This window comes from Lepidochelys kempii, chromosome 5 (assembly GCF_965140265.1).
Source record: "Lepidochelys kempii isolate rLepKem1 chromosome 5, rLepKem1.hap2, whole genome shotgun sequence".
In the NCBI taxonomy this organism is placed as follows: domain Eukaryota; kingdom Metazoa; phylum Chordata; order Testudines; family Cheloniidae; genus Lepidochelys; species Lepidochelys kempii.
The window spans coordinates 113,798,802-113,862,779 of record NC_133260.1 but is presented as its reverse complement, the minus strand read 5'-3'; the positions used below and the strand labels follow the sequence as shown (position 1 = coordinate 113,862,779).

Sequence of the window (63,978 nt, the reverse complement as noted above, 5' to 3'; positions counted from 1 at the left end):
CCCCTCCAGATTTGAAAGAATCTTGCCCCCTCATTGGCCATTTTGGGTCAGGTGCCAGCAGGGTTACCTTAGCTTCTTAACCCTTTACAGGTGAAAGGATTTTGCCTCTGGTCAGGAGGGATTTTATAGCACTGTATACTATAAAAGGTGGTTACCCTTCCCTTTATATTTATGACAAATGCCATAAAGCAGTTTGACCCAAAGGAATGGTACCCACAGAATGCATGGTTAGACCCAGTGGCCCCAGTACCCACTGAGGAGCTGTTTGTTATTCTTGTCGACAAATTGGAATAGTAGATATACAACAGGCCCAGTCCCTGTCTATGGGGTCGGCCTCACCTCCCTAACACTTCTGTGCACCATCAGTCTAGATCTTGATAGTTTGGGATTTATAAGGGTAGAATAGATTTCATCTATGCAGTGGAGCAAATCCTACTGAAATCAATAAGAGGTAAACATGAGTGTCTAAATGCAAAATTTGGTCCCAGGAGTGCAAATTTTTTTCTTAGTTGCATCCGTAAAATACAGTACCAGATAGAGAACATGCCCTAACCATTTGGGCCTCATCCAGATCACATCTAATGTGACATACTTGCAGTGTTTTTCCCCAAAATTGAAATCGTGGGGGGGGGGGTGTTGACCGATGAGGGGTGAGACTGTTAGGGCAAAGGTGGGCTGTATGGCACCATAGTAAAAACTGAAAAATGTTTCACAACCATTTTATTAGATTTAACTAATGTTTTTAAATCATCACACAAATTAAAGTTGGCTACACAAGCCTACTATGAAGCACTATATCTACATCCTTCTTGGTTTCTTCTTGTAATTTTGCATAACTCTGTTAAAGAACTTCTCGAATGCAGTGCATTCATTTTTGGTGGCTTCTCTTGTGTCCGGTACTTCAAGTCCTTCAAGATATGCTCATGATCATGCAGAAGGCAACTTCTTTCAGAACACAAAATTCTATTCAATGAGGAAAAAGAACACTCAACTGTAGCTGTTGTGACTGGGACTAGACAGAGATGAATTCCTACTTCTTTCATCCCAGGAACCATAGCACTAAAATTGGGTCGAACCACTAGTGATGATAAAGAAGGTGAAGTCAAATCTTCATTTGTCCATAGTATGATATTCCACTCTGTGTTCAAATTCTCTGTTCTGTCCTGATCACATGGCAGCCCCACTGCAGGTAGTGCCTCACTTCACTCAACTGTCCGTGTTTTATAAGATAGGCATCTGTAAAAGCTACATAGAGGTTGACAGAATCCAGAAGTTGCTGTTGTAGAGATGTAAGAATCAAGTCAGTGTACTTTACTTTTTCAGCTGGCTTAACAAACACTTCTTGTCCGCGCCATTTAAGGAGTCAATATAAGTGCGCTAATTAATCAACTTCTGAACTGAAATCTTGCTTCTTCCAGTACATTTTCAATGATATCTCTCTGATTGATCCAAGTGTAGCTTCCATTGCTGGACAGAGATCTATTACTGTTGTAGCAGATTCCTGGAGGGCATTGTTAATGATCCAAGTGGTTTCAACAGTAGAGAGAGAATGGTGATTGTTTTCTCTGAACTTAGTAGCAATAGTAGTCCACCACTACTTTGATCTGTCCCATCTCAGTAGATACTTTCCAAAGCCAATAATAATGGTTGCAGTAATTTTAAGACAACAGCCATAGATCGCTCCTGAGAAAGCCAGTGGGTTTTCCCAGGTTGGACTAATTTGAACTTCAATCCCAGTGTATCTTCTATATTTTACAAGACGTTCAGTCCTTTTGGACTCTTGCTGAAAAAAAGAGAGTTTATGGCTTTTTAAATGCCTTTTGAAAATTCTGGAGCTCATACTAGCGCTAGTTGGAGTAGATGGCCTCTGCAGTGTGTATTGGAGAGTTTAGAATTACACTTTTCTCTGAGGAAAGCTTGTACTCCACATTTCTTCCAGAGAAGTTTGAAGCTCCATCAAATGTACAAACCACCATCTCTTTCGGGTTCAATTTACAAGCACTTAACTCTTCTAAGACGTGGATTGTCAGAGATGAAGCCAATGTGTCTTCTATAACCTGAACATCTACAAATTCATCCACTGGCCTACCACTGACATCAAGATAACGTACGCAGAGACCTAATACTGGACACCCATTTGCACTGTTGCATTCATCAGCCATGTATGCACATTTTCTGAATGCGGTGAGAGTTCTTCACTTTTTCAACTGCTGAGTCTTTCACTGTTACACCGCATGCTTCTAACCAGTCAGCTGAGTTTCTTGCAGAAAGATAGTGACCATTTGCTGGTCTTGATCGGAACCAGTGTCCAATTTCAGGATTAACAAATGACAATGCACTTAACATTGGCCTCTAGTTTGTAGTGTGTGGTATCTCTTGCTTAAAGAGAAAGTATGATGTGACAGCCATGTTTGTTTCAATAAACTGTGTTGTGTCTCTAGCATTTTTAACTGCCTTGTTAAGTACTTCTAAAATTGGCTTTGACAATGACTGACTTGTAAGGTTTTCTGCATGTCGATGCAGTCCAGAGGACTGGTGTTTTGCACCCTTTTCACATAATTTGTCAACATTGGCTTTGCTGATCGGTCTGGTTTCTCCACTTTTACTATATAAATCCATGATATGCTCACATCTTGAATACCGCGTGCAGTTCTGGTCACCCCATCTCATAAAAGATATATTGGAGTTGGAAAAGGTACAGAGAAGGGCAACTAAAATGATTAGAGGTATGGAACACCTTCCATATGAGGAGAGATGAAAAAGACTGGGACTTTTCCGCTTGGAAAAGAGACGACTAAGAGGGGAAATGATAGAGGTCTATAAAATCTTGACTGGTGTGGAAAAAGTGAATAAGCTCCTTCACGTAACACAAAAACTAGGGGTCACCCAATGAAATTAATAGGCAGCAGGGTTTAAAACAAACAAAAGGAAGTACTTCTTCACACAACACACTGTCAACCTGTGGAAATATTTGCCAGAGGATGTTGTTAAGGCCAAAACTAGAACAGGGTTCAAAAAAGAGCTAGATAAGTTCATGGAGGATATGTCAAACAATGTCTATTAGCCAGGATGGGCATGGATGCAACACCATGGTCTGAGAGCCTCTGCTTGCCAGAAGCTGGGCATGGACGACAGGTGTGGATCACTCTATAATTTCCCTGTTCTATTAATTCCCTTTGAAGCACTTGGCATTGGCCACTGTTGAAAGACAGGGTACTGGGCTAGATAGACCATCGATCTGAGCCCATATGACAGGTTTCAGAGTAACAGCCGTGTTAGTCTGTATTCGCAAAAAGAAAAGGAGGACTTGTGGCACCTTAGAGACTAACCAATTTATTTGAGCATAAGCTTTCGTGAGCTACAGCTCACTTCATCGGATGCACCGATGTAGCTCACGAAAGCTTATGCTCAAATAAATTGGTTAGTCTCTAAGGTGCCACAAGTACTCCTTTTCTTTTCACTTAAACCTGATCATCAGTGATTTCAGCTCTAGTGGTCACTTAACAAAACAAAAGACTCTATGGAGCCTAATAAGCTCTATCTTTAAATAGGGGAGAGGAGCAAGTCAAATGGTGCCTGTGACTCTTAGGCAGAGCCCACACCACCAAGCAAAACCCCTGTCTCCCCCGTGTCCACTGGGATCTGCCATCCAAACCCCTTGCTTAGCAAGAGCAGTTCAGTTGAGGGTGACCAGTGCTTAATTTGTAATGAAAGAGGTGCCAGAGTTCAAGCAAGTTTTTTACTTTCATAACTGATGCAGCAAGCCCAGAGGTCCCGGAGCTATGAACTGCCAAGCCTAGAGGTTCTGGGGCTCAGCCCTGTGAAAAATTAAGCATTGAGGGTGACCCCCCTCTAAGTTAGAGTTCCGCTGCCCTTTATTCATACAATAAAGATAACAACTTTTCATGACCCCCACATTCAATACTAAAGAGATTTGTAACCCAACACCAGCCAAAACTGATTACTTGGGCAACACAGCTCTGTCTACCTAGGCAAAGTGGGTGAGAAAATACAGTCTGGTCCTGAAGCTTTTCCCCTCTCCCCTGGCTCATCACTAGCTATCAGGGGAGAGCTCATTCAGATCTTGCTTACAAATCATAAATTTGAAATTATAATGTGCCAAAATTGTCAGAAAAAACAACAGCTATGTGAAGAAGCTAGTCTTTGTTCATACTTTTCAAACCTATTATACTTTTTCAGGTACAAGCATTGTATCCTACACAGTATTTGCTTTTAAAGTGTGTATTAATATTTCAATTTCAATTCCAATTTCCAACCAATGACTAAATTGGCAACACTGATGTAACTAGTTAACCATTGGGGGGTGTTGGGGAAAATCAGGGGGGCAGTGTACACCCCCCTGGTGTGTGCGCATAGGGAAATCCCTGCATACTTGTATATTTGACAGATTTTATTAAAACCAAAACAAGGGTAAGACACCATTGGAAAGAGAATATCACTCTCCCTTCCCACACCCACACAAAGATAGCCTTAAGACAGTGTTTCTAGATTACTGAATCATAGTGTTAATTGAGCTCACATATTGTAACTGGCCACAGTACTTCTGAAAATCAGCAGAGGGCATCTAAATCTCTAAATATGGTTAGCCCTTCACCTTTTACAGATATTGAACTGCTTGGGCTGGATAAGCATATAAGTGCTTAAAACACATTTACAAAAAGAACAATAGCTGGGATTATTTGGAAAATAAAATGCAGATCAGCTGTTGGAGTAATTTCTTCTGTTTTGTTATACATTTGGATCAGAACTCTTCACACGTGTAATAGCTTTTTGCTCACCCAAAGTGGCTGTTGTCAGACCAGCTATTCCTAAATATTTTTATTGAGAGCAGCAGCATTAGTGGCTGTGTCCTAATCTATATTTTGCGAACAGTGATATTAGAACATCCTCACACTGGTTCCAGAATATTTTGGAAACATACAGAGTGGATTACCTTTGGGCAGACTGTGCAATAGTGTAACCCATTTGGATCCCAAGTTAGCAGGCTACTGGAACACATAAGCATGAGAGTAGACCCACTGAAGTCAATGAGGGTATTCACATGTTTAAGTAGCTTGCTGAGTAAGGGCCTTGTTTATTGAGCCTGTTTTCTCTTCAGCAATTTAGGTTTGACTCTTTCTCTTCATTTCTGACTCTCCAGAAATCTCCACTTCATACAAGAAAGCACATTCATTTTTATTGCGTCCTGAGGAGTTAAAATCCATCTCAGAATTATGCCACAGTTTCAAGGAATAGCTTTCCACAGGTCTCTGGATGAGATAATATGGAGAAACAATTAATTTGATCCAATTTGTAAGCATCAACTAAAAATGCTAAGTGCCCTAGAGTGTAACAATGTCTCTGGTTGTGGGACAGTTCAAGAGGTAACCCTCAATTTCTCATCAATCTCCTCACACATTCCTGGAAACATTCTGGTATTGAGCTTGCTCTTCCTAAAAATTCCTTCACTTCCAAACATCACCACCACAAAAGGGCTTGGGGGGGATGAGAGGGGAGGAAAGGTAACCTGTTAAAGACAGTTGAGAAGTCTGACGCTGTTGATCCTATGAAATGAAAAGCAAGATGTGCTAACGTGTTAGACCACCCCCAAAACATCAGAGTGTATCTCAGTTACAGATCAACTGAAAAGTCCACCAAACTCGCATCCGCAACACATGTATAAAAGGACTCCATATCTATGCTGTAAGAGAGTTCATAATTTGATTTTATTTACTGGGCTTTAGTTGAAGAGATCTGTTATCAGTTAAAAGAGCAGTTGCTTTAGATGATCAATACAGTTTAAATAAAGGCTGATCTGAGAATTACCAGGAAAAATCCTGAGAACAGTTCTTAGCACATTTGAAAACTAAACTTTAAAAAAATCTGTGATTTTCCAAGTCCTTATTTTCTTTATAAATAAAGAAATACATCTCTCCAGGTTTAATACCACTTGCAATGACCTGAATAAGGCAATGATACCTGTTTAATTGGTTATTGATTAAAGTAACAAAATTATTTTGTTTCCTTTCTTGTATTTGTCTTATTTTCACAAACCTATGAACGTAGGCAGAGATTCTGAGATTCATATGTAACCTCATACCTAGACCCTAAAGAAATTGATATTGATCATTTAACAGCAGTCCACATAAGAACAAATATAAATTTCCCTACTCTTCCTACTGAAAAGACAGTGCTTTCTTATTAATTTCTTCTGATGTTTGTCTGTTATATACTATTTAAAGTATTTACAGTGAATGAAAAGAGTTGAAATAGGAAAAATGTATATTTAATAATTATTAGTCAGAACAAGTCATTTCATATTTTATGAACTGCTTTGGAAAAGTTGGCAATTATTTTGTTAATTAAAAGTTACTTTATTGAAAAATTGGTTTCAGAGTAACAGCCGTGTTAGTCTGTATTCGCAAAAAGAAAAGGAGTACTTGTGGCACCTTAGAGACTAACCAATTTATCTGAGCATAAGCTTTCGTGAGCTACAGCTCACTTCATCGGAGTTGCATCCAGTCAAGTGAGCTGTAGCTCACGAAAGCTTATGCTCAAATAAATTGGTTAGTCTCTAAGGTGCCACAAGTACTCCTTTTCTTTTTGCGAATACAGACTAACACGGCTGCTACTCTGAAACCTGCCTTAATACAAAAAGGTCTAGTTATTGCATTCATTCATTCTCATCTATCATAGATTACACAATGCAGGCATCAACAGTCCAGAGATGCAGTGCTCACATTTGCCAGATGGTGGCCAGACTAAGGTGGTACAAAAGTACTAAATATACATTAATAAATAACAATTAAGTGCACTTGGCCAATTGTTAGCGTCCTCCATCCAGTTATTGGACTCACCGTGTGTGTCCTGTACAGTACTGCTGCTGAGAATTGGACCCAGGCCCTTACAGTCTGTTATATAAGAACCCTGCCAAAAAAAGGTAAAAAGGAACTTCCTTCTGACCAAGACAGTAGACTTGTCTCAGCTGGAAGTTGATCTTCATCTACCTTCCAGCACTGTACTTCTTTATGTCTTCAATCTGTGTTAGAGGTCTTTATATAGAGCAATAGATATTGCTAAACCTTTCATTTTAGTAAAAACTGGATTGTATTTATGTCATCTGAATTTTAGGTCACCTGAAATGAGTTCAAATGAAAAGTAGCTGAGTCTAGTAAAGCTAAACTCTGGTTCTTATTTCAATGCAGCAGTCATAATACTGCATTTGGTAAATGAAAGCAATGGGATTTTTCTCATTCTCCAGTGACAGCTGAATTCAAAGTGTGAGTTATCAAGGATAGTATTCAGATTTACCTTTATCCTTCATTGAATGGAATCTAGTTATGAATCATCTGGCAAAAATGCATGGGGTAGAATTACTAGTTTTTAATTATTCACAGAAAAAAATACCACAGTTGTATCACAGTATTCATTTTTTAGGATATGCACACACACACAATCGTTTTTCTGTAAACGTGAAGACTTACCTTTTACTGTAATCTATTTTAGATATTTCCAACACACCTGTCACTGTGATGTCTAAGCACTGAATATACAGATCACATCCTGCTCCCATGTCAAGTCAGTGGCAAAATTCCCACTGAGTTCATCTGAACAGGATTAGTTCCTATAGTAACATTAATATTGTCCAAAGGGATATCAGCCCTCCTGCAGAGTACAGCTCTGCAGGTTTCTTGTGTAAATCTGAGCATGTCATTCATGATGATCGGAAAACTCTACTCACAATGTTTCTGAAGTAAGTGGCATTGTCTGCACTGGAGAAGGATTATAAGTAAAAAATACATAAGTGGAGAAGCTGAGATGTGCACACCTAAAACATCTAATTCTGACTAAGAACCACTGGAGTCCGGGGCCCCCTGGGGAGCTTCAAACAGGCTTTAGGGTGTCTGCTAAGCAGGTGTTAGACTCACAGGGGCCCAGGGCAGAAAGCTGAAGCCCTGCTGCATGGGGCTGAAGCCCGGGGCCCTGAGCCCCACCACCAGGGGCTGAAGCCAAAGCCTGAGCAACTTAGCTTTTTGGGGCTCCCTGTGGCATGGGGCACTGAGCAGTTGTCCTGGTTTCTATGCCCTAACGCTTTTATAATCAGAAAACCAGTTGCTGTGGCACAGGTGGGCTATGGAGTTTTTATAGCATGTTTGGAGGGGCCTCAAAAAGAAAAAGATTGAGAACTGATCTAATTAATGCATCCATATGACAAAGTATCCTGGCATTGCTAAGCTACTGTTTTGACACATTCCAGATAGTGGGTGGATACTCACAGTCAGAACTACAAAAACCAGTTGAAATACTGATCTTCATGAAAACTAATACCAAGCACCTTAAATTTAAAACTGTGACTACATGTTGTTAGCAGTTTTATTTAACAGTTTGTAAAAGAAGCTGTAATAATACCAAAATGTACATTTTTTGGTTCACATTACAGATCAACAAATCTCTAATACAATTACAGTACTTTTATGAGACTGAATTTGAATTACTGCTTTTGTTTCTTGCTCAGTTGCACAGCTGCTGATACTGTGTTAAACCATGAAAATAATCCCATGAGAGTGTCAGGAAACTTCATTTTTCAGAGGAGCAGCTGTGTTAGTCTGTATCTGCAAAAAGAAAAGGAGTACTTTGGCACCTTAGAGACTAACACATTATCTGAGCATAAGCTTTCGTGAGCTACAGCTCACTTCATCTTGAGCTTATGCTCAAATAAATTTGTTAGTCTCTAAGGTGCCACAAGTCCTCTTTATCTTTTTGAGGAAACTTCATGAATTTCAATTTGTGGTGTTTCCTTCATAGCAGCTGGTTGGGGCAGGGCATGCCTTCACTCATTTTTGGATGACCCAAAATTTGTGGGGAAGATACCTGAGTTTTTTTCACATAGGAGGTACCTAGACCTATGGCAGATTCTGTGTTCAATAGTGCAGTCTACACGCAGACATAGGATCAACCTTAATGTGGAATTTGCTTGATTGATATATGGGACAAAACAGAGACATTGACACTGACATGATATATGTATGATGTATGCAACGCATTGTTATATATTGGGGAGGAATATATATATTTCATTTGCTTTGACTGAAAGACAAGTATCTTTTGCAAAATGAATGAAAAATAGGTCCTCCATCTGTTCCACAGAGCTGATTCAGCTTTCAGTTATATCAGTATAAATCCAACAATGAAGCTACTCTGGACTGACACGAAATGACTTCAGTGGAATTACTGCAGATTTATACCTGTAGCTCACGAAAGCTTTTGCTCAAATAAATTTGTTAGTCTCTAAGGTGCCACAAGTACTCCTTTTCTTTTTGCGAATACAGACTAACACTGCTGCTACTCCGAAACATACCAGTATAACTGAGACCAGGATCTGGCTTATATATTAAAAATCTCTCAGAAAGTGATGGAGTTGAGATCCTGTTGTTTTGTATGGAACTTTCATTCAACTTCCTGCCCCACTAATTTAACTCTATTAATACATAGATTCAGATTCTCAGCTAGTGTAAATCAACCTCAATTTACACCAGCTAAGAATCTGGCTCATAATATACAAATTTCCGAGATTTTAGAGGGATCTTTTATTTACTCATTCATGGGTAACAATATTGATTAAATATTTTAAAATGTGCACCTACTGCATCTGTTCCCAGTAGGAAAATGTTTTTGGTAACTCTGGTTTAAATAGGTAAAACTTAAAATGTCATCAGGAGTGGGAAATGGAATCTCATTCAATGACAGTTCATCAGTAGGTTGTAACCTTGAAGTTCTAAACCTAACATTTATCATTGTGGGCTGCTTCCCCTGTCACACAGCTGTGTTCTGAAGATGTAGTCAGCTCTCTGCAGCAGCCACATTCAATTAGGAGCGGGCACTTCAAAAAATATGAAAGCAACATTTTTGTTTCAGGACGACCATATATTATCAAAAAATGCACCATTTATGGGATTACTAAAGAGGTTATAATTTCTGCTCAATTTTTATTTATGACATCACAGAACCCCTTGAAACAAAATTATAGCCTTGCATTTTCCCCAGAGGGAGCTCTTTGTTCTTCATATTGTAAATGATGGAATGTAAATCAATTTATCTGAATAATAATAAGCAAGAGTTTTTCAATGAAATCTCATGTCAGTTTTACAAAAGTGGAAGAAATACACAATGCTTTTTTTCCTCCCCAATATTTAAGGGTTGGGGGGTGGGTAGGAATGGTTTGGCAAATGACTAACATTTTCATTATTTAAATTATAATTTTATGATGCATAAAAGCTTGATTTTCACTTACATGAGGCTACTTTACACCTCTCTGGCAGTGCAAAAGGGCATTAAAGTAGGAGTAAACTATATTTACACCTAGTTTAAAGCCCTTTACGCTGTTAAATGTAAAGTGTAAAGAGGGCTAGTGTAAATGAGAATCAAGAGCTGAGATAGTTTAACAGTGAGTGTGAACAGTACATACCCAAATATGTTGCTCGAAACTCTAAAAATCAGGCCTTGAAGGTAGGGGTGGGGAACCTTTTCTGTATCAGGGGCCATTGACCCACTGGAAAAATCAACGGTGGGCCACACACATTCAACTCACCTGCCCAGGGAAGTGCGGAGGCTTGGGGCTTCCCTCCCGTGGTGGGGAGAGCTGGCACACATGGCTCCAGCCCTGCAGTGCCAAGAAGCCCCAAGACATGGGGCTGGAGCAGCAAGTGCCAGCTCACCCCGCTGCCGGGGGGAAAGCCCCAAGTCTCAGAGCCGTGAGTGCTGGGTCACCCCACTGCGGGGGGAATCCCCGAGTCTCGGCGACCCCCTTCTGTGGGTGAGTTGAACGTCTGTTGCTCAAGGGCCAGATGAAAATGAGCAAAGGGCTGGATCCAGCCTGTGGGCCATAGATTCCCCACCCCTATTGTAAAGGGTCTCAAATTGGGGGTCTCCAATACTGAAATCTTGGCCATGCACATCTGTGTGTGTGTATAGCACTGTACAGCTGTACTGTATATGTAAATGTCTGTGGGAACAAAGATTAACCTCTGTTCTCAAATAGGCTAACACTGCAAAACTGGTTTAGAGGTGTGGTCTAATGGTCTGAGTGCAGCCCTAGGAGGCAGGAACTCCTGAGTTCTAATCTCGTTTTTGACATTGACTTCCTTTGTGGCCTTGGACCACAAACTCTCTCCCTCAGTTTCTCCATGTGTCAAATGATGATGAGGATAACAACAGTTACCTGTTTCAGTGAGGTGGGCAGATTCATTAGCAAACATTTTTAAAATGCTTTGAAGATGAAAAGCACTAAGTATTATTATTATATCTTTACCAAAAGATGCTGTAAAGATGTAATTGTCCCAATCACACACATCAGGACTTTGCATTGCTTATGCTAAAGCTAGTTCAAAGCAAGAAGATTCATATTAAAAAAATATTTAAGAAAAAGACAGTCACGTCAAACTGACAACTTTCGCATTGACTCATGCAGATCTTGACTTTCGGAGACTCCTACCTTGGACTGTTTAAACACTTTCGATGTTTGTTCTCCCCTTCACGCAGAATTTATGCTGAGACTGATGGGACTTGGGTGCACGTGCCGAAGGGAGAACGGACTCCACATATTCTTGTAGCATTGAAAAGAGGGGAGAAAAAAAGAAAATACACATGATTTATTGTGTATTCGATTATGAACAAACCTGTGCACATAAAGTACTTATTAACTCCTTGTCTTCAGCTGTGTACTAGAAACAACGGCTCGTGCTCAAGCCTGAAAGATGCTGAGCATTCTCAACTTCCGACTCTCAGAACGTGGAGCTGAAGCTCCAGTATTTTCTTGGACTATTTGATTGACTCAATGGGAAGTCAGGGCACCCAGCACTGCACAGAATAAGGCACCAGGGTCAGGCTTAAATTCAATTTGAAATATCTTTTCAGATATAATAATTTTGTTAAGATGATGTTAAAAAAGAGAGAAAAAGGCAGAGTTGAAGCGTAGAAGTTTCTGGTTATCAGGGAATAAGGTACAGATTATCAAAGGGTGCGACGATCTGTTTAGGAACAGGTGGCGTAAGGAATACATAATCTGCAAGCTCCCCGATTGGGGGTAAAAGGTTGACGGGTCAAAGTACAGACATTGAGATATGGGGGTCCATTGTTCATATAATGGCTATGTTCAGGTGTGGAGTATAATGAGTGGATACGGTGATGAGGATGGATTGACCCTCATTTGGTGAGATTTAATGTTCAGTGAGTTTATGGTTCCAGTTCATATGGTCCAATGGAAAAAGTCTCTCGGTCCCTTTCCCATAGTTGATGCACGATGTCGTTCCGGCTCACACCTCCTGGTACTGTTGGTGGCCAGTGATGTGTTTGATGTAGATGTCCCTGGACCATCGGATGGGTCAGATATGCTACTATCATGGCAAATTCTCAGGGGGCTGAGATAAGAAGCACACTCAAAATTTCATATGTCAAGATATAAAGATGAGGAAAACTCACCCTCCCACTTAAGACAGAGCTACTAATGTAGAAGATCACTAAATGTTACTAATAGCTTAATAGCTTGTAGCCTGGAAGCCAGAAAGGAAATATACTGGAAATGATCCTGTACTCCACCAGTCGCGGATAGGTAGCGGGAAAACTGAAACACAATGAGAGAATTATGTTTTCTTGTGTTGGCCACCATAGTAACTATGTCTGATTAAGAACAAGTAATAATATAGCATCTTTCACACTGAAGCACTGTGATATTACCCCGGGTACAATCTGGACTGTTGAACAGCTGAGTTCCCTCAGTTCTCCAGCCAGGGGTGCCTTTTAAACGGCTTCGCTGCTAGAACAACCTCGCCTGGTCTGCTCACACACACACAGCCTCCAGTATGTAAGTCACCCCCAGCTATACTGTATGAGTGCTATGGCCAGCCACTCTTGAATTACACTGCAGAGTAACACCAGAAAACTCCTGGTGCCAGACTTTCTCTTAGAAATATTCATCTTGCCCTGCCCAGCTCTCTCGTGGACAACACAAGCTCATATCAGTTTATTAATAGAAAAAGATATGCACAAATCCTGTTATCTCAAATGGAGTTTCTCAAACACTTCAATCCAAGCACCCTGATTTAGATAACACAATAAAACAAGTTTATTAACTACAGAAAGAAACATTAAGTGATTGCAAGTAATGAGTCATAAGAGTCAGAATTGGTTACAAGAAAACAAAAGTAAAACACAACTCAGATCTAACTTAACAAGCTAAGTGGATTCAAAGCAAAAGTCTCTCTCACCACATGCTTCAGCAGTCTGAGGGGATGTCTACACTGCCCATGTTACAGCTCAGCCGCGGCAGCGCATTACGTGGGCAGTGTGGTCACGCTTTATCCGCAGGGGAGAGCTCTCCCGGTGATAAAATAACCCGCCCCGAATTGGGGGTGGTAGCTTTATTGCCGGGAGCACAGCTCCTGGTGAGAAGGCGCTGTCTATACTGGTGCCCTTCAGCGCTAAAACTTTTGTCGCTCAGGGGGGTGTCTTGGGCAATAAACAAAAATTCACGGCCCTGTGACCTGTCCATGGCTTGTACTGTATACCCCCGACTAAATCTTTGCTGTTCTGGGGGGCTCTGGAGGGGCAGCTCCAGGGCACCCGCTGGTGCTGGGGGCGGGCTCCGGGGTGCCCGCTGGTGCTCAGGGAGGGGCAGCACGGGGGCTGCTGCTGGCAGGGGGTGGCCCTACTGGCCCAGGACCGCTGCCGCCACTGCCGGTGGGGGGCGGCCCTGCTGGCCTGGGACCACCGCGCCACAGCTGGCAGGGGGTAGCCCAGGACCACCGCTGTTGAGGGGAGGGGGAGCAGTGCAGCTGGACCCGGGGCCACCTGAGCTGCTCGGGTGGCCCTGGGGTCAGTCATGCTAGCTGGCTGCAGAAGTCACGGAGGTCCTGGAAAGTCACTGAGTCCGTGACTTCCATGACCTCCATGACAGACTGGCAGCCTTAGTTATACGTGATACCCAGTATGAGCACATCGACACTGGTAGAGTTTGCCAGTGTAGCTCTAGAGGTAGAACTATACCGGGACACCTTTTCTAGCGGAGACCTGGCCTGCTTTTTATCTCATTGCCTAACAATGTGCAGAGGCAGAAATATATTTCACTTTGTATTTCAGATCAACGTACAAGCCTGAATCAGTCAAACCCCCATGGATCAATGTGCACAGAAAAAAATATATGTAAATGTATTTTTGTTAACCATTAAATTGTTCAAGTATCTGTCCCCCTACATAGATCAGTGGGGTTGGAAAGAACCTATAGTGGATCCAAATATCTCATTCCCCAAAACTGTAATAAGTGATATAAGTATTCCTAAATCATCTGTACTATTACAAACTTCTAATGTATTAATCATCATAGTTTCCTGCACTAATTCTTTCTCAGACAGATTTAAGCAACAACTTAGGAAGCATCAAATCTCAATTGTGGGCCAGATCCTGAGGACTGGCCTTATTACGCTTGAGTAGCCCAGGGAGGGAGGGCTCCTTGATTCTAGGGTTGTTGGTCCTGAGGCATAATTTAGGATTATTCTCAGTTGCAACTGCCTCTAAGGGGCTGTTTTGACAACCAAGGGTTGCTGATGTATACAAACAATCGAATCACCCCCTTCCCCTTCATCCAAGGTATACAAGGGGAATCCTCAGAAAGCTAGTCCAACTGGTGTTATGGCTGCTTTGTGCCATCTGAGCACAAACCCAAGCAGCGACAGTGGGACTGAGAAACTGGAGCCCACAGTCAGGGGTGATTCTGTCCACTAGCTTCTTAGGAGAAGGTTTGCCAAAAAGAGTTTTGCAGTTGTTCCACCGATTTTCTACTCTAGTTGTTAAAGCTTTTCTCAATATTTAGAGGAATGAATGCATCATGGTTATTTGAGACTAGGCACAGCACATAAGAATATAGTGTTTGCTATACTGGATCAGACCAGCAGGTCGAGAATCCTGTCCCTCAAAGATGCCAATACATGATGCTTCAGACAAAAAATCCGCAACGTAACTAGCTAATTGTACAACCTTCAACATTCCTTTCCCTATAAAATGTACTGGCTCAGTGTGATCAAGTCTCCCTCTCTCTCCAGTGGCTTCTCAAGAGAAGGGACCTTCCTCTAGTGGCATCAGCTGAGAGAGATCTCAGCTCAAGTAAAAGTAGTGTAGAGTCCTGTGTTTCTAAAGCCAGAGCTCCTGGGGTCTATCCCTGATGCTGCATGTGTATGGGTTAGCTACCAACTAATGAATCTGTGTGCAAGCAGCATGTGGATTCATCACACCACCTGTTCATAAAAGTGCTTATAATATGTACTAGAGCCAGATACAGTGTGGCCACGCTCCCTACACAGCTCTGCCACTGCTTCCTCAGGCCTGACCTGCAACATGCGTGTGCTTCCCATGGCTCGTTGTAACTTGTGTGGCGGATTTAGTTTTACACGCATTATGCAAAAATGAAAAGCGGAAGAGCTAGAGCAGTTCACGTTACTTTGCCATTGATTTGTTTTTAGTATTCTTGTGAAGGGGTTAATTGGACTCTGACAGAAGTTACTACAGTGGAACCTCAGAGTTACGAACACCAACATTACAAACTGACCGATCAACCACACACCTCATTTGGAACCAGAAGAACACAATCAGGCAACAGCAGAGACTGAAAAAAAAAGAAGGCAAATAGAGTACAGTACTGTGTTAAACGTAAACGACCAAAACAAACAAAGGGAAAGTTTAAAAAAAAAAGATTTGACGAGGTAAGGAAACTGTTTCTGTGCTTGTTTCATTTAAATTAAGATGGATAAAAGCAACATTTTTCTTCTGTGAAGTTTCAAAGCTGTATTAAGTCAATGTTCAGTTGTAAACTTTTGAAAAAATAACAATAAGGTTTTGTTCAGAGTTAGAACATTTCAGAGTTGTAAACAACCTCCATTCCCGAGGTGTTTGTAACTTTGAGATTCTATTGTATGTAACCCTTCTGCCAGGCTGAGCTGATAGCAGCAAGGGCTGGGTTCAGTACATAGGGGTTCCCTCTCAACAACACAATGCAAAACTGGCTCGAGCTCCCACCCAGTGACCTGGGAAAATTTTACACACACTCCCGGGTGCCTCAGAGAGGCAATACTTCCCCTCTCACAAGCACAGAGTCTTGGTGTAGCAGAAAATCTTTAACAACAGGAGGTAAACGACATCAGTATTAAATTGGGAAAACACCACAACTAGGGTTCATAAACCAAACCATGAGCAAAGACCCACCCCAGCAAATTGGGGCGTGTTCTTTCCCTTTGGTTCTTGAGTCCAGCAACCGAAAGTCCCAAAAGTCCAACAACCCAAAAGTCTCTATCTCTGGTCAGTGCCGTCCCAGAGTTCAAAAGTTTATCTGCAGAGTCTTACCTCCCAGCCTGGGTGAAAGTGGGGGTGTTAAGGGGCACCTTATGTTGTCCGAGGCCGACTGCCCCACCTCTCTGTAGAGTTCTACTGCAGCCTTCACCATGAGCCACTCTGCCAACTGCTCTGCTCCACTCTGCCAGGTGTCCCGTGAGCCACTCCAGCCATCCCACAAACTGCTCCGCCAGCCGCTCTGCTCCATCCCGCAAGCCGCTCCAGTCATCCCGCAAACTGCTCCGCTCTGCCAGTCGTCCCGCAAACGGCTCTGCTCTGCCAGTCGTCCCGCAAATGGCTCTGCTCTGCCAGCCGCTCAGCAATATATCTTCAGGACCCCCCACTACTTAACACACCACTCAGCAATTTCAGCTCTTAGTAATTTTAGCTTGTAGTGGGGAAGCCTCAGTGCTGGTGTACCATTGGCCCAATGTGAATTCAGCTCAACAGCCTATAACTAGAGTCCTAATGGAATCAAAATTAGCTCTGATATTCCACAGTAGAGAGAGAAGGCAGAACAACTGGTGTTTCAGACCCTCAAAAGGGCCCCAGATACCAATATCTATCTCTAGCCTCTCTCAATTCACTGGGTTTTGGAACCCATGCCCCTTGTCTAGCGAGTGCTACTTAGTTGATGGCGAGTCCCTCCGTCATAAAACAGTTCCACTGTCCTAGATTCACATAATCAGGGTAACAACACTTTATTCTTCCTGCCCCAATAATAGAGAAATTGGGGATCCCACAGCAGCCACAGTGACCCTTTGGGCTGCTGTGGGCTCATGCTAAGCGGGGTGGGTGTGCCTATGCAAACAAGATCAGCCCCTGAAGTTCTTTTCCACAACTTGCCACAATTCACCACCAGATGTCAGGGTAAAGCTCATCCTGACTCTGCTTACATGTAGATTAGTAACATGTAGCAGTAATTTTACTATATTCAGAATCCATTAGTCTTTTCCGTCCCTACTCAGATAGAACTCCCGTATGAGTTCAAAGATTTAGGGCTAGATTGGGACTTCAGGCATAGCCCTGAGAAAGAGGTGATCCATAAGCTGAACTACCTAGGAGTAGCCCTGAGCGGCACTGTGACTCAGAGACACCTCTGAGTCACCTGGCCTCTCCAGCTCCCCTCCTTGCTCTAGGGGGTGGTAATTGCCTGCTGGCCTGTAGCAGCTAATAATTACTACACCCCCATGCTACCCCACCCCCTATTGCATGCTGACGCAGTTCTGCTGGCCAGCAAGTAGTGAGATTGGGGCCAAGACTCCACCTATTCCCTGTCCCTGCCTGCTCGCTGCAGAGTGGGCACAGTACCCCAATTTCTCCTGTGTGCCTAGAACCCTCTAGAGATTCTAACTCCCTTCTGGGGGGATGTCATGCAAGTCACAGTCTAGCTCTTAATAAGGATTTCAGAATGGGGCCCATATACTTTATCTGAAAGGTAAATTTTTGTTGCCTTCTTTACACTGGCCTCTTCCAATATGAGAAATCAGATGTCTAGAACAGGAAGGTGAAAGCGTGATATGCAGCTTAAGGACCATTTAGTTGTTATTGTAAAATATTTTAAATGAGCTAAAGAGGCACTTAAAGGCATCTGCAACTTTAGCTAATGTCTTGGCTCCTTTATAGTATTGACACACGCTGGTTAACTAACTAGTGGAGACCAAATTTGTTTCTACCTTCATGGAAATAAAAAATGAACACGAACTCCCCAGCTTAGTAACTATCTATGAGAAGGTTTGGGGGAAAATGCTTGTAACAAATAAGTTAGATAGATACCAAATCTATCTGCCTAAGATACTTACCATAGCATCTGAGAGCCACATAGTATTTTTAATGTATTTTTCCTCAAAACACCCTTGTGTTGTCGGGAAGTGCTATAGCCTCATTTAATAAACGAGTAACTGAGGCACAAAAAGGCTAAGTGATTTGCCAAAAGTGACATAAGCAGTCTGTGGCAGAATAGGTACTTAATTTAGGTCTCTTAAATCCCAGGTTAGTCCTAACCACTGGACTATCCTTCCTCTACACAAAAAACAAGTAAAAAATATATCTGCAAAGCTAAAAAGGCTTATAAAAATACAGAGAACCTGACTCCAGTGGTATGTAAGACTTGAAGGTGGCTTCTGGAAGAATGTTAGATATGGATGTACAGATGAATTTATTTTACGATTTATTTATTTATTTGTAATAGTTGCGAGAGAAAATGACTATTTTGCTACCTTGCTAATTTTGACTCTGGTGCCTGTTGTCAGACTATTGGCTATTTCCACTTTATTGACTAGTCTGTATTTAGTCTATGACAGGCAATTCTGCATATTATTTAGCATGTATTGTAAGAAAACAAAAAATAAAAAAGCAGTCTCAAGTCTCTTGTACTTCTAACTTTTCTGCAAAGACAGGTTGCACAGGTGAACATACTTTCCTGATCCTCAACATTTTATTTAGACTAGATAAAAAAAGCAGCAACTCATACTTTTTGTTCTAAATAATGCGGAAAAGGGTGTTGCTAGGGCCAAAATTAGAAATGTGCTAAATAACACAGAGGAATTCTGACAGTCACAATCAGGAGCACTGTTAAAATACCTCGAGCATTGTCTCTGGTACAGACAGCCTCCTTCCACAAAAAGAAACAAGTGGATTTTGGTAGCAGTTGGTCAAAGATTCTGTCATGTCATCAAAGACAAGGAAGGAAAGTTCATATAGCCTTTCCCAGGAGTTTCTTTGGGCATAGTCTGCACTGTATCCATTGATGGAAAAAAGTGAGGTGTGTCCCAATGTTCTGTACCACACAGGCACCAGAAACTAATCATGATCACCAAATCCTAGAAGACAATCCTTATTCAATGCTCAAGCGAAAGACCAACCTCCAACCTCATGAAAGTCACGAGCGCTATTATTCCTTCCTAATCCCCAATCTGGAGATGAATGTAATCATTTGAATTTGAGAAACACAATAATTAGAGAGACACTTTCAGTTTAATAATCAAACTTCTCTCTGAAAATATTTGAGGCCAATTTACCCAAAAAGTGATGGTTTGGCCCTTCATCTGTTATTATTACAAACCCTGAGTGTAGATAGGCAAAACTGCTATTTTTATTTATATTATGATAGTGGCTACAGACTCAAACCTAGATCAGGGCCCCCTGGCACTAGGTTTCGTATACATAATTAAGGCCCCAAAGAGTTTATAATCTAAATAAACAAAGCATGGGAGGGGACACTGAGGCATAGAGCAAAGCAATTTGCCTAAGGTCACTCAGCAGCTTAGTGAAATATATGGGAATAGAACCCACATCTCCTGACTCCCAGTCCAATGCCCAGTCTACTGGACCACACTGCAATTTATACCTGTATAGTTTACGCTAGTTTCAAGCAGAGTTTAATTGCATAGGTGCAAATTATAATTCACAGTGCTTTTACATGGGCTTACCCTGATGCAACTAAAGTAACAGCTGAAACCCCCAGTGTAGAGCTCTGTTAATTAACTTTGTTATAAAATTTGTTAACTTTGACCCAGGAAAGCACTAAGTTCATGCATAACATTATCCAGTGCACAATTTGGACCACTGAACAGCTGTGTCCCCTCAACTCTCCAACATGGGGTGCCTTTTACACAGCTTCACTGTGAGAGTAACCACTCCTGGTCTGCTCATACATGGCCTCTAGCATGTAAATTACTCCCAGCTGAGTTATAAAAGCCACTCCTGAATTATAGTACAGAGTGACACCACAACTTCCCAGTGTCAGAAATGTGCACCTTGTACTGCCCACTACCCTCCTGGACAATACAAGCATAGAAAGTCCCTCATTTCATTAATAGAATATGATATTCACAAATCCTGTTATCTCAAATGAAGTTTCCTAAACACTTCAATCCAAACACATACTTGTTAAGATAAAACAATAAAACAAGTTTATTAACTACAGAAAGATAGATTGTAAGTAATTACAAATAATGAGGCATAAAAGTCAGAATTGGTTAAAAAGAAATAAAAGGTAAAACACAAACTTATACCTAACTTAACAAGCTGAGTGAATTTAAAGCAAAAAAGTTTCTCTCACCATATGATTACAGCAGTCTGGTTGGATTCCTCTGAGCCAGGACACCTCCCCCAGCTCAGTGATGATTCCTTTGTCTTTCAAGTGTTGATGCTGTGAGTAGAGATGAGGGGAGAAAGGTGATTTGTGTCCTCTGTTCTTCATTTTTATATCTTTTCCTCCTCTTTGAGAATCATTTCCAGTTGGGATTCAGGAGACAGCAGGTCTGGGAAATGGGAACTTCCAGCTATTTCTTTGCCAACATGTCAATTTCTCGCTCAGACCCTTTTTCCTGCCAAAAAATGACTGCTTAATCTGGTGACAGTCCATTTTGATTATGCTGACATCTAGCTGAGGTGATGGCTAACCTTCTGTCTCTGGGGAACTGGTTTGAAACTGTTTCCCTAGACTTGGAACAAGTCTTATACAGCAGAATTTTATAACTTTACATACAGTATTGCCTCACATATTTTACCAGGACAATAATGTTCAGCAGATTGTGATCTTTCAAATGGTACTTCACAAGGCATACTTTGTACAAAACTTATCATAGTCTTGTAAAAAGGGTGAACATAAGAGTACAGACTATCACAACATGTTTAAGTCTTATAGATTTAAGAGAATTTTCAGACAATATCTGGAACTAGAGAGAAAGTAACACATACCTCTGACCTTCTCCAAGTTTAATCAGTGGCTCTGTGACTAGAATGGGGATAGTGTGTAAAAACACATTTAAAGTGAAGTGTTTAGCAGGTTCTATAAGTTAACACTGAGCAACAGCCATTTCTCTTAAAAATGATCACTTTCTGTTCTCTAGTTTAATGAGACTAAATTTGTTCAGGAACATTCTTGATTGCAGTATGATCTGTTTAATTTTTTTCTCTATAGACTACAATATTTGCAGGCCAGGGAATTCTGTACAACTGGTTTGTCTTGTTACTAACATGCATAATCAAAATCATTTGGGTTTAACAAGCTGCAGCTTTCTGTCAAGAGCTATTATATGTGTAAAAAGCCTGCAGCCAGAAAGGAGCTTTATATATCTTGTAGTCCCAGTCATAAAGAAAACCACAGAACTAAAGGAAACACTGTATTGTGGATGCATGTTGTGAGTACACTCGGGGTCTCTGCACCAGGTCTGTGGTTTGATTTTGTGGCACAGAAAGAGAAGTACAGTTTGTGAGATTATGGCAGATAAATAGCATTTTTTGGCATGGCTAGAACAGGATACACCATAATTCATGGATTTAGCCAAGAACTGAAAGGCAAAATCACTGGGCAAAGAGATTCTGACATTCTTAAGGGGGAAAAAATCTATTATTTGCTGAAAGGAAAAAGACCTAGGGTTTTTTTTTTTCATAAGCTCTCTCCACCTCATTTAGAAAGTACAAACAAATCTTCCCTTTAGTGTGTTTCCTAAAAGGCCATTTTTCTGCAGGTACATAGGTGAGGTGTACTATCATGTGAGGTCTATCATAGTGGGATAGACTGCATGCCCAATGACTCATCAGTTTTTGGAAGGAAATTTGAGTGGGTGAAAAAAAAAAAAAAGGTGGCCAACTAACATAAGAATTAAAAGTTGATGTGTGGGCAGATTTGTAGGGCAAAATCCTGCCCTATGATGCACAAGCTAATGACCTGGCTCTTTGTCTACTGTTGTTATGAAGTGGGTGGCAAAAGGGGATGGGTGGATGGGATGATCACACACAGATCTCTTTAAAAAAATTCTAGAGAGGAATTTCAAAAGCACTCAGCAAACACCTATTGACTTCAATGGGAGCAGAGCAAGGCCAACCCGAAGCATTTCTGCAAATCTGACCACAATTTAATGTGGTCATTTCTTCACTTTAAGTGTTTGTAACTTTAATGTTCTTTTAATGTTTTTATACATATATATGAAACATAGCAAGATGATAACTACTGAAAAAAGACTAGAATGTCCAGCTACCACATACAGATTTATGCTTGTTTGTGCCTATTGTGTGTCTTTAGTTGCTATTCTTCTATTAGAGAAATTGTATTTCCTTGCTGAAATTCAATAACAGGAAAATAAAAATGCAAATTATCCCCAAACACCACCAGAAAATGTTTTTCTGCTGTAGTATTTCCAGTAATCCATTGCTTATCTGCTCTACTGCCCTGGGACAAAATAAGAAAATTAGGAGACAAAACAAAAATCGAGATGCCTTGGGACCTGTATGGTCATGTATGATCACCCACTATTCTATTATCCTTAAAAAAATTCCCTAGGAGGTACCTAAGTAGAAGTGGGATGTGTGTGTGTATAAATAACATAATTTATACTTAATGCTTCTATAGGGTCTTGTAATTGGAGGATTGTAAGGATGGACTTGCTTATTCTCTATTGCCTTGCACTTTAATTATGTAGGCTCTGATCAGCAAAGCACTTAAGCATGTGTAGTCCCCCAGTAGTCAAAGGAATATTCATTTGCTTGAAGTTAAACCAGTGCTTAAGTGTGTTGCTGGATCAGATCCTCTTGTGTCAAGTCAATGTAAAACACTCCCAATCAGAATTCTCCACTCATTTCCCCCAGTGGAAGCATTTGACATCTGCTTTGCACAGGTACAAATGGCTAAACAAGGTTCAAGGCACCAGTCACAGCTAGAGTTTCAACCTTAATTCTCATTTCTTACTTTTAGCTGTTTTAAACCACCATCTAAAGATGCAGCTCTAACCTTTGTACAGGGGGGAAAAAAAAAAAAAAGAGTGACTTGAAAAAGCGCATGTATCTCTTGGCTTCAGAAGGGCAGCCTCTCTCATTATTCTCTCGCTACACATCTTATGCCCTTTCTTCCTCATTCCTTTGCTCTTTTTTCTCCTATGTTCTTCTTCTCACCCTCTCATCTATTGTTTCTGTATTGTTCCCTAGCTTGTGAGTGTTTTCCCCTCCCCTCAATCCCTGCCTAAGTCTGTTTTCCTAACCCACCAGACTCACCTTTCATAAGGCTTTTGTTTGGGCTTCTGAAATGAACATAGAAAAGCCAGGAAATTCAGATTTAAAGCTGACCTTCATCTTGCATGTAATTTATGTCACTGTGCTTTTTCATGCTCACAACATGGTGAGTTATGGACATATGGCCTAATACAAGAAATCAGGGGACCTACACCAGTTGGGCCCGGAGTGTTAAGTTGAACTACATATTTCCTGTCTTTTGTCAATTTGTGTCACAAGCTTCATATTATTTAATTGGAAGTTTTGGTAAGTTACTTTTCTCTATAAAACCATGCAGACCAGTGTGAGAATGATCCAGGTGTACTCTGTCTTTTACAAAAGCAGATATCTATTTGGCAGCTTTTCAGCAAAGGAGCTTACCCAACAAGATTTGACCGGCCCTTCTGCACCTGGGGAACTGTTTTTTGTTATACACACAGCTGTCTTTTCTCTGACTGGTCTTAAGAAATCAGTCTGATACCCCATTTGAAAATACTGTCCTTGTAGTCACTTAAAAGCAACATTATGCCAAATGGAACAAGTGGCTGCTATTTAGATTGCTGGGTGGCTGATCAATATTCACTGATAAAAGTTTGTACAATTAACCATGTGGGAAATTAAGCATAAAATAATCTATTAATAAAAGTACAAGAAAATTATAAGTTTTTGCTTGTTTCCAATTGCCAAGAGCATGAGAAATAAAAATTCCAGTATTTCCTTAAAAGAACAGTTGGATCAATTTGGCTCATCATTTACTATTTTTTTTTTAAAAAAAAACAAACTCTTATTTAAGCCAAGACCAACAGAAATGCTTCCCTGACATTTTAAAAAATAATTTCAGGGAAACAGATCCTTGTTCAATATTTAAGAAACGGCAACCTGTTTGGAGGCTCTCTCCAGTCAGATACTTATGTCCGTCTAAGGAGTGTGAAGATATAGCAAAACACCAAAAGTATTCAACTCTCTAGCTGATTATTACATGATCAGTAAAGACAAACAGGTTATTATTGCTATTTTAGAACAATTGTTCAATGAAAAGGATCATCTTAGACATGAAACTTTTTTTGCCAGTCAAGTTTTAAGATGCGTATGTGGGCAAAACAGCTGGTTATAGACTAGCATGAACCTAATAATTCTAGGTATCTATTTATAATGCAGGATCTGAGAGCCTAACAACTTTTTAATGGCAGCTGCATTTTTAGGAAGTGAAAAAATTATGTTGCACTAAATTTTCTACATCCTGTATCGTGTGTATTTTTTTTTATGAATGTGAAAAAAATTACTTTATTTTCTAGAGATAGTGGTAGTCACACAATGGATTTTTTTCACACTGTATTATAAACCTGCGCATGTATACATGTATATTCCAGTACATAACACATTGATTTACCACAAGCTCTTTGTTTAAGTTGTGATTTTCAAAGGCTTTGTATGTGCATTCTGGGATGTGGGGGACACATTCCTCAACTGGAAGTTATGAACCTTTGTGAACGCTTCCTTTCCGAGATGTCTAAGGCCTGGTCTACGCTACAGACTATTTTTTCCACAAAGTTGTATTCAGTGCATAGGATGGAAGTGCTCTGGGGATAAATCAGATTTCTGCAATGTAGCCTCATCTGTTGGAAGGGGTGTAGTGAGTGAGACAGGAAGAGAAAGGACAGTCTTCATGGTTGAGGCAGCTGAATGCTGCCCTGGAGAACTGCATTCTCATCCTGCCTATGCCACAGAGTTCCTACGCAATGTGGGGTGAGTCACTTAAACCAAAAACTTTTCACGGATGGTTACTACGGCCAGGTAAAATCCACTAAGGGACTTAGATGTTGCAATGCTGAGCATCATGGCACCTAACATTAGGTTTCCAGAAAATCAGAGAAGCAACATTGTGGTCCATAAAGGCACCTAATTCAGCTTTGTGGATTGCAGTGTTGTCCCTGGGAGTGGAAGACTCTGGGTCCAGATCCCCTGCTCCAGTCACTCTTTATTTTATCCACAGTGGAACAGCTTAAATAGGACAAGTGGAGAGAGCCCCCACAACAGAATATCTCATAGCTCAGTGGTTCAAGCACTCTTCTGAGAGGTGGGAGACCTCTGCTCAAATCTGGCAAAGTGGGGTGGGGGTGGGTATTGTACCCAGGTCTCCCACATCTCAGGCAAGTGCTGTAACCCTGGGACTAAAAGCTATAAGGGAGGCACCTCTTCTTCGGCCTGCCAGATTTTGAATGGGACCCAATCCAGTAGGCAGCTTCTGAGCATGCTGACTGGATCAAGCCCCACACGCAATTTAGGCAGCTGTACATCTATATTTCCCAGTTTGAGAATTGCTGTGGGGCTTAGGTAGGAGATAGGTGGTCGGCTGCCTAGAGGGAGGCAGCAGTGTGCATGCTCATAGGCTGAAAGTTAGGTTCCAAGGGAACTTTTACCCTGCCAAGTAAGCGTATGTGCCTACTGGGCTTGGTGGGAGTTTTGCGGATCGCAGTGGAACCAAAACTGGGATTTAAGCACCCAAGTGAGACGTAAGTGCCTAAGGAGGGGGACATGGATCAGTGTTCATGTTGCACTCCCCGTCAGCCCAGGCTGGGGAAACTAATGCTCAACCATGGACCAAATTTGGTGATGAATCCTGGTCATGTGCCACCTAAGGCACATTGCGCATATACTAAGAAGGGCCTACGGCTGGGGTTTAGGTACCTAAGTACCTCTGAGGATCTAGGCCTAACTTCCTCATATTCTGAGTGCCTGACTGGAGACCCTGGGGTCTGATTTGCTGAAGGGCTGAGCGCTCACAACTGCAACTGAAACCTGTGGGAGCTCTGCTCTAACATATAAAATGCTCTTTAATGCTAAATACTCTAAAAAATCTGGGTGCCTGACTGGAGACCTCTGGTGTCTCCGCACGGGCACTCAAAATTAGTGGATGCTTTTGACCTTAATCTCTCTAGGCAGGAGTTCCCCCTCTATAAAATGGGGGGTAATAATATCCCCTCATTTCACAGGGGTATTGGGAAAATGAACTAATGTTTGTGACACACTCAGATACTGTAATGATGAGTGTTGTAGAAAAGCTCATGATTAATTTTGTCTTCAGAGTAGAGTTGAATAGTGCACAGTAAATAAGGCCTAGGGCAATACATAGAACAATGAGGAGAAAACAAAACACTGAATAGCTGCTCATTACATGAGCAGTACCCATCCTATGGCATATAATTTAAGACTATCAATGCACACACACAAAGGGGTTGAATTAAGATTGCACAGGCGACCTTAATTCTGGCACTTCCTAACTTCTGAGTGCCTGATTTTAGAACCTTAACCGTGTTCTTTTTAATATAGTTTTGTTTTGTTGTAATTTCATAGGTTTTAAAAAAAGCAAACTAAACACCCAAATTCCATCAGGTGGGATCATATTGACAACCAAATGGTTCATCAGCAAAATCTTTAGATCCATTGCAAAGACCTTTGCCACCTGAACTAACAAAGTAACTGATAGCAGTAGTAGGTTGTCATCCTCTATGTGGTCTGGTACTAGAAGTGGATGAGACACATTTTGCCATTGGATTTCCCAGATATTTGCTGACAGCTGAGGAATGGTTTGACTCAGGAATCATGGTTTCCATTCCAGGCTCTGGAGGGGAGTGTTCTCTAGTGATCATGGACCCTTCTGTCAGTTCCCCCACGACTTTACCTTCTTCTCAATCCCCTTCAACCTGTCCCTGCCCCAATTCTGTCTCTTTATCTCCTGGCTCCTCATCCAAGTCCCAGTCTGCTTACCCAGCCAGTTCTCCCCACATATCCTGGCTCATCAGCTCTGTCTCCCCTCCCCCGACACCAGTGGTTTCCCCATCTCCCCTTGGCTTCTCATTCTATCTCAGTCTCCACCCCCATCCATTTCGCACCCTCATTTCCAGTTTTAATCTCTTCTTAGCTATCTCCCAGACCCCTCAGCCACTCCCGCACATCTCTCAGTCCCAGTTCCCTGCCCCCACACCAACCTCCAGTCCCAGTCTTCCTCTTACCTCCCCCAGGTTCCTTGTCCCAATCTACTTCCTTCTCCCCTTCCCCCCCAGACCAACTATTGTCCCCTCTGCATTTCATTCAGGCAGCTTCCTCCTCCAAGCTGCCTGAGTATTAGCAGGGAAAGCAATAGGAGCTGAGAAGAGACAGTCTCCCTGTTTGCAGTTCCTTTGCCTGGTCACCATCCAGCCTGCAGCTACAGTTGTAGGGGAAAGTCCTGGTCGGCCCCCTGGCCTGGATCATGCTCAGTTCTCACGGACTCTTTGGGGAATTTAACTGCTAAGCTCTAGCAAGTCTCTACTGAGCATGTACAAACTGCTTTTTTTGAAAAGCTTATAATTTGGCCAAATTTGGTTGGATTTTCACAGGGATGGCGAAAGGTATCTCCCTGCCACAAAAGGCCACCTGCTAAATTTCAAGTCTCTGCTCCAAAGCATGGGAGCACTATGGGGATCAGAAACACTGGGATGTGTGCTCTGCTGAAATGCCCTTTACTGTACTACGGAGTGATGTGTTTTGTACTGGTGTGCTTCACGAAGAGAGCCCATCACAGCCTTTAGGTAAATGTACCCAATTAAAAGACTACACTAACTCAGTAAACTGTTAAATCTTCTAGCTGACATTGAGGGTTGAGGAAGACTGAGCCAAATGACCACCTCAGGCCATAGCCCTTGTAGTTATACGGGCCCTGCAGCATATCCTGCAGGGCAGTAGACTCAGGCTCCTTCACACCAATGTGGAGAGCAAATTCCAGAGTCAAGGGCCCTTCAATGAGAAGGTTCTGCCACCTGCCCCAAGATATTTAGAATTGAAGGGCTTCTACCTCAAAACCCCAGACTCCAACTGTTGAGACAGAACACGAGTGGAGGGCTAAACCAAAATAGCCAAGACCAGAACCATAGATGGCTTGATTGAACAACATTTGAATTTCACAGACTGGGAACCAGTCAGAGACAGAAACAGACTGGGAACCAGTACGTGCTAGAAATCACAGGCATGATGGGCTCCATACAAGAAAGACCACTCAGTGCACAGGTGCTGTAGCCCTGGGGAAGAACACTGCAGTAATTAATTCCGTATGGAGGTGACAAAACATGGCAAACAGTGGTGATGGCTGCATCTGATAGAAAAAGATGCAATTTCCTTGACAAGTGTAGATTTAAAAAAAAAACATATTTGACTACTTTTTCATTTGGGATTCACTGCATGTTAAAGGCTTTTACTGCAATAGAGAAATTAGGATGAAAACAATAGAGAAATTAGGATGAAAATTTCATTCTACATTTTCAATTATTATATATGCCAGATGCCATGACAGTAGATATTCTCACATGAAGAATTTTTACCCAGAGTTAAGGACAGATTAAAATGAGTACAAAGAAATCTGGGAAGTATAAAACAAAGCAGCATACTGCCTGCAAAAAATTAAGTTCTAAGCCATCTGTAGCTGGCAATTATGTCTATTCCTGCCAGACAGATTTCTTTAACATACATTTTGGTTATAATTACTGTTTCATTTGGAAGATATGGGACAATGCCTTACTCACACTTTCATTAGTCTAAACAATGAAGAGTCCTTGTGGCACCTTAGAGACTAAAAATTTATTTGGGCATAAGCTTTTGTGGGCTATAACCCTCTTCATCAGATGCATGGAGTGGAAAATACAGCAGCAGGTATAAATACACAGCACATGAACAGATGGGAGTTGCCTTACCAAGTAGGAGGTCAGTCTAATGAGACAATTAAATTAACAGTAGGATACCAAGGGAGGAAAAATTACTTTTGAAGTGGTAATGAGAGTGGCCCATTTCGAACAGTTGACAAGAAGGTCTGAGTAACAGTAGGGGGAAATTAGTATGGGGGAAATTAGGTTTTGTAATGACCCAACCACTTCCAGTCTTTATTCAGGCCTAATTTGATGGTGGCAGAGGGGCATTGCTGGCACATGATGGTATATATCAAATTGGTAGATATATAGATGTGCTGGCCATCATGTGCCAGCAATGCTCCTCTGCCATGTACATTGGCCAAACCGGACAGACATTCTCTGTGCAAAAGAATAAATGGATGTAAATCTGACATCAGGAATTATAACATACAAAAACCAGTAGGAGAACACTTCAATCTCCCTGGTCACTCAATAACAGACCTAAAAGTGGCAATTCTTCAACAAAAAAACTTCAAAAAGAGACTCCAACACGAAACTGCAGAACTGGAATTAATTTGCAAACTGGACACCATCAAGTGCCAATGCCAAATGTAAAGCAGAGCAATCTCAGGACTGCTTTACTTTATGTTGGCTGCCCAGGGTTCCCAAGGGGCTGTTCCAATAGCCAGGCATTGTAGAACATAGCGCTACCATGGCCATACTTCATTTCCTCCAAGGAATCCCTAGTTTGCCAGATCCACCAGGTTTATTAATGTTTAGCACTGCCAGAGCAGCACAAAGTCGCTGAAGAGTGCACCATCTGAGCGTCTGGGCCAAGGTATTGAAAACAACAAACAAGATTTTATTGATTTGCATAAAAGACACTTTTAGCATAGAACAGCTAATGGCTTGCAAATAAGTTGTGACAAGTTTCCAAAATTCAAATAGGTAAGTCTCTCCAAAATGCTGACAGTATTGTTAAAAGCTCATGCTATAACCTCTCATTTTAGCAGTGACGTGCTGTCTGTATATGCAAGGCATGCATTGTACGTCCTGCATGCCTGACTAGCTGTGTGTTATTCAACTGGCATACCATGGGACAATTCTGTCTAGCCCCCTTGGGAGACACCATTTTGTGTACAGCATGACCTCACATGTACTGTATGTGGGAGGTCACACAGCATGAAGGATGCCATTTTGGACCTATGGCATGCAAGTGAGTTATTGCATGTCTTACTAGAATTGTCACAGCATGCCCCAAGTCTTAGTTAAATTCAAATATATGTATTGTCTCTTTGCTAGTATTTGAAGCGTCTTACTTGTTCTAAGCAATATTGATGATTTCTTTGATAGTTATTGCTGCTGCAGTTCATATATAATATAAAAGCATCAGTAATTGCATTTATCAGTCAAATCAAGTTTAATAACCTGGAACCACCTAAATCCTATCCCGTGTTCATAGTAGATTTACATGTCTATTGCTATAGAGATAGATATATACTTATCACCATGTAATATGTACAGCGCATGTAACAGCTGGAAAATATAGTAACAATTATAGCGAAGGTACCTAAGCATTTCCATTATAAAAACCCCATTTTTCAATCGGGGTTTATTATGACTTTCTCAAACTTTTACCTTTCTGGCTGACGTTTTCCAGATGGGATCTTTGGCCAAGGGTGAAGGTTCTAGGAAAGTATGATCAAATGTAGTTCAGCAAGTACTGAGAACATCAAAAAATCTTGCAAATCTTTTTGGATAACTCCTGGGCTTCCATGTCTGGGAAAGAAAGATGAAAATTGGCAAAGCTCCCCACTTTATCCCTGTGAAAATCCAGTTTTGATTGTACATGGCACATGGATGGTAATTTTAAAAAATAATAATAACCCTTCTTTTATTAACGATCTCTCCAATTCTAACAATAGCCATGTGACTTGAGCTAGAAAACAAAGTCTAGTTCCTTACCAGCCCTCCTCCTGTCTCAGAGAGCTGTATAACACCAGCATACTAGAAGAAGAGGGCTGTAGCATGCATCAGAAATTACATATTCTACTAAAAATGTGAGTGGAGTTTGGAATTCCAATGTACCCTCCATTGCAAGCCCCCCTTCTCAGGCTCCTACCTTCCCTCTTCCCCTTTACACCACTCATTCACATTTACTGCTTCTTTCAAAGAAGCCACTATTTTAGCAAAGAACACCACTGGCTATGATTTTAAGCTCTCTGCTTTGATGTGCAAGCTATATGCTTTACATCTGCATTACAATTAGTGTATATGCATAATCAGATTACACAGGTCAATGGACACGTAAGCAGTTTCCTAGCTGTTGTTACTGTGTTTTGTTTTGTCACGAAGCATACAGATTACATGCATCTGCTGCAAATCTTTACTGGAAAACAAATAATTACAATTAGAGATGGCTTTGATCTGAAAGACTAGAGCCAGCTCCTCCCTCCCCAGACTTCGGGGATGCTTGTTCTAAATTTTAGGCTTTATCTTTGCCCTGGTCTTAAATAAGGGGAAAAAGGGAGAGCAAGCCCATGCACAGGAACCTTGCGTGGCTCTGAGAGTAGGGGCTGGGAATCTGATACCCTCGCCAAGAGCAAATGGGTGGAGGGTAAGGAGTGGGAAGAAACTTCCTTTTCCCCCTGAGTGCACAGTCCCAATCTTTAGACACAGATTACTGACATCAGAGACCACAACAGGTTTTTTAGAAGTGTAGGTATCTGTGATGTCGCTGCAGCTATTATAGATAGTATCAATGTGAGGCACTAATGGGTTGCAAAATTCCTTTTTACAGATCTGTATTTATGACCCCTCTGGATGCGTGGTTGGTTGTAAAACGTATTTTGAACAGAACTTTGTTTATACATTTTACTAGGGATCTCAGAGTATGTCATAAAGGAATGAGATACCAGTAGTGCAATGAGTGTAGACAAATGGAGCTGATATGGAGTGACCAGATGCCCTGATTTTATAGGGACAGTCCCGATTCTTGGCTCTTTTTCTTATATAGGCTCCTATTACCCCCCCACACTCCGTGTCCCGATTTTTCACATTTGCTGTCTGGTCACCCTAAGGTGATATCATGAGGTGAGCCTTGGCTATGCATGCTGATCTGTTCAGAGAGGAAATACTTGGCAGCGCATGGGGGGGTTATCCCTATCACTTCAGAAAGTGCAATGAGAACTATCATTTCAGTTTGAACAGCCACCGGGTATTGCATAAGGTATTGCACTTCTAATTATATCTAAAGTACTGCATCTTCCTCGTACTGCACTGCAGCATCAGTTCTGCATCTGAGCCCTGTTGTGACATTTGACCAGACAAGCTTATGTTTCAAAGTGTAAGGGTGCATCTACACTAGGAAAATACATCAAGGTTAACTTGGGCCAGTTCTACATATAAACTTACATGGGTATAAATACGTTGCTCAGGGGTGTGAAAAATCCACACCCCTGAACAACACAGTTATACCGACCTAACTGCTGGTGTAGACAGCGCTATGTAGACGGGAGGGCTTCTCCTGTTGACATAACTACCGCCTCTTGCAGAGGTGGATTAGCTCCCCTTTCGGTGTTGTAACATCTTTACTGAAGTGCTACAGCAGCGCAGCTGCAGCGTTTTAAGTGTAGATCTGTCCTATACACTGCAACTCTTTCCCTAGCAAAGACCCAAATTAATACTTTCTGCCATGATGTAGCTGTATGAGTCCTTTAGGGTTTGCCGAAAACAGTTCTCCTGAGATTAAATACAACAGTGAACTGAAAAAACAAACAAGCCAGATTTTGTGCAAAATACTGGTCCGCTTCCACCAACTTCAGTGGGAGCAGGATTGGGCCCTTAAACTTTTGATTAAGATTTAGGCCCCAGTCCTGCAAACCTACTCATTTGATTAACTTTAAACTAGTGAATAGCCCCGTATCAATGGAACTATTCACAAGCTTAAAATTACGCACATAAATACATGTTTAGAGGATTGTGGCCTTAATCTTTAAAAATGACATTATGTTTAAAGTCTTTAAACCCACCTGGGAATTTGTTCACCTGGAATTATTTCAGGTTTCCTGGAATTAATTCCTACGAGAGAGAGGATTTTTTTTTAACACTACAAAAACTTTATTTCAAGGGCATCCAAACCAGTGCAAACTTGAACCAAGAGAACATTTATAGCACAAATAAGTTAGTTTGCCAGTAAAATGTTTTATTCTCCTGGCTGAGCTTTTAGAGACTTATGTTTGAATAAGGGCTTTAATGCTCATAGCCTGTCTTCACCTTGATCAAGAAGAAAGGCACAAGGGCCAGTTGTGATGGGAGGACTGGGACTCAGGAGGTTTGGGCTATCTTCTACCATGGGTGACCTTAGGCAAGTCATTTAATTTCTGTGCCTTCTGCAAAATGACGATAATATTAATGCTTACCCACCTTTGCAAAACACTGAGATCTAGGGATGAAAAGCATTAATAATTACTATTATTATGAATCTCCCATGGAGTCAGCAGTTCTAGGACCAGGGCCCATTGTCCTGTGTTTAATATATCACAGTGTGTTGCAATGGAAACAACTGTGACATCATAAATAGGATTCTGACTCCACTGCAGGATAACACAGGAAGAAAAGAAGGGCTATGGGGAAGCAAATCCTTATTAAAACAAATATTTTCAATAAGTGGCAAGAGGTATACAGAAAACAAGTGAAATCATGGCAGTGGAACAGCTAGATGTGTGCATGTGTGTATATATAAGCTATTTCCACATGGAACTGCTCCATCAGAACTTAAGTACTCAGTAGCAAACAGCGACCAGTCTTCTGAATAATTGTGTCAGCCTTTCCACTTTCCCCTTCCATTCCTCCACATACTCCTATACCGTAAGTGTCCACCTCCATAATGCCAACGCAATGGCTCCCATCATTATTAACAATTACATTAAATCTATTCAAGTGGATGCAGAAGCTGAAGTCAGCACAAAAATTCAAATGATGACAGAAACAGCATGATATGCAGAAAGGGGTTGGTTATTATATCACATGTTTAGATGTATAGGTCAGTTAATCTTTAGCTAAATATCCAGTTATTTAACAGCTGTTATGAGTCAGCTGGATAGAGGATTAGTTGTTTTTTTTTAAAAGTGTGGTGGTGAAAAAATGCTTTAATCTTGAGCTACAATAGAAGAACAAGTTAGGTCAGGTCACATCTAGTAATTTTGGTTCTCCAATACTACTTAAAAGCACAACATTGTTCATACAGAAGGTGAAATGGTTTGACGTAGGTCTTCATAGGGCAATCAGAAAATAGCTGAGAGAGGCTTTTCAGTGACTACTATGATTAAGCATTATGGGATAAAGAAAAGGAGGACTTGTGGCACCTTAGAGACTAACCAATTTATTTGAGCATAAGCTTTCATGAGTTACAGCTCACTTCGTCGGATGTCCGATGAAGTGAGCTGTAACTCACGAAAGCTTATGCTCAAATAAATTGGTTAGTCTCTAAGGTGCCACAAGTCCTCCTTTTCTTTTTGCGAACACAGACTAACACAGCTGTTACTCTGAAACCTGTCATTATGGGATAAAAATCTCAGTGAACTGTTGCCAATCAAAATGCTTTATAGTATGGAATTCTTCACTCATCATTCTTCTTTTTTATCTATTTATACTATTATGCATTCCCCATCCCAATACTATGAAAGGACCTCACAACAATCAATTAATTTATCTTCACGTCACCCCTGTGATAAGGGGACTTGAGACACAGAAATTATGGGCCCAAATATTGATCTTAGTGTCCCCTTGTGTGGCTTCAAAAGTATAAAGGGGCTGAAAAGCTGGTAGATCTGTCCACAAGGGACTAGCCCCAATGTGACTGTTGGTAGGGGGTGTGGCTGAGGTGCCACCATACACCTATTCTCAGTTGCCAAAACAGCTTCTTGGGGTTTTCAGCAGCCAAGTATACGTTCTATACATCCAAGTTTTAAAATCTGGACCTTAAACGCTGTCTACATTAATGAAATGAGGTGAATAATACTGACCTACCCCACAGAGAGACTGTGACTAGTAAATAGTTAATATCTGCAAACTGCTACAAGGCCTAAAGCTCACCAGAACCACACAGAATCCTGCAGGGATGGGGACCAAGCAACCCTCAGACCTCCACCATATTCAAATATCATCTCCTGCAAAACTTTTCAAAATGTTGATAAACATGCATAGGCTTCAGCATAAGTAGTTGAGCCCCATACCCAAGTAGGAGGCTGGGGCAGGACTGAAATTACTAACTGTAGTAGTAGTTGGGAAGGAGAAGCAGGGGGTTTGGGTGGCAAATTATTTTGCAAGCATGGCAAAAGTTTAAGGCCAGGCCTGGAATTTACTTATAGGCTAACCTCAACACTTGGAACTGGGGGTGTGATTCCTAGCTTGCGTAGACATATCCATGTTAGCTCTCAATCAAGCTGGCAGGTTACAAATAGTAGTATGTCCATGGTAGCTCAGCCACCACATACCCACGGGGTCCAGGCAGGTTTGCACTTGGGGCAGCTAGCCTGTGCTGTTGCTGCTCATGGCTTCCTGTGCTATTGTGGCTACACTACTATTTTTAGCACGCTAGCTTGAGGAGAGCTAGCATAGTATATCTGCTGGAGCTGGGAACCACATCGCCACCTCCAAGTCTAGATGTAGCCACAATGAGCTCAGACATAGAGTGATAGACACAGAATGAGAGTGCCAAAATTGTTTCAATGCATTGCAAATTGCAATTCCAGTTACAAAAACTAAGTTTTCTGGAAAAAAATGGCTTCATTCTATGAAGACTCCACTACATATTCTGTTGGAGCAGTGGGCTGGGACTCAGGAGACCTGGGTTCTATTTCTGACTCAGTCACTGGCTTGCTGGGTAGCCTTGGGCAAGTCACTTCACCTCCAGATGCCCCGTCAGTAAAGCGGGAATAAAAATACTGACTTCCTTTGTAAAGTGCTTTGATATCTACTGATGAAAAGCACTAAGTAAAAGAGCTAGGTATTGTTATTATATTCCATTAATTCCAACAAATATGCCTCACCTTCCTCATACAGGTAGTCCCATTTAAATCAGTGGGATTATTTGGCTGCCTAAGGCTTTCTTGGGATGTAAAGTTCTCTTGCCATTCTCTGAAACTATGCCATGCCCCAGTCCAATGGAGTCCCAAGGAAGAGACTCTCCTGAAACTCACTTTCAACGTGTGTCACACTCAAGCCTTGTAGGAAAGGGACCCTTCCCTACGGTAGGGAACTTTTTGAAAAAACGTTATACTGTTCCTAAGAACACTTCAGCTAAAATGCTGTTAGCAGTGGTGGGGAATTTAAAAAAAAAAATCTTAATGTGGACAAGGCTACCGCAGAGAGACGGACAAGGGGGCTGTGTTGATAAAACACCAAGGCAAGGAACCCTGGGGAAACACAGGAGCTGTACTGGATACTTTGTATTTTTTGTTTTTATTTTTTGCATTTACTTTTTGGAAAACTGCTTCGTAGCAAAGCAGTTACAGACAAGCACCAAACCGATGTCCTTGGATTAACCAAGGATTAACCGATTACTCCTTGGATGAACCAAGCCCCCCCTATAATAAACACCACCCCAAGATGGAGATTTTGATGTTCAAACCTGATCTGCCAATGAACTTCTCTTTCCTGTCAGTCAGCTTCTGGTCCTGTGACAAAAGGCAAATAAGGTTTGTTAGAATTATTTTATATAATGCTACTAATGCAAAAAAAATTGGAAAATGTGCTAAATTGTACACAGTGATGCAGGCTCATGGTGAATTAAAACCTGGAAGTTAATATTGTTTTAAGAAAGGAACGTGGTTCTGTTTTAACTAATTTGGGCAGTTTGAGGAAATGCTATAAAGACTATTCTAAAAATAGGATTGTGCACAATTTAAAAAGATGATTTTATGAGAATGTATATGTATCTCATTTATCATATTCTTTTATTATTCATAATTATACCTTGCACTCAGAAGACCTGATCCTGTAGTCCTCACAGACTTCAGCTGGAGTTTTGTTATAGACCACCATTCTACAAGCTGCTGTACCTGAGTAGATCCTTGTGCCTGCATGGAGTTACATCCCATGAAAAACCACGATGCTCATGGGAAATGCAGGATTGTGCCCATGTAGACCTTTTCATCTGAGGATCTCAAATGGCTTTAATAACATTACTACACAGTAGACATAGTTTAACATTTTCCCATAAATTACTCCTAATTTTGCAACCAGAAAGGTATATTTAATATTTTCAGTTTTTTAAAAGAACTTCTAAATTATCTGAATTACAGCCAATAAGTGAGAGTAAGGGTTCTCAAATTCTTTTCATAGCGTGGGTTACATCTTAATTTAAATTGTCTTTTGGTTGCCTCCCTTCCATTTGCCATCAGTTGATCACTTCTCCCGCAGTTGCTGTCACATCTCATTGCTGTGGCAATTGTAGAAATTGTTTACACTGAGAAGTAAAATTAAGAAAGTATGAGCTATGCTTTATCTGTCTTTTAATGAAATGTAGCAGCTGGAAATAAGTAGAGCCAAAACTAAGGATCCAAATTTAGCAAAGGGTAGAAGCATGTACTTAACTTTAAGCATGTGCTTAAGTGCTTAGCTGAATTGGAGCCCAAACCACCAGCCAGCTTCAGAGAGCACAGTTTCAGACCACTCCTAGTTTTGATGCACTATCTTCTGGTTTATTCTAGTCTGTGTTAAGATTCAAAAAATTAAAAAACAAAGTTGGAGGTGCTCTCTGTAATTGTTCGAATTAAAAAAAAAGTAAAAAATAGTGGGAACACCTCCAGTTCTCCTGGAAATTTCCATGGTTCTTGGAAAAGAGAGTGACATTGAGCAGTAGATAAGTGGGGAGATGTTGGTTCAGATCTCCCAATTTAATTAACAGATGAACTACACCTTTTCACAGAACACCTTTTCACAGAATCATTAAAAATAATCAGGTCTTTAATTAGTTATTCTGAGTTCACACTGTATCAGATCTGTATTTCAATGTACCCTTTGATTTAGTTTAATTATGAGATTTGAGTCATTTTATCAGACTCATCTGGGTTTACAAATCTTAGAAACTGGACTGGATCAAAGCACATTAAAAAACTGTTAATCTGTGTTAACAGGGTCTACACAGATTTTTTTTAAAACCAAAATAGTTATAGTGGAATAATCTTTAGCCCTGGTCTGCACTGAGGGGGGTGGGGGGAGAATCAATCTAAGTTACGCAACTTCAGCTATGTGAATAATGTAGCTGAAGTTGACGTACTTAGATTGACTTACCGAGGTGTCTTCACTGCGGTGAGTTGACTGCTGCCGCTCCCCCGCTGACTCTGCCTGCGCCTCTCGCGGCAGTGGAGTACAGGAGTCGGCGGGAGAGTGGTCGGGGTCGATTTATTGTGCTTTGATCTAGTCCAGTTTCTAAGATTCATAAACCCAGATGAGTCTGATAAAATGACTCAAATCTCATAATTAAACTAAGGCCTTGTCTACACAAAAATACAATTTCTTCTGCTTTAACTATACCAATATTGTTAAAGTGGTATAAACTCCTACTGTGGACCCATTTATATCTGTATAAAGGTGCTTTATACTGGTATAACTATTCTCATATGGGAAGGGGAATAAGCTATGCTGGCATAAGGTACCTTTATACTGGTATAATTGTGTCCACACTTAGGCTATGTCTTCACTACCTGGAACTCCCACTGACGTCAATGAGAATTTTGACTGCAGAAAATGCAGGCTCAGTCTCAGAGTGCTGAAAACACAGTGATCACAGGGAGAATCAAAGATCTGCCACATTCACGATAAAGATAAAAACCCTAAAGGATCTGATTATTTTTGCAATATAAAACTGGCACTCAATTTACTGTAGTCCTGACTTCCACCCTTACTCATGCTGAATAATACCTTACTACATGACCAGTCACACTGCTTTCAGTGGACTTGTCTACATGGATGGCACCACAGTGCAGTTTACGGGGGTGTGAATTGTAGAGCACTCTAAGATGTTGCACTCTGATTGGTACTACTTGTGTAGTAAAGTACCTAATCAATATGAATTCAGCAAAAGAAGGAGGCCGTAGCGACAGTTATGGGAAAACCTATATGATCATTACCTACCTTTCTTGGGAAGACTGTTAATCTACTTGCAGTCGGGCTCCTTCCTTATTATTCCTAAAGGCAACAGACATTTTATTAAGTTAGATTCGGAAATCAGTTACATCAGTATAAATGTCAGGAATATATCCCATGGAGAATTACAAGGCTACAGAGTGCAAAAACCCTGATCCTAAGTTCACACCAAGATCTAGATGCAAGCAATAAGTTACGAAAACTAAAATCATTTACTGTAATTTTCTTTCTTTAATTAAAAAAAATATGCCTGCACTTAAAAAAAACCCTCTCTATAAAGTGGGTGTATTAAAATCATTTTTAAATGAAAATTGTTTGTGGTACAGAATACTATAAATTGAATAGGTTTTTCATAATGGGGAAAAAGTTGGTCAGTGTCAGCTTCTACCAGAACAATACCCCAAATTCTCCATCAAGTTTGGTCCTGTAAGGGTAATTAGGGTTGTACTTTGAGTCACTATGCCATGATTCTCATGCAACATATTTAAAGGCACATACAACTAAGCACATTCACAATAGAATTTCTGATATGTTACGAACGACAGGTATATTAACATTCATGCTCCCATCTCACATTTCACTGGGAGTAGCATGTACAGTGTATGGGAGCATCTCACCAGATATTTTTAGCATACCAAAATAATTATAATGAATATACATATTTTCTATGTGAAGTCCATGTGAACACGTCCTTTGATTACACTTAGTTTAATGTGCTTTAAGGGACATGTAGTTACTAAATTTTCTGCTCTTACAACTTTCAAAGTCTGAGCATGTAATGGCTTAGAAACAGAATTTTGACAGATATGTATAGTTTCAGAGTTTTGGGGATTGATTCAGAAAAGCATCCAAAAGTTTGGATACTTATCTGAACCTCTTGAGTCTTGAAATTGGAGTAGAACTCTGACAAAAACAGGATTTTTAATGAAGTTTCTAGAGTTTCTGATCATGGCCAAATATATATATAAAACAGTACTTTTTTGTTGCATTCAGCATTATCTGTTGTGGTCCAAAGTACAGAGTTTCCATGAAAAAATTCTAATTAAAAAAAAATCTATCTGAACATTTTAGATAAAAAAATTGGTTTTAATTTATATTTAATTCTAACGGAGTTAAATGAAGATTCCATAATGAATAATTTATTAATTGAGTTTGGTCTCTTTTTCTGTTTTGTGACTTGTCCATAAACAGGTTGTAATGGTCTTACATTTGTTATTGGAAATTGTGTAAATTTCTTCACAATACTTTCTCCCTAATAGTTTGCCACAGTTCATTGTGAGTATCTGATAGGTAAGCTTTGAAATTTAGTGTTAGTTAGCTTCCTAACTCCAGTGCCATTGGTTTGTGCCCTGTCTAGACAATTTAGTCATTTTGATTTGTATTACAGTAGCATCCTGAGGCTCCAGCAGAGATCAGGCCCTCCTTGTTCTAGGTGGTGTATGAATACATAGCAAGAATGAGTCCTGCCTTGACAATCTAAATAGACAAAACTGGTTCCTATTTTACAGTTGGGAAACTAAGGCACACAGAAACTCAGTGAATTGTCCAAGGTCACACAGTCAGCCTGTGGCACAGTAAGGAACTGAACCCAGATCTCCTAGGTGCTAGTACAGTGTCTTAACCACAGGATCATCCTTCCTTTCCTTTCCTTGTGCAACTAAACAACAGTAACTAACTTTTTTCATGTGTGTACTTGTTTGGTGCATTGAACCCCAAACACAGTCCAAACTTCAAATGTGAAATATTACAGTTCAACTTACAGTCTGAAACTCTATTAAACAGAGCTTTAAATGGATGAATGCACTATAAGGTGGGTAGAAAGCTGGCTAGATTGTCGGGCTCAACGGGTAGTGATCAATGGCTCCATGTCTAGTTGGCAGCCGGTATCAAGTGGAGTGCCCCAAGGGTCGGTCCTGGGGCCGGTTTTGTTCAATATCTTCATAAATGATCTGGAGGATGGTGTGAATTGCACTCTCAGCAAATTTGCGGATGATACTAAACTGGGAGGAGTGGTAGATACGCTGGAGGGGAGGGATAGGATACAGAAGGACCTAGACAAATTGGAGGATTGGGCCAAAAGAAATCTGATGAGGTTCAATAAGGATAAGTGCAGGGTCCTGCACTTAGGACGGAAGAACCCAATGCACAGCTACAGACTAGGGACCGAATGGCTAGGCAGCAGTTCTGCGGAAAAGGACCTAGGGGTGACAGTGGACGAGAAGCTGGATATGAGTCAGCAGTGTGCCCTTGTTGCCAAAAAGGCCAATGGCATTTTGGGATGTATAAGTAGGGGCATAGCGAGCAGATCGAGGGACATGATTGTTCCCCTCTATTCGACATTGGTGAGGCCTCACCTGGAGTACTGTGTCCAGTTTTGGGCCCCACACTACAAGAAGGATGTGGATAAATTGGAGAGAGTCCAGCGAAGGGCAACAAAAATGATTAGGGGACTGGAACACATGAGTTATGAGGAGAGGCTGAGGGAGCTGGGATTGTTTAGCCTGCAGAAGAGAAGAATGAGGGGGGATTTGATAGCTGCTTTCAACTACCTGAAAGGGGGTTCCAAAGAGGATGGCTCTAGACTGTTCTCAATGGTAGCAGATGACAGAACGAGGAGTAATGGTCTCAAGTTGCAGTGGGGGAGGTTTAGACTGGATATTAGGAAAAACTTTTTCACTAAGAGGGTGGTGAAACACTGGAATGCGTTACCTAGGGAGGTGGTAGAATCTCCTTCCTTAGAGGTTTTTAAGGTCAGGCTTGACAAAGCCCTGGCTGGGATGATTTAACTGGGAATTGGTCCTGCTTCGAGCAGGGGGTTGGACTAGATGACCTTCTGGGGTCCCTTCCAACCCTGATATTCTATGATTCTATGATTAAAACTTACCGGTAATTACTCCAAAATTTTCAGCTCAGGCTTATAATGAAAACTGTCTTACACCCTTAACTATAGAGTCATTAGTATGGCTCCATAATACATAAGTGACCTAGAAGCATGTTAGTGCTGCCCTAGGACAAGTCTAAGTCATACAATGGCATTTTCCCTGAGTAGGTGTATTTAGCTCATTTAATCGAGGATTTGATTGATTGCACCTCTCTTTTTGGCTAGCATGCTTGTCAGGGATATAAAGGGTTGACAGTGTATTAGTCATTTGCCCAGAGAGAAAGCTTTCGTAATGAACTGAAAACCTGAAAATTGTGTTTGTGTTTGTTTAAGCTTTCCTTTTCTTGTACTAATGAAATTTATGCAAACACCACATAAACGGGTGAAACTGATAGATGTTGTGGTGTGGGATGCAATAGGGCAAGGTGTTAAATAATTTATTACATGTCAACTTAAAAAAAAAAAGCCACAACCTTTTTGCTTGCATGTTATTCTGAAATTATCCATGCCAGGTAAATTAATAGCACATGGGAGAAACAAAGCAGTACAAACTTGTCACTTCTATATTATTTGTGTGTCCTCCAGGTAATGGCAAATCTGAACATGATAGCCCGAGAGGTCTGTACACAATAAACATTGATTTCTTCATCTTAATAAAAATAATCATGCAAGCTGGGGGTGAGGGGAGAGGACATGATGACTCATAGAACTGGCAATGGAATAAAGGATACATTTAAAATGTGTTTGGCACAGAGCCTTAAGAATGAGCGATCTTGGAATCTGAACTTCCCTCCTTTCACCTTTAAAATAGTGGTCTTGATCCAAAGTCCATTGAAATCAATCGAATTGTTGCCAAGAAGCTAACATCATTCTGGGATGTATTAGCAGGAGCATTGTAAGCAAGACACAAGAAGTAATTCTTCTGCTCTACTCCACACTGATTAAGCCTCAACTGGAGTATTATGTCCAGTTCTGGGCGCCACATTTCAGGAAACAAGTGGACAAATTAGAGAAAGTCCAGAGAAGAGTAACAAAAATGATTAAAGGTCTAGAAAACATGACCTATGAGGGAAGACTGAAAAAACTGGGTTTGTTTAGTCTGGAGAAGAGAAGACAGAGGGGACATGATAACAGTTTTCAAGTACATAAAAGGTTGTTACGAGGAGGAGGGAAAAAATTGTTCTTAATCTCTGAGGATAGGACAAGAAGCAATGGGCTTAAATTGCAGCAAGGGCGGTTTAGGTTGGACATTAGGAAAAACTTCCTGTCAGAGTGGTTAAGCACTGGAATAAATTGCCTAGGGAGGCTGTAGAATCTCCATCATTGGGGAATTTTAAGAGCAGGTTGGACAAACACCTGTCAGGGATGGTCTAGATAATACTTAGTCCTGCATTGAGTGCAGGGGACTGGACTAGATGACCTCTCGAGGTCCCTTCCAGTTCTATGATTCTATGAATACTCCCAGTGACTTCAATGGGTTTTGCATTAGACCGTGAATGAGGCATACAGGTTGGAGTGCAAGTTGCATTGCGGCTGCTTATTCTGTATCTTTCTGTGGATAAATGAAGAACTTCAGCTTCCAGAGATGTCAAAGCAATGAGTTTTGTGAGCACTAGAGTCCTGATTTTCTACTGCTTTGTACCTTGTGTAGGCTTTACACCAGTATGCAATGGGCCCAATTCTCCTGTCATGCTTGTGTAAACCTGAAGTAACTCCATTGACTTTAACGTCAACTGGCGTGAAACTGGCCGAAGTGAGTCCAAGGAGTATAAAGTGGGTGTAAAATGCTACCAGAATTTGAATTCTCCATTCTTTCACACCAGTGGCAGCCTTTAACCCTACTTTGTACAGGTATAAGTTACTATACAAAGTGAAAGGCAGTGGTGGAGAATCAGGCCTTAAAGGATGAATCCTGCATTACAGTTCTAAGAATAATTGATTGTTTAGCTTACTGGGCCAATGGGAAAAACCCCAACAACAACTACTTTTTTTTTTTTTTTAATTTTAGAGGGGTCAACCCGAAATGAGAAACAGTCAGTTCTCTTGGTGAAATAAAAACAAACAAACAAATTTGGTTTGAATTGACTGAAATGATTCGTTTGACTTGAAACAAAACATTTAATTGCATTTTCAGGTTTTCAAAACTTTTTATTAAATTCAGGCAAATTTCAAAACAAATTATAATCTTGAAACTAAAAACTGAAATACTTTGTTTTGAAAATGTAATGAAACATTTCAATTTTTTCTCAATTTTTTTCCCCAGATGAAACTATTCACCAAATTTGCAAATAATTTTGATTGACTTGAAACTGCATTTTTTTGGTGAATAAAAAACTCATCTGAAAAGTTTCACCCACCTTTACCTATGAATAATTCACATTTGCCTGCCACTGCTGGCAGTCACCTTGCTGGCTGGCTGCTGCCTGTGGGTCTAGTACTCCTGCTGCACGTACAGATTTGAGGGATCTGGCAGGCTGTCTGCCTCTGTGAATAGTCATCACAAGGCTGGGAAGGGGAGCAGGCTGAAACCTGAAGATGTCCATTAATTTGCCTAGCCTCTAGTTAAAGGTGTATGGTTCACACTTAAGAGATGCATTCCGAATGCATCCGATGAAGTGAGCTGTAGCTCACGAAAGCTTATGCTGAAATAAACTGGTTAGTCTCTAAGGTGCCACAAGTACTCCTTTTCTTTTTGCGATTACAGACTAACAGGGCTGCTACTCTGAAACTTAAGAGATGGGCTCCCAGAATGCCCCTCATGGATTTGAGTCCTCAGGGGGCAGCAAAAATAGTCTTCCACTCCTGGCTAAAAACTTTAAAAGCTTATTGCACAAAGCCTTGGGCACCAGACACCAAATTGCTGTCTTTAAATTTTATATGTCTGAATTTATACTGAATAGTTTTTAACAGGATTTTTACCAGTAGGTTTATTGTTGCCTAGATCTCAATGAATGAGAGACCATCTTCTAAACTAAAATAATCATTTTTTCCCTTTTAACCATATCTCAACTGAATCTTGTCTGGCTGGCAATGTGCAGATTTGAATATAGCAGGGATCAACATGGACAAGTAACCTATAAATATGTTAACACACATAGGGTTACATTACAAATTATTATGAGAAAGCAGCCATAAATCCCTGACTCAGAAAAATACTTACGCACTTGCTTGATTTCAACAGCAATCCTGACATGTTTAAGATTAAGCACTTATTTAAATGCTTTGCTGGACTGCTGGGTGGGGGGGGCAGCGGGGGGGGTGTCTAAATTATCTGTCAAATAACGACTCTATTCATATACTGATGTTTTAAACACAGGACAATCCTATCTCCTGAAAATATGTAATATGTAAACAATAAATAGCCTTTGTAAGTAATTCTGGGCCTCCTTCTCAGACTAAAAAAGAACAACATAAAAATAAATAGCAGCCTAGAATACATATTTCGCCAGAGCCATTTCTTAAAAAAAAATCTAGAAGCCACAATTTTTGATTTGTTCTGAATCTGGCAAAACAGCATTTCCCATCTCTAGTAAAAATTCCTATGAATTTTTTGTTAGTGCATATGTGCAATAGGCACTTTTCAGAGTTAAATACCTTGGCCAGTTCACATACCCGTTTCCTTTCCAACATGCACACAGAATATCCAGTTATACCAATGTTCAATGTGGACATTTTGATCTACTCTTTCTCCTACTGAGGTCAATGGGAGTTTTGCCAATGACCTTAATGTGAATAAAACTGAGTACACAGATTACAAAATATAATATAGGTTTCAGAGTAACAGCCGTGTTAGTCTGTATTCGCAAAAAGAAAAGGAGTAGCTCACGAAAGCTTATGCTCAAATAAATTGGTTAGTCTCTAAGGTGCCACAAAATATAATATAGTTTACATCAAAACCTGACATTAAAAACCATGTGAAGTCTCCAGCTTCTATTTTGTTCCACTCTGATCACTTAAAAACATTCTAATGGACTGTCTCAAATTATATTAAAAACATCTATTGTTCCTCAGCTGATTTCTTGCATGCCAGTGCTTATGGAGGAGTTTAAACCCCTTCCAAAACAAACTGTTGCAGTGATTTAAGTGCTGGAATCAAGAGTGACTGCGCATATAGCATCAGTTCTTGCATAGTTCATAAATATTTAAAATGCTAACATTTACTGTGCAATCACATATAGCAACTGCACAGGTTAATATTTGAAGAATAAATTTGTGCATATAAAGAGAGAGGTCAGCGACTCTTGTTTATTTGATCACATTTTATTTTCCATGAGTTATGCAGACAGAAATAGCATAGGAGAGGTAAAGGAAAAGGAGAGACGTGGGACAATAGGATCCAATGGTCTTTCAAGAATTAAAACAAACTAGTATTTTATTGCAATAAATCATTTCTCCCCCTCTGCCCTGACCATTTTCTTTCTTACTAATATTTGAGTGGACTTTATTCCTTGGAAAGGTGAGAGACTGATGCCTCTGGAGACTGAAATCCTCTATCCACAGAACATGTCAATCACGGGCAACAATATAAACAGTATAAATCTTCCCATACTGTATTACCCTACCAATGTACCTAAACCTTGATGGGGACAAAGGGTGCATAGGAGTGGCAGAATATCCAGTCTCTTTGTCCATTCAGTCCTGGCCGTTCCACTGAGACTGCCAACAAGGGTATCAATTGATTTTTAATTTACACATTTCTGGAGTGTTTGGTTAGTATTTTTTAAAAAATAAGTACTTTTTTGGGGTGGAGGGGTAAATCGCAATTTTTAATGTTAACTATTGTGGCCTCCCAACTGTATGAGAAACTATACACGTGTATATAAAAACTTGCTGCTGAGGGGGTGGTATACAGCTTTTGATTGCTGTGAATTTTGGTTCTGGGCAATTTGTGAAATGTTATTCCTGTATGCAGTGTAAGTATAAAGAAGCAAATCTTGTTCCTATTTATATGTCCAAAGTCTGCAAAGCAACAGTTAGCACACGGTTTTGCTGAACTTGCCTTGAGAGAGAAAATGCAGGCTAGAAAGACCATTCATCCCCTCCAATGTGCCTTATGCGTGTTTTGCAGGGGTACGGGAACAATTTGTATAGTGGGGGTGCTGAGAGCCATCGGACCAAACTGTAAACCCTGTAAACAATGGAAACCACTTCAAGCCAGGGGATACTGCCACCCTCCCAGCACCCCTAGTTCCAGCACCTCTTGTGTTTTGTGGTGATTTTCTTCACAAGAGCGCAAAGGGGAGGCTGGGGTTGTGGGAAGACATACCCAACAGGCCTACAGCTTCTTGGTTTCATGAGCCCAAAGTGGCAGCGACAGCGATCGCTTCTAAAACCCATGCACTGAGGAGCAGTTAAGCCTTGACCACACTGGTGCCACTCATCTTGGGGTGACGAATTCCGTTCCCCGATCCTCATAGAGATTTACTACGTAAAGAGCTCTTGTTTGGACTTTGCACAATGGTGAGAGAGCTATTACACGTACATGCTCAGAGGGCCAGTGTAGCTTCAGCAGGCACAAATTTGGCTTCCTATGCATAATTTACTGTACTTCATCAAATGCAAGTCCACCCTTGTCTTCAATGGCCTGATCCTAAGCCCTGATCCAATGGGAATCTTTCCATTGTCTTCAATGAGTTTTGGATCGGGCTCTAAATTCTTTGAAATGCCACGTCTATGTATTCGCTTACAATAGTCTTGTCTCTTACTTAGAGAAAGTTTTCATGTTCTCCAGCTCAGTTTCAGGGGTTTTACAAAAATGATTCAGTCCAAGGAAAAGAGATAAAAACATTTTACATTCTTCTTTTACTCTAGATTAAAGAAATTAAAAATAAATGTTGTTCTGGATCCAATCCAAACAGAACAATGTGATAATTTCTTAATAAAGATGCATACACACTTAATAATAAATATAAACCTGATCTTCCAGTCCTTAGGTAACCCTCTGAATGAAGCAATGAGCATTTCACCCAACTAAGGACTGCAAGATCAGACCCTTCATTTTGTTAACAGGGAATCATTCACGTAACTCTTCCAATCAAATAGTACAATGAACTACAATGAAACAGGTGTAAGCAATTAGTGGTCAAGTCCCACAGCCCCTTATACTGGAGAGTTGTCCTTTGTCACCCAAGGAGTTACGGATTTCAGTAGGACTCGGTGTGAGTAAGGATTCCCCCAAGTAAGGATCTCAGGATCAGGTCCCCAAACAATTAATAAACACACTGTGGAATAGAATGTAAAGGCAGAGTGATGAATTCTAACCTGCTTTACACCTCAGACAGTTTTGCTGCAGTGAGAGGTCTTAGAATTTGTAAAGGCAAAATTTGGATCAATATATTGACATGTATAGGAAGTTTAATTTTTAATAAATTTGTATATAATCAGTTTAAACAGTAACAATAATTAGTTATGTCTATTTTACGTAACTATATGTGTGTATATAGTGGTTTAATTTATTATCTGGTAAAAAGAAAATGCCAGGGTAGTTTCCACATTATTTGCACATTTCATCTAATGGTTCATCCCTAAATAACATATTCTTTTCTTGCCCTCACCATATCCATTCTGGCAAGAAATTTCAGCTGGAATTGCTTTACTGCTGCAATCAGCAATTATCAGCAATGAAAAATCATTCCAAACAATGATACAAGATGAGCTGAAATTGTTTGATTTTTCATAATATCTATGGGAAGAAGGGGACACTTGCACTTGATAAAATAGCAAAGGAAGACATCTTTGTGGTATCTTTCTATCTGTATTATAAATATATACACACAGTGAATATTTCATTTAATACATATTACAAATTTTAATTAATAATGGATATTTAAAGTGACTTGACTGAAGCAAATACTCACCAGCAACCACACACCACATCACAGAAACACTAACCCAGGAACCAATCCCTTTAACAAACCTCGTTGCCTACTCTGTCCCCATATCTACTCTAGTGACACCGTCAGAGGACCCAACCACATCAGCCACACCATCAGAGGCTCATTCACCTGCATGTCTACTAATGTGATATATGCCATCATGTGCCAGCAATGCCCCTCTGCCATGTACATTGGCCAAACCGGACAGTCCCTGCATAAAAGAATAAATGGACACAAATCGGACATCAGGAATGGTAACACACAAAAGCCAGTGGGAGAACACTTCCATCTTCCTGGACATTCTATAACAGATTTGAAAGTAGCTCTACTTGAACAAAAAAAACTTCAGAAACAGACTTCAAAGAGAAACAGCAGAACTAAAATTCATTTGCAAATTTAACACCATCAGTTTGGGTTTGAATAGGGACTGGGAGTGGCTGGCTCATTACAAAAGCAGTTTTGCCTCTCGTAGAATTGACACCTCCTCATCTATTATTGGGAGTGGACTACATCCACCCTGATCAAATTGGCCCTGTCAGCACTGGTTCTCCACTTGTGAGGTAACTCCCTTCTCTTCATATGTCAGTATATTTATGTCTGCATCTGTAATTTTCACTCCATGCATCTGAAGAAGCGGAGTTTTTACCCACGAAAGCTTATGCTCAAATACATCGGTTTGTCTTTAAGGTGCCACCGGACTCCTTGTTGTTTTTATTGGCTAAAAATTCCAACATTATAAGTCACGCATTTGACTAGAAGCAAAGAAGCATTTCAAATTAATCACACATTTCAACAAGTCCAGGCAGGAAACTGACACAGATCAGTTGCCTATTATGATGAGAAGTTTATGGTTCTCTCTCTTAAGGCACTTCATAGAGTTTAGAATCTGAGGCCAGAAGCAACCTGTCTGACCTTCTTCATCCTCACTTCAAACACTGCACAAGCCCTGGCAAACATAAACTACACACCCAGTCTCACATGTTGGGCTCAACCCTGCTTTATTCTGGTAAAAAACCCATCAATATCCCATCAGGATATCCCATCAGGAAGTTTTACCTGAATAAGTGCACAACTCGGCTCTTTGACTAAATGTAGGGCATAGAGGGAAAATTGCAATTGTAAATCCTAATCCTACTCTCTACTCTGTATGTGAAAACAGCTACATGATGCTCTGTCTGGCCATGGGGGCAGGGGAGATATATAGTCCCTACTGCATCTGGTGCCTTGTGTATCAGTCACCAGCCCCAGACCGGAGGATGGGGCACACCTACAGAGGTTTTGTCTACATGTCACGTTTGTTAGGCCTCATGGCCAAAGCTGCTAAATGTATTATATTTTGTCTCTTCTTTCTAAATGCTGGACAGGTAATCTGCCAAATTCAACAGCTAAACTGAAAACCTTCCGAAATTATTTAGACGCTCTACTGCAGGGATGATTGGACAGGCTGCCAATTCTAAAGAGGCCCTGATTTGGTGAAGGGGTCTGGTTTCTGACTCAAGCATGGAGCCTCCATTGCTATAATCAGCAGTTCAGAGGGCCCTGAGAAAGTACCAAATCACAGACTCCCTGTAGCTGATGACTCAGTCCCACCCACTTCTCTAGGGAGTCGTCTTCCTCCACTACATTCTAATGGCGGTCCCATGAAAATGGAAGCTTGACAGCCTGTACTGTACCTTCACACTCCCACAAGGCGTAGCAATGCAAAAGCAGAGCTGGCAAGCCCAGCATAAAAGTGGTCAAGCTGGGCTGGGGAGAGGAAGTTTATCTGTGTTGGGTTTTTACATAGTGCCCCTTACCTAACATCTGAGTGCTCTCAGCACCTCCTTGCACAGACTCCTTCTGTCGGACTCCTGCAAAGTTCCAGCCAGAACTAAAAAGTTACCTTTCCCTGTGTAGCTCCGCGGAGAGGCCAGCCTAGCCATGGGGGTTAAATTCCCACTCTGATACCCTTGTGAGTGTAGGGCTATGTGATACCAGTTGCAACCCCCTTGTACTTGTTGGGGTAAATCAAGCCCTGCATGTGTGATAAACTATTAATATTTATCTTTAACTGCACACACACAAAGATTTTTTTATATTTAGCTCCGCTCAAGCTTCACCATGTGGCCAACAAGTGCCTTGGATATTGTTTCCAAATATAATTACATAAAGGGTCATTTAACTGGTCCTTCCCTTTTGCCTGAAAGAAAGACTCCTAGCACACCCATCAGCTTTAACCAGGTCTGTGATTGTCTACAGAGCAAAGACCTGCATGATGGCAGCCTTTAACATCTTCCAGCATAATAACACCGTATCTACAACTGGCCTTTCTTCCCTTGAACCTGGCAAAACATCACTTCGGTCTAAATCCTGAAAACACAGACCTTCCAAACAAGTTCAGACAGCTATATTTTATAGAATGTCATGAAAAGAAAAAATAAACATAGGTATGATATAATTACAGGGTAATAAAACTATAAACACTATCAATACATTAATTTTATATTTGTTTTTTTCATGCTTGGTGTACCAGCCTACAAATCTCCTCTGCTTTTGTACTGAACAAAAAAAGATGTGTTGACTATTAAAAGTCTGGTTGTCTTAACTTTTTCATCCATAAAACTAACTGAGGCAGGTATACAAGAAAAATCATCATTCAGGGAAACTCATCCGTAAGAAGAATAAGTGAAGTATATCAGCACAGATAAAAGTGCCCACATGATCTATAAAGACTTCATCAACCCAAGTGTGAAAAAGCGCTGCAGGAAGAGAAATGCTGATTTTAAATTAGGGATGGCCAAATTGGGTCAAGTAACATCAGAGCCATCTCCCAATTCCGAACCCACTGCCTGTTTTGTAAAAAGGTGCTTTGCGGAAATGTTCAGATAAATGTTTTTTTTTTCAATGTACAGTTTCTGGTCAGGACCAGAGAGGTTGAAATATCAAGAAAGAGACTCTCCTCACAGTATATCCAGACCATGGTGACAAGCCATTTGCCCCAGAATCAGGGTGACCTAGCAGGTTAGGGGAAATGAGCGTACGCATCATTCCTCTGAAGGTTTCGAAGGGGGAGGCAGGTCAGCTAGGCACACCACAAAGTGGGTTTCAGGAGTGATTTGCCATCTGACTACTTAAAGAGAGGATCACATTCAGGCATGGGTAGTAGGCTGTAGATCCTCCCTGAAGACCTGAAATCAGGTAGGTGGGTGCTGGGGCCCACTGGCAGAAAGTTGGGGATTGGGAAGGGTGGGACCTAAGAAGTCTGTTGGAGGAGGCAGCTCCTGGGGGGATCAAGGACAGACTGTTTCACAGCTTGAGGGGGGAGAGGAAGGAGATAACTTGAACAAGCTTCAGATAAGCCTCCAAATGCTTGTCCAAACCTATCACAAACTCTGAACCTCTGGAGATTAGCTTATTGCTGATTCAAACAAGCTCGGCCAATGTCATCCCTCACATAACTCCACTCAAGTCAGTAGATTCACATCAGGGATGAATCTGTCCCACTTATTTTGATATGCTTAATTTATAATACTTGCCCCAAGAAAAGGAGCATAGGACTCCTCCATATCCGGACATATAATGATATCAAACAGAAAATTCATGTGTCGTTTTCTTGTTATAACAAATGCAAAGCTGCCACAAGCCGCTCTATCCTTTATTTAAAATGATAGTTCCTGAATATGAAAATCAGCAACCCAAAAACTACTCATGCCACCTATAGAAGGGCTATAAGTAGATTACACATCACTGAGCTGTAATAGTATGCCTACAATTAACTCTTTGCTACACTGATTTATGTGCATTAAAAGTGCATTGTAATTTTGCAGAAGACATCTCTCATGCCAGTTTGAGAAAACATATTACAAATGATTAAATGGATTCAGAATAATGTAGAGATTTACATATTTGCCAAATTAGAAGTAATTTTTGAATAACTGACAGCTAGTAGAGAAGCTTTTGAATGACAGCAAAAGGCAAAAATCCCTAAATAAAATAACTAATTTTCAGAGCACAAAATGTTAAGGATTGCATTGTCAGACATTCAATGTCATTCCATCTGGGATAGCAGACCAGTAGAGCAGCAGATCTAGAGCACTCTAGAGATCTAGAGTTGCTCTTCCACGTAATTGTTAGATTTGTGCAAATCCAGAGCAAAGCACTACATTCAGTATATGAATAAAACTTCCAATAGCTTAAATTGCCTGTTTCTTTAAGACATCTCCCAGAAAACTAACCCTCTGTGAAAATGTCAGATCATCAGGTGGAGCCAGGACAATCTATATCAGCTGGGGATCTGCTCCCAGATATCTTTGATACTCATTCTGCTTTGAGTTGCAGTCAGCATGGTCTTCTTTTTCTTACACTGCATCATGACAATATTACATCACTTAGTGGCAATATATGAAAAAGTGTAGGTAAAGTGGTGGAAAATGTGCTGTTAAGCTATACATTTCTCTCTCTCCCTCCCTCTCTCACACACCCCCTAAACTAAAAATATCCCAAAATGTCACCAAGAGCAGGACTGCAATACTCTTGTTTAAAATTAGCCTATTTGATAATGAGTTCTATAAAAGAACTGTACAAATTATAGTTCTCTTCTATCATCCACATTCAGAGCAATTATACTTCATAGCCTTAAAACAAAACCTAGAGCATAATGAGAATTATTGTCCATTTTCATAAGAGATCAGTGGAGGAAAAAACAACAACCTTACCTCCAGCGAAAATCCTGGAGCCACATAAGAATGGGAATGAGAAGCTTTTACTCATTTGAGAATTCTTCTAATAAGAAAAAGTTCTCAGAATCTAGAAGCTAGTTCCTCCTCGAAAAATCAGCACAGTGAGGAAAGCTGTAGCTTACTGCATGAATCAGCCAAACATCTGATCTCTAAGGATAGTAATGTTTGAAAATAAATGCATCTGGAATCTCCTCTGTGAAATAGGAAGTAGAAAAAATAATGCTCAGGAGCACTTAAAGTAGTAGAACTGATTTGTTAAAAGCAGCAAATAATGAACACTAGGCAAATAAAATAGAATATTTTAATAAGAACAAAATGAAGTGCTAGGAACAGCAAACAACAACACTTTTTGGTACAGAAGGAAAGGACAAGGAAATTGCAGAATTATGTGTTCATCAGATCCTTGAAAATAATAGTTGCACAAAAACAATTGTGTATTGTACCTACTTTAAACAAGACATTTCTTGTCAACTAGAATGCTCATCTCATATTACATCTGAATAATGTTAATATTTAAAAACAGACTGACAAGCACCAGGAAATTCAAATCAAGGCTAAAACTCCAGGACTCATTCACATTATTACAGCAAAATAAAAGCCCAGTTGGGCTCCTCCACCCACAGACTTATTCTCAATGGAATACACCTTGCACAACTATGGCACTATATACAAATGGTAAATGACAACTGACAGCTATCATATAAACAAATGACAGAATGCCAAACCGAACTTCAGGCTCCCTACCTTGTAACACTGGCATCAAATAGATTGAAACATATTTTTATGCATTGTAGATTTAAAATAATCTTCTGTAGAGTTTATGAAAGCTGCACCAATTAACCCAAGTTACCAAGAAGTCTGGTATTTAAGAGCTTTTCCGACACGTTGGGTAGCCAGATGTTAAAAACCTGTGTAACAGAAACCACACACCCTCCCCACTCTAGGAAATCCAAGCTCAATGCTCAGTGATGCAAGCACTCCATTCGTGCATCTCTTATTGAAATCAAGTGTGTGCAGGATCGCACTATTTGGTTATCACTTGTACATGAAAAAAACCACCCCTCCAATTCCATGTTCCCCACTCTATTTGGATAAATAGGTCTGTATGGTATTTTATACCCATTCCAAACTATCATTTTTTTACTCTATACAGTCTATTATAGAATCACAGAAATGTAGGGCTGGAAGGCACTTCCAGAAGTCATCAAATCCAGCCCCCTGCACTGAGGAAGGACCAAGTAAACCTAAACCATCCCTGGCAGGTGTTTGTCCAACCTGTTCTTAAAAACTTCCAGCGATGGGGATTCCACAACCTCCCTAGGAAGCCTATTCCAGAGCTTAATTACCCTTATAGTTAGAAAGTTTTTTCCTATATCTAACCTATATCTCCCTTGCTGCAGATTAAACCCATTACTACTTGTCCTACCTTCAGTGGACATGCAGAATTACTGATCACTGTCCTCTTTATAATAAGCCCTCACCATATGTAACGCTGAGGCAGGGAAGGTTAAATAATCAGCCAACGGGGTGACCTGGAAGCAACCCTGAAGGACATATCACAAGGGTATTGCAGTGGTAAACAGGAACATTCCTTGTTGATAGTTATCAAAGCCAGGTCAAGTAGACTCGACTCTTTAACATGTTTGCCTGTATTGCTGGAGGAATCAACAAAAGATGCTAAGTGTGTCTGTGTATACACACCAGCTTGTCCGATTTCACTCAAGATCAGCTCCTGTATCATATCACAGCACTGAGATATATTTACAGTGAAAACAACTATGAGTTTATACCAAAGATCAAGATTTAAGATAGAGTGAGCAAGGATAATGGAAATAGAAAAGTTACATAGAAAACAAAATCATACTACAATTCCAAGAGACTAAGCTTAATTTTAATAGGCTAACCATATATCTAAAGAAACTTATCTCATCCCAATGTCCTTTGCAGTGTTTCCAACCAAGGCATGGCTGAGATTCTATTTTTGTGAATGGAAAATGTGCTGTTCATTTACTTCCTCAGTGCAGGATAAGGATAAGGATAAGGAGGTGCCTTCTTTGCCGCCTATATATACTTCTCAAAGTTCAACAGTCTTTGCACACAGGCAAGCTTACCGCCCCGTACTCCATGGCTTGTTCTTTTCCTCTTTACTTCTTTCCTGTTGAGTCCATCTGTAAATGGGGCTTCCATTGTGTTGGCTTACAATGCTTAATCTACATGGCTGACAGAGAGACAGGTGAATCAGCATCCTTTGTCTGACCAAAACCTGTGTGTCAGCTCTGCCTTGGACACAGACTTTAAAACATATTTTCAGTGCATATACACAACTCCTTAAATATCATCCATCCATTCATCACACAATGATCATGAAGACAGGCAACACACCTTTCTCAGAAGCCATGTGGTCCTTGCCTGCATCTTTAAGAAGCCACATAGGCTTCAAGAAGAGCATGGGGAAGATGCAACTGCAGAAGAGATGTTACTGCTCTTTCAACAGGCACTAACTTATGGGAAGATTTCAGTCAGAAACAGTGTTTTTCCCAGAAATTGAAATGGGGGCGTTTTTCAAAAATACTGCGGGGGGGGGAAAGGGGTGAGGACTGATGAGGGGTGAGACTGTTAGGGAGAAGGTGGGCTGTATAGCATCACAGTAAAAATGTTTCACAACCATTTTATTAGATTTAATTCATGCTTTTAAATCATCACACAAATTAAAGTTGGCTGCACAATCCTACTATGAAGCACAATATCGACATCCTTCTTGATTTCTTCTTGTCATTTTGGACAACTTTGTTAAGGGTCTTCTCAAATGCACTGCATTCATTTTTGGTGGATTCTCATGTGTCCGGTACTTCCAGTCCTTCACGATATGCTCATGATCAGGCAAAAGGCAATGTCTTTCAATTCTATTCAATGAGGAAAAAGAACGCTCAACTGTAATTTGCTTACGTTTTCAATGGATATCTCTCTGATACAAGCATAGCTTCCATTGCTGAAAAGAGATCTACTACTGTTGTAGCAGATGCCTGGATGGCATTGGTTAATGACCCAAGTGGTTTTAACAACAGACTTACAAGAGAGAATGGTGATTGACTTCTCTGAACTTAGTAGCAAAAGTAGTCCACCAGCCTCACTACTTAGATCCGTCCCATCTTGGTAGAGACTCTCCAAAGCCAATAATAATGGTTGCAGTATTTTTAAGACAGCCAAAGGTTGCTCATGAGAAACCCAGCAGGTTTTGAACTTCAGTCCCAGTGCATCTTCTATATTTTCCAAGACATTCAATCCTTTTGGACTCTTGCTGAAAAAAAAGAGTAAAAAAAAAAAGAGTATAATGAAGACATTAAATTTATAGCTTTTTAAATGCCTTTTGAAGATTCGGCAGCTTGTACTAGTGCTCGTTGGAGTAGATGGCCTCTGCAGTGTATATAGAAGAGATTAGGATTATACTTTTCTCTGAGCAAAACTTGTACTGCACTATGTCTTCCAGAGAAGACTGCAGCTCCATCAAATGCACAAGCAGCCATCTCTTTGGGGTTCAATTTGCAAGCATTTAACTCTTCCAAGACGTGGGTTGTTAGAGATGAGCCGATGTCTTCTATAACCTGAACATCTACAAATTCATCTACTGGCCTACCACTGACATCAAGATAACGTACGCGACTTACTACTTGACACCCAATTGTATTGGTGCATTCATCAGCCATGTATGCACATTTTCCGAATGCGGTGAGAGTTCTTCACTTTTTCAGTGGCTGAGTCTTTCACTGTTGCGCTGCATGCTTCTAACCAGTCAGTTCAGTTTCTTGCAGAAAGGTAGTGACCATTTGCTAGTCTTGGTGAGAACCAGTGTCCAACTTTACAAATGACAATGCACTTAATATTGGCCTCCAGTTTGCAGTGTGTGATATCTCTTGCTTAAAGAGAAAGTATGATGTGACATACTTGTTCGCATAAACTGTGTTGTGTCTCCAGCATTCTTAACAGCCTCATTAAGTACTTCTAAAATTGGCTTTGATAATGACGGGTTCATAAGACTTTCTGCATATTGATGCAGTCCAGAGGATTGGTGTTTTGCAGCCTTTTCACATAGTTTGTCAACATTGGCTTTGCTTATCGGTCTGGCAAACCAAGCTCCTCCACTTTTACTATATAAATCCATGGTATGCTCTCATCTTGAATACTGTGCACAGTTCTGGTTGCCCCATCTCAAAAAAGATATATTGGAGTTGGAAAAGGTACAGAGAAGGGCAACTAAAATGATTAGGGGTATGGAACAGCTTCCACATGAGGAAAGATTTAAAAGACTGGGACTTTCCAGATTAGAAAAGAGAGGACTAAGTGGGGATATTATAGAGGTCTATAAAATCTTGACTGGTGTGGAGAAAATGAATAGGCTCCTTCACATAACATAAGAACTAGGGGTCACCCAATGAAATTAATAGGCAGTAGGTTTAAAACAAACAAAAGGAAGTACTTCCTCACACAACACACAGTCTACCCATGGAACTTTTTGTCAGGGGATGTTGTTAAGGCTAAAACTAGAACAGGGTTCAAAAAAGAACTAGATAAGTTCATGGAGGATAGGTCCATCAATGGCTATTAGCCAGGATGGGCAGGGATGCAACACCATGGTCTGAGAGCCTCTGCTTGCCAGAAGTTGGGCATGGATGACAGGGGATGTATCACTTGACAATTGCCTTGTTCTGTTAATTCCCTTTGAAGCACCTGACATTGGCAATTGTCGGAAGACAGGGTACTGGGCTAGTTGGACCATTGGTCTGACCTAATATGACCGTTCTTATTTTCTTATGTAAAAATTAATATACTAAAAATATTTAGTACACCACCAAGCCAGACAAAATTGATCACTTGAGCAACACAGCTCTGTCTGCTGGATACCTAGGCAGAGTAGGTAAGTTCATGTAAATACAGTCTGGTCCAGAAGCCTACCCGCCACCCCTGGCTCACCACTAGCTGTCAAGGTAGAGCTCATTCAGACCTTGCTTACAAATCATAATTTGAAATTATAAAGCTGGCCAACATTGCCAAAACGAGTGCTCCAACACCGTCAGAAAAACAACAGCTGTGTGAAGAAGCTAGTCTTTGTTCATACTTTTCAAACCTATTATACTTGCACCTGAAAAAGTATTTTCTCATACACCATATATGCTTTTAAAGTGTGTATTAATGTTTAAATTTCAATTCAAATTTCCAAGCAATGATGAAACTGGCAACACTGCATGCAACTAGTTGAGCACTGGGGGCGGGGTGTTGGGGAAGTTCTGGGGCGGTGTAGGGAAATCCCTGGTCAGAAATCTTCCTGGAGCCAAGGAAACTATGTCATACAAAGCAGTTGCTCCTCAGTTTTGCTTGCTCACCAAGCCCAACAGCTCCTATCAGGAGGAGATGGGGCTGCCATTGTGTCTGGGGTACAGGGATAGCTTGAACAGAAGTTGCTATTCTGCCTCCCTCTCTCCACTGGGCTGGATTTTGCCAATCTGCTAAGTTCTGGCACCCTCTGCATCATATAGGAGAGGGTAGCATGGTACTGAATGATAAGAAAGGAGAAGAGATTTTCACAGGAATTGAAAAGCATTTTGCACCAAAAATAAACTTTCCAGCTCAAAGTTACAAGTTCCACCCGATAAAGTGACTATAAAGAGAAAATGTCTGTGTTCCCAGACAATTTAAAAATGGTTTTCACTCCTTATGGGGCTGTTCCTTGCTCCCCTGCACAAGTGGGTGGGCTCTGACTCCACCCTACATAAGCGTCAGCCAGTGATACTGAGCTGGCCCATGGCAGGGTGTAGGCTGCTGCTGGTAAGAGGCATCTGCAGATTCCCCTTTACTTCCCCTCAGGAGCAGTCACATTTCCTTTCTTCAGTGCCACTCCTTGCACAAGGCACAATCTAGCCCTTGAAGAACGCATTTTTCAAAATTAAAGAGGGAATTTCTTTACTTAGAGACAATCTGTCTTTTCTCCTCCTCTAATTCAGACATTTCAGTTTATCACTTAGGTTCAGTTCTCTATTAAAGACTATGACATGATGATTACTAATCTGTTGGTGAGATCTAGCCCAAGGCAGGTGAAGGTTAAGCTGTGGACAAAAAACCTTTTTTGAACAATGATCTCCAGTCGCAGAACTCCACTCTGAACAAACAGAGACCCACATTCACCAAGAAGCAAGTGAACACACTAAGCAGAATATAAATTTTAACACTGAGGTTCTCCAGTGAGACTCTTCCATCAAGTAGAATTAATTCATAAGAGATGGGAGAGTAGTCAGAAAGAAATATGTTTCCCCACTTCTAATGGCTAAAGTCAGATGGGCAGTTATCAGATGTTAAGTGAGGGCTCAAACACCTACCAGCCCGTATATAGATCTTTTTTCCAATGAGTCATTTCCACTCCCTTCCCCAGGCTAGAGTCCAAAAATTTATCATTTTTAAAAAGCCATGGAACATTGCCAAGTAAAGAATTAAAGCAGTCCACTCCCCAAAACGCAGCCATCAGCAACGTGAATAGTCCAAAGTCTAGCAACTGCACTAATTTGGTCACTTGACAGCTGGAGAGTTTCCAGGGACTAATAAGGGACAGTCATATCCACTAAAATGTACAAAGGCAAAAACTTTGGCTACTGTGAAATATTCCATCAATATCTTTAATCTCTCAAAATCCAGAATACTAGTGCTGATTCCCTGGGACTCATAAAATTATGCTGATCCTCTGCACCTGAAAGAGTCATTCCTTTCACTTTTTCCTCCAGTTCAAAAGAGATATATTTAATCAAAGCGGAGTCTTTTCTTAACCACGATCCAGAGATTATACTGCAAAACACTCAGCAAAATCTTACTTTTTTCTTCCTGCTTTGGTTTGATTAAGTCTTTCACAGCTCACAATGCACTCACCAGCAAACTGTCTGTCACTAGCATTGAGGATTCCTTTGAGGTGGCTGAAATCTTGGTTCTATATTGCCAGATGGATGTCTTCTGCATAGACAAAATGCCTGGCAGTTGTGGTAAGTGCTAGGAAGTAAACAGTGTGTTTGCTTCATGAAAGTGGGCTGTCAACCCGGCTTGGTTGAAAACACTGGAGAGAACTTTGGGTGAGATAAGCTTCTTCTTTAGACAGGAGTTCTTCTTAAGACAGTTGTTAGTTAAATTTAATCTCTAAAAAGTGTGTTATGGTTTTATTTTATATGTAACCACTGGTTTCCAGTACTATCACTTGAATCTCTGTTCTTTGATAATAAGCTTATTCTTGTTTTCACTTTCGCACTGAGAGACCCTGGCCTCAATTTTAGTGGTTTCTCAATCTGTCAGCTGATCGGGATGAAGGTCATATATATATATATATATATGTGTGTGTGTGTGTCTGCACACGTACACATGTGTGCACATGTGCTATGTGTTCAGCAAAGTGTTGGTTGCAAGCTGAACCTTTTAAACTTGTGTGTTCTTCTGTTCCTTTGGGAACAGCAGGTTTGGTAATTCTGTGAGTGTTTGGTGGATAAGGGGCTGGACACGATGGGAAGCATTGAGAGGACTTGGGGGTTGATGTGTAACTATCACGTCCTGTACAGAGATAGTGAGGCCTGCAGAGGACTGAAAGGCAGCGTTTGTGTTGCCAAAGGCTGTTGGTTTCAGGGAATTGACCCACAACAGATCCAGACAAGAATCCTTCATGCTAAGGACAAGTGGTAGTAAGGTGCCTCACAACCCTGGGTTATCCCTGGGGACTGTCACAACCATGAGGCTGTCCTGCCCAACATAGCCCCTCCTGACATCAGGCGAGAAGTCACCCTGCAGAATCTGCTCCTTAAGGTGCAAGACATGCCATATTTACCCCTCTTTAAAGATGTGTTTAATCCACTGAGCCACTGTCTCATGTCAAGGCCTCCTACTTGAACAGTTCCTCCAAGGAACCTTGATATTGCCTCCAGGCAAGAGCAAGCTTCAAACATTGCTGATGCCTATCTTTTGACAGCTCCAACAGTCCAGCCTGTGGTTTTGACCTTCCATGTCATCTTTGGGTAAAGCTCAATGGTTTCTGAGTGATCAAACGTGCTGCTAATGACCATAACTGGGTTTTTTGTGACTCCCCACTTTGCGACTGTGACCAGTTAGAAGATGCAGACCACATACTTGCAAGCTTCATCCATTGGCAAGGGCTGCCTGGTTCTCTTATGGATTTGCACAATATCCTTTCTTCAGCTCTTAAATGATTAAGGCACTTAAACTAACACACTTGACTCAGTCATCTATGTAGATACAATTGTAATATACATAGCACCGTACCAATAGCCCTCAGCTTCTCCTTACCTGTGATGATGGTCTTTTCTCAATGGAAAGTTTCCTTTAGAGGGGAAGGTCTTGCAGAATTCTACTGCACTTCTGCTGGCAGTAGAACCAAGAAACTTGTCAGAAATCAGGGCCTGCAGCAGAGCTAGTTTCCAAGCATTCTCACCAGTACAGCTGGCTGCACCTGGCTGCCTAATTACCCACACCACCAGATTAGCTGCAGAGGCAGCAGGCTGGCTCTTAAATCAGCAGCAGCAGCTTGCAGGCTTCTCAAATAGCGCCCCTCCCCAGGCCCTGGTGTAAGGGTATGGCCAGAGAAAAGGGATGTGGTTGGGACATCCATATTTTCCAGGAATCCTTGGCTTCCATGACAGTCCTTTGGGGCAACTGATGTAAGCGGAGTTGCCCAGAAGCTACTTGAATTTATGAGGGAGGCTCATCTGGAAATCAGACAAACCAACAGAATAACCATTTGCACCTCTGATATTTGCACCTCTGATATCTGATATTTCAAGCCCTAGACTGATCAAAGAAAGTAAAGACAAGTGTACTACTCATGTAGGTAAAACAAGTTCAGTGCTCTTAATTCCCAGACTAATTTATTCCTTAGATTGCAAGAAAACATACAAAGGAAACTGCGTTTGAACTAAATGTATTTAATTGTTGCCGAGTTACATCTGCACGAATTCTGAGTGGATGATATGAACCAACTGTATATTATTTTCAAACACACCCAGAACACAAAAATGACTGGACCGATTTCACTGAACTTTTCTTTAAAAAACTGCCTCTATGCAAAGAGCAGGGGTGAGAATCTGGTGCCTGTAAAAAGTTGAGAGCAGCATTAAATAGGGTCTACACATGGAGGATTCCCTGCCACAGGAACAGAGGAAGACAGCTGTTGTCTGTCCTCTGAGAACTCCATTGCAAGCTCTGAAGTACGGAGGCATGTTGAGGACAGAGCTGGGGTTGGAAGGCATGTGAGTGGCAGGACCAAAGCATTCAGCACTACAGAGATTCCAGACAGCACTGCAGCCCATGGGGCAGCCTAGATAGGCTGCCATAACTTGGACAAGGCCCCGAGGACTAAGGTATTCCAGGGCTATCCTGGTCCCCTGAGCAGGTCAGAATCAGGAGGGCACAAGCTGTCTCAAAGCCAGCTTCATTCTCCCTGGGCTGCGAGTTCTGTACTGTGCCTCTTAAAAGGTGCAGCACTGACTTTCATCTGAGATATGAAAAACTGCATCCAAAAATTTTGTTTGAGAAAGTTATGGGTAACAGAAAAAGAGGAAGACTCCAATGAAAGCTGCATTCCAATCTTAACCCCCTTGTCTTTTGCTGTTAATATACTGGTGGGAGCTCACCAAATACTACTCAATATTACAATATTTATTGAATTTTGTCTTTTTTCACTTAATAATTAAGTCAATGAATAATTTTAGTTTTGCAATACTATTTATCTGATACATTATTTAACACATATTGGCAATGGTCATTGACCTATTTATGCAACACTGGTTTTGTGGTATTTGACCAGCTCTGATAATGAGATGAGCATCAACATTAATGCAGTTTAAACAGAGAAATATGAAAAAAAATTATGTACTTGAAATATGATGATGAAGGCATACTAGGTTTGAAAAGAAGTTGGCACAAATGATAGATTCGTACAGACTAGGGGAAAGCTGGTTGTCAAATAATGCAAACCAAGGCAAAGAATGCTGAATACTGTCTTAAATGTTTTGAATTGCTTGTTTGGACTTGCACGAGAAATTTGAAAACTGGGATGCATAGTCAGTATGAAGTAACACTCAGACTAGGTGCTTTACCTCCTCCTCCAGCACATTTCATCATTTTCTATTCATTGTAATTTTTAACAACCTAATGACAGGCAATCTTCAAAGAGATACAGAAGAACTTTGAGAAATAGATTGGGTACAAAGAATAGATTGCATACAGTCATGGATGCAGGGGTGGATTAAGGCAGGATCATTGAATCTGTGGGATCAGGGCCTGGCCATGTG

At 40.8% G+C, this 63,978-nt stretch overlaps 1 long non-coding RNA gene across 2 annotated transcripts; it reads right to left on the bottom strand.

The window, feature by feature from the left end:
* Positions 1-11,475: 11,475 nt before the first annotated feature.
* On the bottom strand, positions 11,476-39,223 carry LOC140912124 (uncharacterized). Of its 2 annotated transcripts, none has more exons than XR_012159227.1 (6): positions 39,168-39,223; positions 36,661-36,706; positions 30,666-30,806; positions 20,438-20,527; positions 12,478-12,619; positions 11,476-11,602 (listed from the first exon to the last, which is right to left on the bottom strand). It is a non-coding gene; the product is annotated as an uncharacterized lncRNA (long non-coding RNA). The 2 variants fall into 2 exon arrangements; XR_012159228.1 differs by lacking the exon at positions 39,168-39,223 and adding an exon at positions 37,005-37,104.
* Positions 39,224-63,978: the final 24,755 nt, after the last annotated feature.